This window comes from Eurosta solidaginis, chromosome 5 (genome assembly GCF_040869045.1).
Source record: "Eurosta solidaginis isolate ZX-2024a chromosome 5, ASM4086904v1, whole genome shotgun sequence".
NCBI lineage: Eukaryota > Metazoa > Arthropoda > Insecta > Diptera > Tephritidae > Eurosta > Eurosta solidaginis.
In genome coordinates, this window is record NC_090323.1 from 55778123 (window position 1) to 55850211 (window position 72089).

Sequence of the window (72089 nt, forward strand, 5' to 3'; positions counted from 1 at the left end):
TTTGGTAATGAATTATCGCGCTTTTTCGATTTTTCGAAATTTCGATATCGTAAAAGTGGGCGTGGTTATAGTCCGATATCCTCAATTTTAAATAGAGATCTGAGATGAGTGCCCAGGAACCTACATACCAAATTTCATCAATATACCTCAAAATTTACTCAAGTTATCGTGTTAACGGACAGACGGACGGACGGACATGGATGAGACAAATTTTTTTTTCGATACTGTTGAGTTTGATATATGGAAGTATATATCTATCTCGATTCCTTTATACCTGTACAACCAACCGTTATCCAATCAAAGTTAATATACTCTGTGTGCAAAGCACACTGAGTATAATAAAAAACAAATAAGGACGGTTAAGTTCGGGTGTAACCGAACATTACATACTCAGTTGAGAGCTATGGTGACAACATAAGGGAAAATAACCATGTAGGAAAATGAACCGAGGGTAACCCTGGAATGTGTTTGTATGACATGTGTATCAAATGAAAGGTATTAAAGAGAATTTTATGAGGGAGTGGGCCATAGCTCTATAGGTGGACGCCATTTAGGGATATCGCCAAAAAGGTGCATCAGGGTTGACTCTAGAATTTGTTTGTACGGTATGGGTATCAAATGAAAGGGGTTAATGAACATTTTAAAAGGGAGTGATCCTTAGTTCCATAGGTGGACGCCTTTTCGAGACATCGCCATAAAGGTGGACCAGGGGTGACCCTAGAATTCGTGTGTACAATATGGGTATCAAATGAAAGGAGTTAAGGAGTATTTCAAAAGAGTGTTGGGTTTAGTTTTATAGGTGGACACATTTTCGAGCTATCGCCATAAAGGTGGACCAGGGGTGACTCTAGAATGCGTTTGTACGATATGGGTATCAAATTAAAGGTACTAATGAGGTTTTTAAAAGGGAGTGGTGGTAGTTGTATAGGGTCGCCTTTTCGAGATATCGCCATAAAGGTGGACCAGGGGTGACTCTAGAATGCGTTTGTACAATATGGGTATCAAACGATAGGTGTTAATGAGTATTTTAAAAGGGCGTGGGGCATAGTTCTACAGGTGGACACCTTTTCGAGATATCGCCATAAAGGTGGACCAGGGGTGACTCTAGAATGTGTTTGTACGATATGGGTATCAAATTTAAGGTGTTAATGAGGGTTTTAAAAGGGAGTGGTGGTAGTTGCATAGGTTCGCCTTTTCGAGATATCGCCATAAAGGTGGACCAGGGGTGACTCTATAATGCGTTTGTACAATATGGGTATCAAACGAAAGGTGTTAATGAGTATTTTAAAAGGGCGTGGGGTATAGTTCTACAGGTGGGCTCCTTTTCGAGATATCGCCATAAAGGTGGACCAGAGGTGACTCTAGAATGTGTTTGTACGATATGGGTATCAAATTAAAGGTACTAATGAGGTTTTTAAAAGGGAGTGGTGGTAGTTGTATAGGGTCGCCTTTTCGAGATATCGCCATAAAGGTGGACCAGGGGTGACTCTATAATGCGTTTGTACAATATGGGTATCAAACGAAAGGTGTTAATGAGTATTTCAAAAGGGCGTGGGGCTTAGTTCTAGAGATGGACGCCTTTTCGAGATATCGCCATAAAGGTGGACCAGGGGTGACTCTAGAATGTGTTTGTACGATATGGGTATCAAACGAAAGGTGTTAATGAGTATTTTAAAAGGGAGTGGGCCTTAGTTCTATAGGTGGTCGCCTTTTGGAGATATCGCCATGAAGGTGGACCAGGGGTGACTCTAGAATGTGTTTGTATGATATGGGTATCAAATTAAAGGTATTAATGAGTATTTTAAAAGGGAGTGGTGGTAGTTGTATATGTGAAGGCGTTTTCCAGATATCGACCAAAATGTGGACCAGGGTGACCTAGAACATCATCTGTTGGATGCCGCTAATTTATTTATATATAATACCACTAACAGTATTCCTGCCAAGATTTCAAGGGTTTTATTTCGTCCTGCGGAACTTTTTCATTTCATTCTACTTAATATGTAGGTGTCACACCCATTATACAAAGTTTTTATATAAAGTTATATTTTGCGTCAATAAACCAATCCAAATACCATGTTTCATCCCTTTCTTCGTATTTGGTATAGAATTGTGGAATTTTTCGTTTTTCTTAATTTTCGATATCGAAAAAGTGGGCTTGGTCATGGTCGGATTTCGGCCATTTTTTATATCAACACAAAGTGAGTTCAGATAAGTACGTGAACTGAGTTTAATAAAGATATGTCGATTTTTGCTCAAGTTATCGTGTTAACGACCGAGCGGAAGGACAGACGGTCGACTATGTATAAAAACTGGGCGTGGCTTTAACCGATTTCGCCCTTTTTCACAGAAATAAGTTATAGTCCTAGATTCTAAGCCTCTACCAAATTTCACAAGGATTGGTAAATTTTTGTTCGACTTATGGCATTAAAAGTATCCTAGACAAATTAAATGAAAAAGGGCGGATCCACGCCCATTTTGAAATTTTCTTTTACTTTTGCATTTTGTTGCACCATATCATTACTGGAGTTGAATGTTGACATAATTTACTTATCTACTGTAAAGGTATTAAATTTTTTGTTAAAATTTGACTTTAAAAATTTTTTTTAAAAGTGGGCGTGGTCGTTCTCCGATTTTGCTAATTTTTATTAAGCATACATACAGTAATATGAGTAACGTTCCAGCCAAATGTCATCATGATATCTTTAACGACTGCCAAATTACAGCTTGCAAAATTTAAAATTACCTTATTTTAAAAGTGGGCGGTGCCACGCCCGTTGTCCAAAATTTTATAAATTTTCTATTCCGCGTCATACGTTCAACTCAGCTACAAAGTTGCATCGCTTTATCCGTCTTTGGTAATGAATTATCGCACTTTTTCTGCTTTTCGAAATTTTCGATATCGAAAAAGTGGGCGTGGTTATAGTCCGATATTTTTCATTTTAAATACATACCAAATTTCATCAAGGTACCTCAAAATTTACTCAAGTTATCGTGTTAACGGACAGACGGACGGACGGACATTGCTCAATCAAATTTTTTTTCGATCCTGATGGTTTTGATATATGGAAGTCTATATCTATCTCGATTCCTTTATACTTGTACAACCAACCGTTATCTAATCAAAGTTAATATACTCTGTGAGCTCTGCTTAACTGAGTAAAAAAAGAACATTTTGGAAATCTTCCACTACTCCAAATGATAGCAAAATTGCTTAAAAAATTACTTAAACGTCTTAAAGGTTTTCTTACATTTCTCATTCTTATTTTTGTCCTACGTCCAGTAGCTCCAACTTGCAAAAATGGCAAACTTGTATGTTCCATTTTTTTTCCTTTCTTATCTTCTTCCCATAACGTCTATTTACTTGTCCATCTCAATCCATTCCACTTAAACTCCACTCCCACTCCCATTCCTACTCTCACTCCCATGATCAGTACGCGTTGTCATTTCTTCGCATATGCCATTATCCCACCATTTCAGAGGTGATTAAAAAAAGTGGCTTACATGGGTTTTAACATATGTGTTTTCCAAAACCCTACAGAGGCTTAAAATAGCCAGATATGACGTGAAGCTACTTTGAAAATTCGTTTGTTCGTTGGTGAGCTTTGATGCCTATAAAACATACACATAACCCCACATTCGTTCTCATTTACAAAGCTTAGAACTCCCGGGAACGCCTTTTACTTCTGCGTTCTCAATCGCCTGTCAGAGCTGTTATACGTGACTGTAAATAATTCATACAATAGTTTTTAGTACTAACAATAGCTAATCAGGTGCTCTCCAATATCGTGTGCTCCAGAAAGGTTGCATTTGTGACATGAAATATTGAATATCTTCAAGTCCCAGAATTTCAATATTAGCACCAGTACCTACTTAGATAAGAACATGAGAGCTAATCTGGGTATATCGCTTACAACCACATTAGATATGATTGCTGAAGGTTTGTTTTGTTATTTGGATCGCAAGCACTACTTATTTATTTAATTGGCACTTAACCCTTTAAACGGTTATGGCCGTCCAACAAGGTACGCCAGTCACTCCGCTGACTGGCGCCAATTGGTCACACCAAGGGAATTTAAGTCGTTTTCCACCTGGGCCTTGTAGCGGAGTGGGGGCTATGTTGACGTCTGCATAAACCTCGTACAACCCATCATTCAATCTTATTTGGAATACGACATAGCCTATGCGTAGAGTCCCATAAATCTTTCGAAGAACTTTTCTTTCGCACACTTCCAGAGCCGCTTCATCTAATGTTGTCATGGTCCATGCTTCAGCACTATATAGCAGGACGGGTACAATAAGTGACTGGTAAAGCATTAATTCATTTTGCCGAGAGCGGACTTTACTATTCAATTGCCATCCTAGTCTAAAGTAGCATATGTATATTGGCAAGATTGACTCTTCGGTGGATTTTAGAGCTGATGTTATTGTTTGTCTTAATGCTGGTTCCAAAATAAACTAACTTTTTTACTACTGCGGGATTATGGCTGCCAACAGCAGCGTGGTTGTTAAGGCGCAAATGCGCCGACCCTTTGCTGATGACAGCAGGTATATGGTTTGTCCCTATTCTCCATAAAACCCAAGGTCTACTACACACTCTAGAGCTCTGCCGCCGCTTCCACATATTACTAAAATAAATAATGCCTCCTACGAATTGGTTGAATTGGACCTACTTATTTTATGCCGGCAGGTGAATTTTCGCTGAGACGCTTTTCAAGAAAGAAACACACTCAGAGTGCTTACCAAACCACTGCGTAGGAGCGATACTTTTCCAAAGTATTTTTTGCTTTTTCCGGTAATTGAACTTAGGATCTTCGTTGTGGCCGGCGTGTATTCTACTATCACACCACAGAGAGTTAATTAAAAATTATCACACCTACCAAACTTTTGTTAGTTTTCACGTACACAGAATATGCAAGAATGGTCATATTTTCCCTGTAGGGAAGATCTCTCGTTCTGAATAACTAGGCTCCTCGTGCATTCAAAAGAGGTGTCAATTTCCAGCTTTGGTTCATTGCAAAAATATGGGTAAGTGTTGGTGGTAAAGTACTCAGCAAGCCAACAATACAAGTGTATTTATATTCCTTAAACAATGTGTCGGAAAATTGTTTAGTTTAATGCTGCTCTTCCAGTCTTGCTGATGGCGATGGGATGAAGTTCGATTCCCAGATAAGCAAATGACTACGTCTTATTTTAAACCTGAACCTCATTATCATTCATTTGTCGCATAACCGCCTAAGCGAGTTTGGTTGCAAGGGGCACCAAAAGAGGTTAAGTTTTACCTCACCTGCGTCTCTTAACTCGGTGGGGGTTCCCCCTGCCTATGCTTCCAAATGGCGGTGCCGATTGAAATACTTTATTTGCATAAACTGACTTAGACAGCGAAACCTCATAGCTCATAGCTATACTTCATTCATACCCGCCGTCGGATACACAGGTACGGCTTTAAATGTTTTGGAGAACTTTTCTCCAAAATACTCCAAGAGCCATTTTATATTCTCTCAACACCGTCAACGATCCCGAACCATACATCAGGACATGTATGATGAGCGATTTATGCAGCGTGAATTCTAAGCTGACACTATCTTCGGTGTTAATGCTGGTCCGCAGAAAGACGAATTCCATCACAGTCTATGTCTACATAAATTAATTTGGTGTCAAGTTTATAAACCAGAAATTCCATCGTTTCGAATCGATTTTCTTACAGGGTATGTTCAACTAGCTTCCCACTGTTCTTGGTCCCTTATAGCATGCGGCTAATGCTGTGAGCTTTTTCAACTAGCTGTCAGCCGCATGCTTATTAAATGTTGACACTTGTCTTTTGTAAGGCAACAAAATAGTAGGTATGAAATTCCACTTCCGGTTCTCTACTTCAATCCTTAAGTTAAGCAATATACATACATACGTACATCCGTTTTGTTCATTTGTGTGTAAAATATTAAAAATCAATTAAAATGGCGTCAATTCCAACACAACGACACCCACGACGGACCAACATTAATGACAATACGATCAGTAAATGCAATTGCAGCAACAAAATCACAAAAATAACAAAAATTGAGAAAATACAAATCAAAAACAACAAAAAATAAGAATACAATGGGTCCGTTGATGGCAATGGAAGTTGTTGTTGACCAACAATCACTGACTGGAATGGAATGATGTAGCTCTCATAATTGTCAACGAAATCGGCATATTCGAATACCATGTGCACATATGTATATGTATGTGTATATGCTCATTGTTAACATCCATGCAGTTAAGTGTCCTTAGACCGATGTCAGAGAGGATTTTAAGGCCAAATTCACATAGAGCACCTGCCGCGTTTCTTTGCTTTTAAAGTTTGTAGCAATATATAGGCGTGGCCGTACATTGAACTCTATGTAAATCCGAATTAAGTTCGCTTTAAGATATATCTTAAACATCACAGCAATATTTATAGAAATAAAAGCTTAAAATTCAATTATAATAAAACACGAACAACCTTAAACTTGTGTACACTTTGAAATTTGGCGGACTTCTTATGCCGGATTTTAATAGAACGCTTTGCCGCGTTGCTTTGCTTTGTTACTTTGACAGCGTCATAAGTTAACAACATCAACTTTGCAAGTATATCCGGCATAACGCCAGAGCAAAATGCTTTGTTACAGCTCGATTTTTCAGCCCAATTTCATACTCCAGGCGAAGTTGACCCCAGTTTAACCCTACCACTTTGGCCGCATAAACTAAGATGTGTGACAAGGAGTTTAAACTTACACTGAAAGACCTGGTCTAAGAGATTTGACTTTGCCATTTTAGCGCATCATATGTTTCAATATATCTTAAAACTTCGTTTTGTCTTACGTTCCACACCCTTCTGTAACGAGCACCTATATAACTTTTTGTTGAACTAATCTGTGAAAATGAAGCACCGATCAAAACATTCTATTTTAATATGACCTTGCTTCTCTTATTCGACTTTGACAGACAAATGCGCCAATTGTTAACAATATTTCAACTATTCTCTTCTCTTAATGCTCCGTTATCCAACCTACATCATATATTGAACTCATCTATCAAACAGTTCTGTCCAAAACCGGTATCAATTGACATCCACATTAGCTTTGGTGCACGTTGTTGTTAGGTTAAAGTACGGCAAAGCTTTTAGTATCTGACATCGCCCTTACGTAGTACATACCGATGTAACCAAATACTTGCGTGATACGCACTTCCTATGAAGAATATGTAAATATACTATGGAACTATACAAAATAAAACGTTTAAACTGAAATGAAATATTTTTTAACCCAATAAATAAAATAATTGTTGTTGGATTTTTTTAAATAAGAAAACATTTGCAATGTGAAAAGGGACATGTAAACATCCAATATTCAAAATATCATTGAAAGAGATGTTGCAACGTGCCAAAAAGATGGTTTTTAAAGCGGATTAGATGTTTGACACAGCAGTCCGAAAGCGTACTCATGAGTTAGGGCTTGGCAACTCTTGCAATGGATTTAAATACGTGGCTATGCCTTGTTGAAACTCACCCAAACTGAGCTCGACTTCGAATAAACAATTTCGTTGATGAGTTGGCAAACTCGATGCATTAACGGCAAACGTCCAGATTCACTTTTGAGAAGCTTAATGGTTTGCATTTAAATGATGAAGAAGGAAAGGTATGAAGGCGAGCGCATTTTGCAATTCTCTAAGATCAGGTGCAAGTCCTACCTACGATAATAAAATGGCAAATTTGCTACTTACTATTTCTAAAAAGAGACAACCTTATGTTCATGATGGGAATTTTTACAGTGAAATGGCGTTATTATCATCACATGCTAATGAATAAGTCCTCATAAGAACACCATCTGCAGGAAGAAGCGGTTGTGCACTTTCTGTGTTGGTGTCCTGCGATCGTGAGATTAAGACTCCGGCTGCTCGGAACGGCAAAGCAATGAAAACTCAAAGCAGCAAATAAGCTGGGTCTTACAAGGTTTTTTATTGCCTGGCGAACAAGTTATTTTATAAATTAACTTAGTCGTCATACTTTGTTTGGACTTTCCAATTTTCTTCGTCACACAAATTGTTGCACCACTACTCAATATTTATAAGATTTTATGGATCAGCTCTTTGGAAGTGGTTTGGAAAATACCCCTATTGTATTTCTGCCATAAAAAGATTTTTGTTGAAAATCCATCTACCTTACAGCTCCATTCGTAATCCACATAAAACATGTCACACCAATTCGTAAGGAAAATTTAAAATGAGCACAAATCGGAAGAGCAGTTCGGCTCAAAATCTTCTCGGAGGTGCAAGTATATTTTGTATTAAGTGCGCGTTAGGGAAGATATCTAATCTATCAATATTTTATAGACAAAACTTCACCCTAAAGCTTTCCTCAAATCTGCAAGGCATCACATGATCTAAGTGGCATCACATGAGAATGTCTTATCCACAAGCCCATAAAAAGTGTTTATTATACAAATGATAAAAACTTGTTTACTGGGTTAAATGAAAATATTTATTAAGCTTTCCACATATGAGTGCTTGTTTGAAAAACAAAAGGAAATAAATATTTTTCCACATATGTATGCATATGTAAATGACAGCTATCACTTCATAAGTTCGCCTTCTCAAATTGTATATGCCTCTCTCTCCCAACGCCTTCAACTCTTTCTCCCATCTTATTCGCAATGAAATGTAAATTTAATACTTACAACGCTAAAGCTGCGTCAGCTGTGATAATGGTTAATTAAAATGTTGTGCATGCATAGTGGGCGTGTCAATGCGACACGTATGCGAGTGAGTGAGTACGGAGGGAAAGGGCAATATTTCAAGCTCACATCCAGCTAAAATTGTGAACAAATATGAAAGTGTGGATGTTAACAAACGCTTTAGCAGAGGTGTGAAAGTACTTGTAGGAGCTAAGGATTTAAAGAACCGAAGAACCGGACTATAATTATATAGTTACGGATTATAATCCACAAAGAAACGAAGGAATCAAATATCAGTTACAAACAAGTAAGGAAGGCTAAGTTCGGGTGTAACCGAACATTACATACTCAGCTGAGAGCTTTGGAGACAAAATAAGGGAAAATCACCATTTAGCAAAATTAACCTAGGGTAACGCTGGAATGTGTTTGTATGACATGGGTATTAAATGGAAGGTATTAAAGAGTATTTTGAAAGGGAGTGGGCCATAGTTCTATAGGTGGACGCCATTTCAGGATATCGCCATAAAGGTGACCCAGGGGTGACTCTAGAATGTGTTTGTACGATACGGGCATCTAATTAAAGGTATTAATGAAGGTTTTAAAAGGGAGTGGCCTTAGTTGTATATGTGAAGGCGTTTACGAGATATCGACCAAAATGTGGACCAGGGTGACCCAGAACATCAACTTTCGGGTACCGCTAATTTATTTATATATGTAATACCACGAACAGTATTCCTGCCAAGATTCCAAGGGCGTTTGATTTCGCCCTGCAGAACTTTTTCATTTTCTTCCACTTAATATGGTAGGTGCCACACTCATTTTACAAAGTTTTTTCTACAGTTGTATTTTGCGTCAATAAACCAATCCAATTACCATGTTTCATCTCTTTTTTCATATTTGGTATAGAATTATGGCATTTTGTTTAATTTTTCGTAATTTTCGATATCGAAAAAGTGGGCGTGGTCATAGTCGGATTACGGCCATTTTTCATACCAAGATAAAGTGAGTTCAGATAAGTACGTGAACTAAGTTCAGTAGAGATATATCGATTTTTGCTAAAGTTATCATGTTAACGGCCGAGCGGAAGGGCAGACGGTCGACTGTGTATAAAAACTGGGCATGGCTTCAACCGATTTCGCCCATTTTCACAGAAAACAGTTAACGTCATAAAATCTATGCCCCTACCAAATTTCACAAGCATTGGTAAATTTTTGTTCGATTTATGGCATTAAAAGTTTTCTATACGAATTAAATGAAAAAGGGCGGAGCCACGCCCATTTAGAAATTTTCTTTTATTTTTGTATTTTGTTGTACCATATCATTACTGGAGTAGAATGTTGACATAATTTACTTGTATACTGTAAAGATATTAAATTTTTTGTTAAAATTTGACTTTTAAAAAAATTTTTTTTAAAAGTGGGCGTGTTCGTAATCCGATTTTGCTAATTTTTACTTAGCACACATATAGTAATAGGAGCAACGTTCCTGCCAAATTTCATCATGATATCTTCAACGACTGCCAAATTACAGCTTGCAAAACTTGGAAATTACCTTCTTTTAAAAGTGGGTGGTGCCACGCCCATTGTCCAAAATTTTAAAAATTTTCTATTCTACGTCACAAGGTCATTCCACGTACCAAGTTTCATCGCTTTAGCCGTCTTAGATAATGAATTATCGCACTTTTTCGGTTTTTCGAAATTTTCGATATCGAAAAAGTGGGCGTGGTTATGGTCCGATTTCGTTCATTTTAAATAGCGATCTGAGATGAGTGCCCAGGAACCTACATATCAAATTTTATCAAGATACCTCAAAATTTACTCAATTTATCGTGTTTACGGACGGACGGATGGACGGACGGACGGACGGACATGGCTAAATTTCTTTTTTCGCCCAGACCATTTTGATATATAGAAATCTATATCTATCTCGATAGTTTGTGCCGTTACGGATTACCGTTATGCGAACAAAGTTAATATACTCTGTGAGCTCTGCTCAGCTGAGTATAAATATATGGAAAGTAGACTTAAGGTCGTTAAACTCACTTCGAAAAGACCCGAAAATAGTGCAGCGGGACGTAAACAATGGGTTCATAGGGACTCGTTTTCTCAAAACCCAAGAAAATAGTAAGGTAACTCCATTTCAAAGGACGCGATACGTATTTCACGCCCTTTAAGATTAATAGCAGAACGCAAAAGACCATACGATAATTTAACAAAGAGTGAGGTCAGATGGATATCTTCGGTCAATGAAACGATGGCCAAGAAGATCTTCTGAGAATTCACTCAATTAAATTTATCGCACATTCAGTCTCATAGCCTTTAGGTAGGTAGGAAAATATAATGGCAGATCGCCTAAGCAGCTTCTATGAAGGCGTTTTGATGCTATGAAACTCGTCTAAGCCTACTGAATATTAGATCGGATATATGTCATAACAAGGACCCAGTATGTGGAGCCTTGTTCCGCGGCCACATTCCTGCGCCTACCTACTTAGTGGAGGCACTCGATATCAGAATAGCACATAGTCATCGTACGCCACAATCTTCATACCATTTTTCTTGAATTTTGCTAAGATACCATAAGTATGAGGTAATAAGCTGTAACAGCATGGAGCGCAATTCGCCCTATTTCTGCTCCCCCAAGCTCAGCTGATATCTCACGTTTGAGAATTGAGAAAAAGATCGATTTCCTTATTGGTTCCTTCACCCTTGCCCTGCCGTGAGCGGACTATATCGCGTCAGATTGTACGTTGATGAAGGCGCCTTCTTCGTCAGCAAACGCGACTAAATTAAATCGTTTATACAGCAGGGATTTCTCCACTTTTCGTTCCACCTTATGTCTTTGAATTTTCCCTCAAATTTGCATGTTATGCGGTAGAAAGGGGAACTCATTAAGAAGTTTTCTTATGCGTATACCCATTATTCTCTCGAGTGTATTTAAGACGATGGGAATATTGGCCTGAAATCCTCCTGCCCGCATTTGGTATGAAAACTACTATTCTCTTCCTTCATATGGTTGTGACGTATACACGCATTAAAAATTTCGTCTAGTTTTTTAACCAAAGATTGTGGGTCTTCTGTAACATAAGAAGGATAATATCACCTATCCCCGTTAATTTTTACAGCAAGAAGCTAATTTTATTAATATTTTTTAAATTAATACGCCAGCTGCTTCCCGATATACTCTTCCTGCAACATATAAAGATGCCCAGTGTTTCTGCACATGAGAAGGCATGTTACATCAGTGATCTTAAGAATGGTTTTATTTGAATCATTCATTGAACGGATCTTGTCGAACCTTACTAAGTCCTTCGCGTCCTCAATCGACTCACACTATTCTTGCCAGGATATTTTCTTCGCAATGCATACAGCACTTTTATATTTTCTCTGAGAAGCCATATGTTCCTGCAAGTCTCCCTTACGGTGACATAAGTTATAAACATTCCTGAAATTTGACCTTGTGTGGATAAGGTTTTAAGGCCACCACGGAATATAGGGCAGGCAACTTTGTACGTTACTGAAATTTTGTCTGCAGAGGCCTAACGCGGTCGCCCAGATTATCTGTTGATTGAATGAGAGTCGTACATCTTAAGAGTTTATCAATAACAATCCTGTCGAATGGACTCCTAGATGATGTTTTGGTTGTTGTTATTGTAGAGATAAGGATATTCTCAAGGCCTGGGGAGTGTTATCGATGTTGATGGTCCTTTGCCAGATGCAGATCCGGTACGTTCCGGTAAAACGCACCATTAGGGCAATAGCCCGACCATATCGGGACGATTTGGTATGACCACATGAAACCTTCTAGGCCATACCGCCCTCCCACCCCCCAGGATCCATACGGAACTTGGGGTCGCCAGAGCCTCGGCGGTTAAGGGTAGGTGAGGTTGGCCATTGGGTTGTAGAAGCTATATATTGCCCTGGCAACCCCTTGAAAGGGTTGCGCTACACAACCCCTTTGAATCAATTTGGTATCTTAGTAGCCTTTTACGACAGACATACCTGCCGCGGTTATTTTCTAAGCCCCCTAAGGTGTTTTGGTATCTCTATGTGGTGGGTTTACCTCCTTGCATAGGGTGTAGGATACCACAGAAAATTTTGTGATTATCGCACTTCGTTAAGACGTGGCAGCAACGACGGATTACGGGTATGCTAAACTTCTGGTTTTTTATATAAAAACAAATCCTGCAAATACCTAGGTCGGGTTGCAAGTGCATTCGATAGAACCGATTCGTTAGATATTTGGTAGAACGGCATATCTCCAGTACTTAGTACAATATGTATGACTGTGTATGTATTTGAATGTGCCGGGCTGTGATGAGTTATGTGGGAAAGCCCAATCAATGCTGGCCGCGCTAACTGTCTGCCTTCCGGTTTGGCTATCGGCTGACAGCAGCTGCTGTCGTTGCATAAAATATTTTTTTGTTTTTCCATTCACATTATGGGATGTGTTGCTGCAAATAGTAAAAAAAAGCAAGAAGATATTTGTGAAAATATAATAAAAAAAAATTTGTATAATTTATGGATTGATGCGCACTTGCGACGCAGCGGAAAATTCTATTAATTATACATTTACCGATTTTAAAATTTCAGCGTGCGGTGTATTGGGGTTGTGGTCAATATTGGTTTTGCGAATATCGATGTGAATTTGATGAGATTTTTTAAAATTAATATAGTTAATCCCTCCGGTGTATGATTTATTGGTTTATGATTGCCTTAATTTTTTTAGGCCGATCTGGATGATGAGTGCATACAGTTTTTTGAACATAGATGGGTACAATATCCAAGCGTAGTTTTTGTTGACTTCCGCTTGCTTGTGAAAGGGAATCGTCACTTTGACAAAATGTTTAGAATAAATTCCCAATGTATTTAGTGTATGTGTTAAGTAAGGTTGAACTTGACAGTCCATGAGAACCTCACATTGACTGAATGAGTCCGTGTTGAGTTTCTTTTACGACCAAACTAAAAACCTTATCAAAAAACCGGACCTATGTTGTAAAAAAAGTCTGTCCTATTGGCAACTACTAGAAGCTTTCTAGGACTTAGGCCACTTGCTGCTTCTAGATCTGACATCTGCATAACTTTTAATAGCTGGAGTCTTAGCCTGGGAATATTCGAAACTTTACAGCTCCGCGCTTGGAACCATGCGTTTCCCGCTTGTTCGATCATGTGCAGCTCTCGCCTTCTCTTAACCCCGCCCTATCTAATTGGGACGTCCACGGAGCAAGCTTGAAGGAATGCGCGCTTTTAATCTAGTGCATTCGTGTTTTCATTGCCATCTATTCCCATATGCTCTGGAGCCCAATATAGATGTATGTTTTTCCCAGTCCCGATTCTTTCTAGGGAGATTATTGCTATGCGAGATTATTGCCTTAATTTCTGTTTGGCTGTCAATATAAAAGTAAACACGGTTTTAGCTATTCTCTTCCAGTGTTTCTACTCTTTTGGTTCCGGTTGGAAATCACTAGAGTGATCTGACAGCTTTTATGATATGTTTATTTCCAGATCAGCACAGTATACCGCATACCCTACTAATTCCACTACTTTGGAACCATCTGTGTACACATGTATCACCCCGTCCACAATTTCAGTACCCTTGCGCCAACCATCCACCTCTATTGTGCTTTAAGGGCCCCCTCGAATCGCAGATAAGGAATCAGGTAGTCTGTTCGTCCTTCAATTGATTACGCTATAACACTATGGCCGTATGGTCGGCGCTCAAGTTGTCTGGAAGCACTGATCCTTGTTGCAGTTATTGACGCTATGTTATTTGCCACCGGGTCTACAGGTGGAATGTGCATAGCGTATGTGTATATAGTGTGAACTGATTAGCACGGCAGGGTATATACCACCTGGGCTCTGCGACTTAAACTTAGAGAAAGTCTTCACTGCACATTCGTTCTTGGTATAAGGCAACAGACCTAGCACTACCTGCTTCGTCGTCGGAGTGTAGGTAATGTCCGCCGGCCTTTAGGCATAATTTCCTGATAAAACATGTACACCGATTAGCTCCTCAATAGACTTGTTATTCCTACATGACCATTCTGTGTTCACCTTTTTAATAAAGCTTGGAGCTATTTGACCCCTTGCAAGAACTTTTTTTATCTGAGACTCCAAGCAATATGACGGTCCCTAAACATGTAATTATCTCGAAGCTTTCTATACTGTTAGTTGAACCTCATCGAATCAGTCGATATCGAGTTGGAAATATATTGTCGTATTACTCATTCTTTATACAAATTTTAGCCAATTGAGGTATTCTAAATAGTTTGGTAAAAAAAGTGGTATATATAATTTGCATGCCACACTTACATACAATTTATTTACAAGTTATAATTTTCACAATCACATCAAAATCACAGTAATATTCCATACACGTAGTGGGCATTTACTATTTGTTACATAGTTAACATGCCTTCAATCCATCGCCCACGCATGCCGCATATGCCATTAGATGTGGTATAGTGTTTTGTTCATATACACCCGTAAAGAGGTGAGCCCATGGTCCCGAGGCAAATACGGCCACATCTTCGCCGCTATGCGTTGCACTCTCTAGTGGCACTGTGGCGGGATAAGTATCATACAAAGCATGTACACTTTCTGTATCATGACGCTTATGTTTCTTGATATTGTAGTAGTGTTCGAAACCGGGACCATTTGCGTAACTCAAAGCCAGATAGGGTTGGCCATCGGTAGCCATAGCTGGTGCAACGTCGAAAATGTTGGTGCCACGGTCCTATAAAATGAGTATAAGAAAGGGGAGATTTTAAGTACAATCGAGCTGTTTTGAAAGATGTCTGTTATGTAGTAGTGAGAGCTGCTTTATGTTAAAAACTTATTTTTTAACGTTTCATCAGGACTTCGTAATATTAAGTACAAACTCTTGCATTACCTCTTGTGTCCGTTTTGTACATTATTGTCCCATTCCTAATATTTAAGACAGAGCTTATTCTAAGTTGTCTAACTTTTTTTTTCCTAAGCCGGAACTTGGAATGTGGGCAATATGTGTATACCATGTGTACGGAAGTTTCCATCTCCGCTCACCATTCCTGTACCTGCGCTGTTGCCACTTGGGAGAGAATTTTATCATCGATCACTCTGAGCCACAAAAATTTCGTCTGTTTGTATGTAAATAATGGCAGGGCAACTTCTTCCATGCGGGCGGTGCAAAGTCATCGATGAATTTATATATACGCGCAACGATAAAACAGCGAGGACTTCGTAAGCATATGCACTTCCGGTTCTTTTATATGAAAACTAAATGGCAACTCTAACATGTGACTCGTATAGAAAATATAGTGGGAGACCTGTGATGGGGTGAAAGAACTCGTGTTTTGACAATACTTCAGTGTGAGTGATTTTTATGGGTCATATATTGGGGGAAATCAGCCATTCGCATGTAGACTTTGTACATGGATAATTTCAAGACTGTTTCGGGATCATTTGGAAACAATATGTGGATTTTCCTGAAACTATTTGGGTTCTATTTTCAAGATCATTTAACACATTAAAGAACTATACCGGTGTAATCTCCGTTTTGTTGCAGAATCTTATCGGGATCATATCGAAATTATTTTCGGATTGTAACAGGAGAAAATCCAGACATTCGAATGTGAGATAATTTCAATTGGTGCAGGACTATTTCGGAATAGTTTCCACATTGTTTCAAAATCCTGTTGGGATAATTTCAAGAATTTGTTGGGATCGATCCGGGACAAAACCGTCATTATTTTAAAAAAATATTCGGAGAAATGCAGATATTCGCATGAGAGTTTTTCATGGATAACCTCAAGGCTGTTTCCGCCTCATTTTAAAATCAAATTTGAATTTTCTATGATCTATTTCGGGACTACTTTCGAGAAATTGCAATCGTTGCAGGACTATAACAGAATAGTTTCCGGATTGTTTCGGAATCTTACTGGGAGTATTTAAAAACTGTTTTTGCAATCATTTCGGCACATACCCGTAACTATAGCGAAATTGTGTTCGAGATTGTCTAAGATCTTTTAAAAATCTAACTGGATTTTATCAGATCTTTTCTGTATTGTTCTATTACGGGAATACATTCGAGATTATTTTAGTCATTTCAGGACCTTTTAGGAATAAATACCATGTTGTTTTGTAACATTATTGGGATCATTTCTGGACTATTTCGAAATCAATTCACGACTGTTCTAGGATCATTTCGGAATTATTTCTAGGTTAAGAAACAAACGTAACGCGCGTTAGCTTCCAAAGAGAATTTAGACCGAGCTTATCTTCCAATTTATGTCGTGCTCCTTTTAAAGTTTTCATATAAATTGGAGGGACTGGACCTACACGTTTTATGCCGACTCTGAACGGAATCTGCAAGGCAGATGAGTTTTCACTGAGAAGCTTTCCATGAAAGAAATATACCCGAAGATTTTGTCGGCCATTCCCCTTGCCTACCCCGTTGTGTTAGTATCTCTTTAAACTTCAAACATAAATATTAAGTGCTCTTTCGTATCAAAATGCATATCCCTTGTAAAACTTATCAAACTGATGCATAAATATTGCTCAAAGCTACCACTTTATTACTCACCTGATATCCCGCGATGGTGAATGTGTGCGAATGATCTGCTGTCACAACAATTAATGTATCCTCATCAGAAGTCAGATTTCGCGCTGCTTCCACAGCTTTATGAAACTCTACAGTCTCATCCAAAGCGTGCTCAGCCATATTTTGATGATGTGCTGTATCAATACGGCCGCCCTCCACAAAAAGGAAAAATCCCTTATTGTTATGTTTTTGCAACATTTCAATAGCGCGCACAGTCATTTCCTTCAATGTTGGTTGGGACTCTGAAGCCAGCATATTGTACTCCAAATGTGACTTATGAAATAGGCCTAATAAGCGTTCATATGCGTTCAAATTCAAATTCATGAGTTGTTCACGGGTTTCTACATATGTATTTAACATCGACTGCTGCAGAAATTCCTGAATCAAATCGCGCCTATCCTCGCGTCTACCTTTTTTATAGAACCTCCAGTCTACAAATTCACGTTTGCCTCCACCAAGTATCACCTTTAATTGCTTACCAACGTTGCCGCGTATCAGCTGTAAAGCAATATCCGGCAACTGTGAGTCCACACCACAGTCGGCAGCTAACATAACATCATTCTCCCAGTGACGTTCAGCGACATGCGCATATACGCCTGCAGGTGATGCGTGCGTCACGCGTGTGGTTGTGACGAGACCAGCTGACTTGCCAGCATTCAAAGCCCATTTCGCTATCGAATGTACATGATTGCTCGTATTACGCATGTCTTCACAATTGAAACGATCCACTTGCCCATTTACGCCAATAGTGCCACGATTACCTTTCACACCACACAAGTAAGCGGTTGATGTGCAAGCGGAATCGGGAACCATGGCATCGACAGAGTATGTTTTGGAGAATCCTGTGTAGGGAAATTTCTCAAATGAAAGCTGACTTTCCTCACCACCTAGCAGATTGCGCGCTGCCGTAAAAGTTGTTAAGCCCATGCCATCGCCAAGAAAGAGTATGATATTCTTTGCTATGCGTTTATTAAAACTACCGTTAGCTTGTTTACGTATAAACTCTTTTCCCTTTTGTAGCCAGTATTTGTTTGCAGACTCCGCATTGATCTGTCGACTGGTGTACTCATTGCTCGCCCTCTCCATGCCGGTTACATCTGAATGCATAATTGCATCCATACAATCTTCGGCGCTAGTCGTAAGATCATCGCAAATATGAGCGGGCACTGCTGCTGTACCATATAATGTGAGCAATGTCAATAGCAGCGCGGATTCGAGTTTCTGGTTATGCATTTTGTGAGTACTTGTGTGTGAGAATTGAAATTTGTATTAAGACTGCTGCAGAGAACCCGTGTACAGGCTTTTATAGCTAACGTAACATTTGTCTCGTCGATTGTCCAAGTAGGTAGCTTCAGAGTCGCTCTTTTTACTGTTTATGGCAGTTGCAATTCGGGCGCACATTTAGACTTGATTAGATTACTAATATATGAAAAACCGGCATGACTTACACGTGATTAACATAGCTGTGAGTTTTTGTTTTCAGAGCGTTGCACTCTACAAGCGGTTACATGGCACTGTTGAAAAGTTACTTGATCATGGAACAAAGCGGTGATTCGTGTGTTTAGTGGAACTTGCGGTGGACGAAATATTATTATTACTATTCCTTTACTCAGTCTATGATAGCAAGGTCTTACAGACTACATAAGTACATATATACATAGCATATTACTATAGAAAAATTTAATAACTAAATTTATATGACTTTCCAAATAAAACGGCATTGCGGCATTGCAGTCAAGATAAAGGTTTTTGTAGATATTGTGACGAATATTAGTGACACTAAGTGATACCCACATCACTAATCTGAAACTAAGTAAATAAAGCCACAACAACAATAAAGCAAGCTGCCACACTTGTATGTACGTAAACAAATTAATCATTATGTCTACACATATGTCTATACAAGCAGCGGGGAGAAACAATACAATACATACACATGCATATATCTGAGATACTCCCAAAAGTAGGCAATTATCGTGGAAGTATCACTCACATATACGCGCGCATATGAAAAGCTATAACGTGCATCTATAGTTATAGCTGGTGAGTTTGTAGCTGGTAAACAAATAGTAAATTCTAGAAACGCCTAGAAATATGCAAAGGAGGAAACTGAGGAATATAAAAGCAGCGCCAGTTGAGGCATGGCAATCAGTTTGATTTCAGCACGCTATCTGTAGAGAAGTAGAAGTGTTATTGTAGTCTAATAAAGACCATTTTGCATTATTGAATATTGGAGTTATTTATTCAACAATTTAGCGATACGAACGTTAGTAGAAGGTGTGAAATAAGCGGAGTTTCACTAAATTCGTTACAATATTATTTAGTGGTCGCCGTGTCGTGTTGGTAGCGTACCACACCGAAGATCGTGGGAAGTTTATTAAATTAGAAGAAAGTTTTTCTAAACGGAGTCGCCCTCGGCAGTGATTTGGCAAGCACTCAGAGTGTATTTCTACCATGAAAACCTTCAAAGTGTAAGCTCATCTGCATTGGAACCTCCGTTTGGAGTCGACATAAAACATGTAGGTCCCGTCGCGCCAAATTGTAGGAAAAATTAAAAGGAGCAGCCCTGGTAATGGATAATGATAGCTAGATCGAAAAAGGAGCTGCGCGAAGTGGCTAAGAAAAACTGAGCAGCCAAGTAAACCATTGATAATTTCCTTGATGAACAGAAGGGAGTAAAATTGTTTTGAGCGCGCTGAAATCTTCCAAAATGATAAGTATAAAAAGGGTTCCAGATAATGGATGCGTATTCCACTTCCATTAAAAAAGGTGAAACCAGAGTCAGAGAGAGTCCTAGATCAGAAAATTTTAGGTAATTTTGCTAAACAATTTCAAGTTGTCAGCATAGAGCACAAATAGGGATTGTTCAAAACATCAGTTAATATCGGTGAGAAATAGAACAAACAAGAACCTTGAGGCACTCCTGAAGGGGCGATAAAGGAGCGAGATTTGGTACTTCCAATATCTATAGTCTGGCGACCACCGTGGTGCGATGGTAGCGTGCTCCGGCTACAACACCGAAGATCCTGGGTTCACGCCCCGGTCAAAGCAACATCAAAATTTAAGAAATAAAGTTTTTCAATTAGAAGAACATTTTTCTAAGGGGGGGTCGCCCAAGGCAGTGTTTGGCAAGCACTCCGAGTGTATTTCTGCCATGAAAAGCTCTCAGTGAAAACTCATCTGCAGATGCCGTACGGAGTCGGCATAAAACAATCGCGTCCCGCCAATTTGAAAGATAAATTAAAAAGGAGCACGAAGCAAATTGGAAGAGAAGCTCGGCCTAAAATCTCTTCGGAAGTTATCACGCCTCAAATTTATTTTTATTTTTAATACCCACAAACCGATATTTTATTAGTAAGGAAAACTGTATGGGATCGCAAATGTTCCATTTCGCAAAGTGGTATATGGTGTAAAATTGTATCGGAAGGTTTCGAGAAACCGGTGTAAGTTTTGTCCACCTAAACTTCACTCTTAAAAGGTGATGCATAGTATTCAGAGGATACTGCAAGGTTAGTAACTGTGGAGCAACCCTGCGAAAAACTATGTTGGCTGGGTCAATTACCTCTTTTGCTGAGAATAGTACCAGTGGCGCAGTGAGGTTCTCCTGCGCCCGGAGAAAAATAATTTTTTGGTAATTCTAACAGAGTTAAGGTTAAATTTCTTTCCTACTGCGAAGTAATATTAATCCAGAAATAAGTTATAATAAAAATACAAATTATCCATGAAGTTCTGCTTTGCGGAACAATTGCCCCCCCCCCCCCCCCCGCACTTCGCCAATGAATATTACTTTATCATTTACAATTTTCTTGAAACGTTTTGGTAAGGTCTGTATTAAGTTTAAAGATTGGCTGGTAACGCCTAACATCATGAGGCGAGGGAGAAGTTGATTTTATCTAATAAGGAAACTTTCTTAAGAAAAAAGAAGAAAGATCATCAAGTTAATTTTTAAGTGACACTTTCAAGGCAGAAATACCAATAAGGGTATCTGATTTTGTAACAGATAGGGCTCCAAATTTCAAAGAATGTGTGTTAAAATCATCGCCAAAGTTTGTATAGATATTCGCAAAGTTATTGGAGCAGACACTTTCGAGGGACACACAGTTTGGAAGATTACACAGCCTTTCCTGGATCGTATGTAGTCCCAAAAGCTTTAAGGGCTCCTCTTCTGCTCATCCTCGTAACGAGAAAACAAGTGGTTTTATCAAGAGTTGTATCGAGTTCAATTAATTTATTCAACCTATCTATCTTTCTAATCTTTTCCGAAAATACGAGTAGCTTCAATGTATTCCAACTATCTTAAACCCCCATCTCATTTCATGCACTTTCTTTCATTTTTTATTTCGTCCGATGTAGCTCATCTAACTTAACTTAAAAACCTCTAAATATTGTGGCTAATTAATTAGTAACGACGCTAATCGAGTCTTCTACTTTTGTTTTCGTTAGTGTTTTTGTTTAAAATTTTTAATTTGAATAAAGTCTGCGTCACTTTGCAAACAATTTGTTAGTCTTATTCGATAGCTAGTGACGTTTGCTAGTAAGCGTGTAAAATATCTTGTAAAAATACGTTATAGACATAAAAATGCTTAATCGTTGGCTTTTATTGTGTTTCTGTCTTTCCTGCACAGCGTTGACAATGGCAGATGAAGGTAAATTAAAAATAAATTGTTAAAACAATTAAGAAATTAAGTATCATCGTAAATTTTTTCAATGCCAGAGAGAGGCTTCACAAGAGTGCTCGATTATGAAAGTGAATGGTTAGCGAACTTTAATCTAATAGGCCTGATTACATTCACGACGACGGCTATGAAGCGACATCTGTCAAATTATTTTTACACATGTTCTTATGAGTGTCGTTATTTTCGGCGTGACAGACAATCAATCACGAAAGCCGTTGTAGCCAGATTAAACCTAATTCTATTTTTGGGAAGCGACAGTGATTGGCGTAATTTTTATGTTGTCAATAAAAACTAAAATAGAAGTAAACATCAGACTATAAAAGCTAAAATCATTCTTTTGGGCGTTTTTTTAAATATAATTAATGTAAAGTAATCAAGAAGCCAATGCTTGGCTACGGTTGTCGCCAAGCTCTTCTTTATTGTGTTTGTGGTCTGTAGATGCCGTCTTGAATGTAATCAGCCCTTACATCAGATTGCAAAGGAATTGGTCAACTGGGATGTATTCATGCATTCATATAGTTAGTGTTGTTCCGATGCGGGTAACCACACTTAATGCCTCGATACTTTGCTTATGAACCAAATAATTTTCTTACTCGTTGACATGGAGTACACTCTATGGGTATAGAGTAGTGGTGCACAACGCCGGTAGAGCTTCAAATACAACGCAACTTTTCTTGTAGGGGCATGTGTTCACATGGAGAATGTTTGAGCAGTACAAGCTAAAACTTACTGATTGCTTGCTTTATTGAATAGGACTGATTACATTGGATACTGCGGCTACAGGTTACAACCACAAAAAAGCAAAGTTTGATGATAACTACAGCCAAGCATGGGCTACTTTACCGATTTGAACGCGGCAGCCACAAATATAAATTATGGCAAACAGTAACAAAAAATTTAGAAAAAATATTGATTATGTTAAAAAAAATTTCAACGGTTCCTTTTAGTTTTTATTGACAAAAATGAATACTACACCACTCTTTGTCGCTTGAAAAATAGACGAGAGCGGAAGTCGTAATTGATTGCGGTGCTGCGCTGTCGCACCGAAATTAACGACACTTATATCTCTGTGGTTGGGCACACACGACATGTAGGTGAACGCCGATTAGTTTTCCGAAGCTCTCGAATGTACCGCTGGTATATAGTACGAAGACCAGATATTTTTGAGGTTCACGAATTTTTATCTCTGAGAATACTCTCTTTATTAAGGGTTATTGAGATATCCCAATCTTAAAACTTATAAAACTGCCAAAAAAGAAAAGCTTTACTTTGCGAAAGCCTGTGGCCATTTACATTAGATCTCTTCCCTCAAAATTTTGAAAATACGCTCCCTAGTTTTGATATTTACTTCGTGGCGATTTCAAATACAAAGTAAAATTTTTTGTTCTGATTTATTGTATATGTATTGCTCAGAATCTTACAGAACTAAGAGTTTAGTACAATCACTCTAATTCTAGAAAAAAACTTTCTCTACTAAGCTTAGCCAGATATCAAATCCGCTCCCACAAAACGAGAATAGGAATTCTGAAGTTTCTGAAGATACGTTGCAAAGACGTTTCCGTCAGTTGGGATATAGAAATTTTGTTTTATAAACAGTAAGTTCACCCAACTGCGAAAAAAAAGAAACTCTGATTTGCAGCTGTATGACAGTTGAATTTTTACTCAGAAGCTTTTCATAGCAGATATACATTCGGAGTATCTGCCAAATCACTGCCGAGGGGCGACACCGCTAAGACTACTTTTATCTACTTTTGACTGGAACCCGGAAGCTTCGCTTTTGTAGGCGGAGCACACTACCGTCTCACCACGGCGACTACTTGGGGAACGCTCAGTTTCCCCAGTATTTCCCGATTCCCTCTATATTCATTCCTCTTTTAATCGAAATCTAACTTCAGTGTTTGTTGGGTATCTAAGCAAAACCACAAAAGCTGTCTTGTCGACGAAGGTGAATAAATTAAAAAAAAAATAAAAATAAAAATAATAATTATTATGTAAACAACCTCTTGAGTTTTAAATAAATATTCTTTTTTTATTTGAGATGGGAGTCTTTTCAAACAATTAAAAAATTGGCCTTTTGAATAATTTTAAATTATTTATGTTATGGCTCTTACAGTATGATGAAAATAAGCAAAATGTGATATTTAAAACAATTTTTTTTTTTTGTTTGTTTTAGGGCGTGCTAATTTATACTTATTTTACAAGATATTTTGAGCTAAATACCGATTGTTCTACAACAACTTATTATTTTTTTGTTATTAAGGAAGACCTGTCATGAAAGACACATCGTCTGTTGCAATGATATATCTCTTAAGGTATGTATATTTTGCTATGCCTGTTATTAGCACACCGAGAAAAACCTGGTCACTAGTAAACTTAGAAGTCCTGAAGACACCACATCCCAGATCAAAACAGCGATCAACTCAAAATCTCCTAATGTTCAGGACAATCAAAAAACTAATTGACATCTCCATATGCTTTGGTTACTTTTTACCGAGCCCTCTCTGGATTAATAGTGTTACTAATATTTTATGGAGTATATAGCACGGTAGATATGGAATTGGGGAATTTTGTAGTATGCCTAAGTTCAAAATATCATATTTTTGACTTGGCTTCTTATTGACCTAGATGTGCGATATGACGGTATCAATTTGGTTCGTTTTATTTGATCCGTAGCCAGCCAAATAGATTGATGTACCTTTTTATGGTGGCACTACATATTTCGAGTCATGGCGAGGTTGTACAGCTGTTGGAGATTTTAAATTATGGTGGCAGAAATGAAATACAGTTTTTTTGTTTTACGGTCATGAACGGTAGTACATTAGTCTCTTTCTTACAACAAAACCAATATCATGGCTATATATTGCGCTTCCCAAATTCTGGCCACTGTGACAAATTTACTAAGGCCCTAATTTCTTCCGGTCCCAATTCATTGTTTTTTTTTGGTTACGGCCTTTTCCCCGAAATATTCATATGTCCAAAAGGAAATTTCCTAAATGGCCATTACCCCAAATTTTGAAACGTCACAAAGTCAGTTGGTCTCGTGGCCACTTTAAATGGCCAATTGGACTTATGACTTACGCCCTTAAGCTAAATTGGCCTTATGTCCGTTGATTTTATGTCACCCCACCATCAAATTTTTGCATTGGTCCTTGACGTTTTCAAAGTTCAATTGACCTTATGGCAATTTTAAGTGCTCAGAAGGCCAATTGACCTTATGTCCGTTGACTTTATGTGACTCCGGCATTAAATTATTGCATTGTCATTGGTCCTCTATACATGTGTTAAGTTTCGGCCGACTTTAATGCTATTAGAAGTGTTCATGAGGTCAAATGACCTTATGCCATCCAAATTTAAATCACTCTACCATCAAGTTATTTTATTGTAATCGGCTCTTGATACATCCGTAAAGTTGAAATTGATCTTATGGCCTTTTGAAGTGGTCATAAGGTCAATTGACCTTATGCTCGTTGTCATATTAGAACATTATAAAGCAAAGTAGTCTACATTGGCAGGGTTCCCTATAAGATATCTACCAATTAAAAATGTTGCACAGGCCCATCCAATCCGGCTCTTTTAAGAGCCGAGTGTCCGCACTTATCGGGGTTGGAAGAGCTCAGCTGGCTGTATCCCAAGGTAGTAAGACAGCCCAGCTTTGAAAATGCAAGAAGCGCTAACATTTTTATACCATAGAAAGTGCGGAAACCCCACGAGTAGCTTTCAGTATAATCTCTTCTTTGCATTCTGATATCTATTTTAAACAAAGCCCATCTGCAGCCGTACAATGCTTCATGATCAAGAACGAAAATGATATGTACCAAGTGTCTGAGACTGGGAGCCACCCTTAAAAGCCCCTGTAGGGTTATATTTATATTCAACTTTAAATGTACCCACTTTAAATAAATTGAATTTTTTTGTTCTTGTTAATTTTTATTTTTCAATTGTAAAATATTGTCTTTCAAAAATTTTCATTCGGTTGAAATATTTAAAAAAGTTTTGTAACATACTTTTAGGAGCGGTCAAATAAAAATATTTTATAAAAATAAATAGTGCTTATTATTAAATAGTGATTTATATATTAAATACCACATTGGCGATCTAGCTAGCCAAACATAAAAACCGTCCTTCAAAAACAACGAATCAAATTTTAATTCTTGCATGCTTTATATATTATGCGAGTGGAAACCATATTGACTTCCGAAAATGATACCATAGTTCTGTTTACTATATCCAACTTATTACGTTTTTATCAGCAAATTCTTAAACAAATTGTTAAAGGTGGTGCACTTGAACAAACTTTAATTGATTTACAAAGACCAGTGAAGAGATTTATTTAAATTCACTTTCAAATAAAGTGCGTAACATCTTGCAACGTCCAGCTCTAACTCGCTAAAAGTTTTGTAATTCGTACCTTTAAACTAGTGTGAAGTGTCCTCACTACTCGAAGAATTATCTGAAAAACGTAGACGTGGTGGTCCAAAAATAGATTCACTTCTATAAAGTTAGTTTATTTTCAACTGCACGACGTCGTCTTCGTCGTATTTTTGGATTGTCATTATTTCAGACGTTACCGCTGCATCATTAACATCAGCCTTTCAATTAAACATTGCAAGAGCAACAACAACAAAAGCTACAAATACAAAACAATTAAAGCCATTGCACAATACATTGTCTAATTTCATCAATCAATTTTAAAGCCATTGCACAATACATTGTCCAATTTCATCAATCAATTTTAAAGCCATTGCATAATACATTGTCTAAATTCATCAATCAATTTTAAAACCATTGCGACAAATATTTGGTGAGCTGTATCTAGTATTAATATTATTTATATGTATCTATATATATATCAAAATAGATTAATAATTTGGGTTTTGTAAACGCTCCTTTCCGGACATTTTTATTTCTTCCTAAAATATAATTTTTGTAGTTATTTCTATAAAAAATGTTTCATTCACCATCAAATAATATACGTACATCTACACAAAACGATTCACTTATTGATTTGGATAATGAAAATTATCAAAATGATTTACCAAATCCATATGTGAATCAAAATAATGAAATTTTTGCTACATCGGTAAAACTTCCCCAATTTTGGACTAATTGCCCTGAAGCATGGTTCATCCATGCTGAAATGCAATTTAGTCGAAAGAACATTACTCAGGAAGGGACAAAATATGAATATGTCATAACTGCACTTCCACAGGATGTAATTATGACAATTCTTGATTTTATTCAAAATCCTCCTGAAAATGACAAATTTTCTGCATTAAAGAAAATTTTAATTGAACGGCACTCATTAAGTGAGAATGCCAAATTAGATCGAGTGTTATCCGATTCAGAAATGGGAGATCGTAAACCTTCTGAGTTTTATCGGTCTCTAGTGCTACTCTCTGGAAACAATTTTAGCAAAGAAATTCTTAAAAAGCTTTGGATAAGGAAGTTGCCCAAAAATTTAAGTATTATTCTTACTAGTTCGAATTTGAATGAAATAAGTGAATTAGTTAAATTAGCCGATAATATTTGGGTATTTTATAATAAAAATGAAATAGCCTCAGTTAGTAATTTTCAAAATTCTAAAAGCGAAAAAGCAATTATTTCAAATTTGGTTCAAACAACTAACATGATGTGCAAAAATTTTGAAAAATTGTTATTGGAGATCAGTGAAATTAAAAATCAGATGAGTCAAAATTATTCAAGGTCCCGATCTTTTAGTAGGAATCGTTTTAGATGTCCTTCTAGATATCGATCAAAGTCTCGTGACAACCCAAATTGGCTCTGTAGGTATCAGTATAAGTTTGGTAATCAGGCTTTGAAGTGCGAACAACCATGCGCTTTTAAAAATAATAGTTCGTCAAACTAAAGTTATCCGTTATTACGGCGACAAACAACGGACATTTAGACACCTTTACACGTCGCTTATTTATTTTTGATAAAACAAACAAACTTAATTTTTTAATAGATAGTGGAGCAGAAATTTCAGTGCTTCCGGTTTCAAAATCTTCAAGTTCGAAAAAGTCATCAGATATTATTTTAACTGCAGCTCACGGTTCAACGATTTCGACATACGGTAAAAAACTTTTAAATATTAATTTGGGACTGCGTCGCGAATTTCCGTTCACGTTTTTAATAGCGGATATAGCTAAACCAATTATTGGTGCTGATTTTTTGTGTAAATATGGTCTCTTAGTTGATGTTAAACGCAAATGCTTAGTAGATCCGATAACAAGTCTTTCAGTTAACACAATTTCATGTGTTTGTAATGTTTCGCTACCAAAAGTTTTCGCTGTTGATAACAAATTTACAAAGTTACTAAAAGAATTTCCTTCTTTATTTTCTGAACCAGATTATTCACAACCAGTTAGACATACAACAGTTCACAGATTAGTCACTGAAGGAAATTTGCCATTTTCTAAACCAAGACGTTTAGACCCCATTAAATTCAAAGTAGCTAAAACTGAATTCGATTTTTTAGTAAAGACAGGGATATGTAGACCTTCTAATTCAGCAGTAGCATCTCCTTTACATCTTGTACCCAAGAAGGAGTTAAATGACTGGCGTCCTTGTGGAGATTTTAGAAGATTAAATGTCGTAACAGTTCCTGATCGTTATCCTTTGCCCCATGTGCATGACTTCAACATGAATCTAAGAAATAAGAAAATATTTTCAAAATTAGATTTGGTAAGAGCTTATCACCAAATTCCAATGGCAGAGGAGGATATCTATAAAACTGCAATCACTACGCCTTTTGGCATGTTTGAATTTGTACGAATGCCTTTCGGGCTTAGGAACTCCGCGCAAACTTTTCAACGATTTATTAATGAAGTAGTTAATGATTTAGACTTTGTTTTTACATATATTGATGATCTCTTAGTGGCAAGCGAAAATGAGGAACAACATTTCAAAGATCTTCGCGTACTATTTCAGCGTCTAACGGAGTACGGTTTAAATATAAAACCAAGTAAATGTACTTTTGGCGTAACAAATATTGACTTTTTAGGACATAATATTTCTGAAACGGGAATTAGACCCTCAGAAGAAAAAGTTTTAGCCATTCGAAATTTTGGTCGTCCAAAATCTATTAAGCAGGCACAAAAATTTAATGGTATGGTTAATTATTACCATCAATATATACCAAAATTAGCAGAGTTTACGACAGTTATCTATGATTTAATTAATAGAACAAATAAGAAGCGAGACAAGATTTTAATTTGGGACGATACATCTAATAAAGCTTTCGAATGCATTAAAGAAAAGTTTGCATCTGCGATATTGTTAAATCATTTTAACAAAGATGCAAAACTTTCTTTAAATGTAGATGCATCCAATACGGCAATAGGTGGTGTCATACATCAAACGTTTAATAATAAGTCAGAACCACTTGCATTCTTTTCAAAGAAATTGTCTCCATCCGAAATTAAATATAGTGCATTTGATAGGGAACTATTAGCTATTTATTTGAACATTAAACATTTTCGTTACCTTCTAGAAGGACGTAAATTTACAGTTTTCACAGATCACAAGCCTCTTGTATTTGCTTTAAATTCAAAAAAAGAACGCAGTCCAAGACAGACTAGACATATGGAATTCATTGCTCAGTTTACAAATGAATAAATAAATAAATGTAAGGCGCGATAACCTCCGAAGAGATATAAGGCCGAGCTTCTCTTCCAATTTGCGTCGTGCTCCTCTTCATTTTTCCCTACAAATTGGCCGGACGGGACCTACATATTTTATGCCGACTCCGAACGGCATCTGCAAGGCAGATGAGTTTTCACTGAGAGCTTTTCATGGCAGAAATACAATCGGAGCGTTTGCCAGACACTGCCGAGGGGCGACCCCGCTTAGAAAAATTTTCTTCTAATTGAAAAATCTTATTTCTAAAATTTTTGATGTTGCTTTGCCCGGGAGTTGAACCCAGGGCATACGGTGTGATAGGCGGAGCACGCTACCATCACACCACGGTGGCCGCCGGTATATTGACATTAGGTATATTAAAGGACAAGAAAATGTTGTAGCTGATACATTATCTCGTGTGTTTGAAGTAGAAGCGATTAATAATTCGGACATTAATTTAAAAATTTTACAAAGTGAACAACAACAAGACAGTGAATTAAGCAAACTTACCTCAGAGCAAACATTTTTAAATTTGAAACTAATAAAAATTCCTGTTCTTAACTTTAATATATGGTGCGAAGTGTCAGGAGAAAATCCTAGGCCTTTCATTCCAAACAATTTAAGAAAAATAATATTTGATATGTTACATGGGATTTCACATCCTGGTAGTAGAGCTACACATCGTTTGATAGTTAAGAAATATTTTTGGCCTAAAATGAATAAAGATATTAATACTTGGTCTAAAGAATGTATAAGTTGTCAAAAATCGAAAGTAAATCGTCATACAAAATCTCCTGTTATGAAAATTCCAATTCCAAAATCTATATTTGAACACATTCACTTAGATATTGTTGGACCCTTACCTGTTTCAAAAGGATATCGTTACATATTAACTATAATTCATAGATTTACACGTTGGCCAGAGGCATTTGCACTAAGAGATATTTCTGCAGTTACGGTTGTAAATAAATTTTTTAAAGAATATATTTCACGTTTTGGAGTTCCATTAGAAATAACAACAGATCAGGGATCTCAATTTACTTCAAACTTGTTTTCAGAATTAACGAAACTTCTTGGAAGTCATCAAATAACAACTTCTCCTTATCATCCCCAAGCTAATGGAATGATATAACGTTTTCATAGACAGCTTAAATCTTCAATAATGGCTAGGAATGGATCCAGAGATTGGTATGAAGAGTTACCAATAGTACTTATGGGTTTGCGATCGATTTTTAAAGAAGATATTTCAGCAACACCGGCTGAAATGGTTTATGGACAAAATTTAAGATTACCTGGTGAATTATTTGTTTCAACTACAGAGAATATAACTTCAACGGATGTTTTAAGTAGTTTGCGTGAACATTTTAAAAATTTTAAATCAAATTTGGAACATCATCAAAATTCTAGTGGTATTTTTGTTCCAAAAGATTTAAAAGATTGTCATTTTGTTTTTGTACGTGTAATAAACAAACATTCCTTGCAACATCCGTATGAAGGTCCTTATAGAGTTATTGAAAAAGATATTAAAAACTTTAAAATTGAAATAAACAATGAAATTAAATCTATTCCTATTGATCGTTTAAAACCAGCAATGATTGATAAAATACAGATAACTAACACAAAAACAAAAAAGAAAGTTACTTTTAATTTATTTAACATTAAATCTCCGGAAGGGGGAGTATTGTAGGGTTATATTTATATTCAACTTTAAACGTACCTACTTTAAATAAATTGAATTTTTTGTTCTTGTTAATTTTTATTTTTCAATTGTAAAATATTGTCTTTCAAAAATTTTCATTCGGTTGAAATATTTAAAAAAGTTTTGTAACATACTTTTAGGAGCGGTCAAAATATTTTATAAAAATAAATAGTGCTTATTATTAAATAGTGATTTATATATTAAATACCACAGCCCCTTCCAATGAATAAAACAATTAAGATTTCGTCAGGAACTCTTGTTTTTAATGGCGACTAAGGTAAACATTTCAGAACACGATGTAACATCTCCCAACGGGTTGAGGTTGATCGAGTTCCAAATATGATCCTTTGCCAAACCAGGTTCATGCATTAAAGGATACACTAATCGACTTTGCTGTCTTCTGATTAAACAAAATGAGAGCAAATTACGATGATGGTCGCTATCTTGTGAAAGCTAAGAAACGCACAGTCCTTCTGTGCCCAGAAAAAAGTACGCACAGCAACACAAAGAAAGCTTGCATTAGAGAAGCTGCTCACTAAACAAACAGCTGACTATTACTGCGTCCGGCACACTGAAAGCAGTCCTCAAAATGATGATGTAACTGAGCACTAGTAGCGCATTTTTCACTTACTACGTACCACGGCCAGAATATCTAGGGTTCAAAGAGCCTGAAAGAGCAACTGGTTCGATGCCCAATGGCACTGTACGGTTGATGCCTACAAAAATCCAATGGATGTCGGAACTGAGGAAAACTCTGGCAAGACTAATAACAGCGACCTGATCATACGAGCGGACCATTCAATGTATGAAAAGAATACTTAACTTAATTGTTAGATAGCGTGGGAGAAATGAAATGGAAAGGTGGTTGAACAGCTCAATGGTCTGTTTACAAAGGCAATTCACTTCTCTTAATTAAAAAACTCGACAACATATATCAGTAATCTTATATTATGGAAGTACAACTTGCACATCTGATTACTGAGACATTTTTTATAGCCTCTTAGATTTGGGGCGTAATTTTTTTTGGCACTTTTCTTGATTTATTTTCTAAATCTTAACTTTATTTTACAGATCATCGCAGAACATTTATCCCACGCTCTTATAAACAATCAAAAACCAATGAATTCGAAAAGACCACAGAGTATTGGCTGAATACTGCCCAAAATATATTAGCTGATAAATTACAGCAAACTTCGGAACTCAACACAAATCGTGCGAAAAACATTATACTCTTCCTCGGCGATGGCATGTCGATGCATACAATTACCGCTTCACGCGCCTTTCTCGGTGATAGTTCCGAAAAATTATCTTTCGAACAATTCCCTTACACTGGTCTCTCGAAAACGTATGCGGTCGATAAACGAGTGCCAGATTCCGCTTCAACAGCAACCGCTTATCTATGCGGCGTTAAAGCTAATTTCGGTACAATCGGTGTTAATGCCGAAGTCCCTAAATATGACTGCTACAAAGCTAATGATACGAGCACACATACAGAGAGTATAGCTAAATGGGCTCAAGATGCTGGAAAGTGGGCAGGCCTAGTGACTACGGCGCGTGTAACACATGCTTCACCAGCAGGCGTTTACGCGCACACTTCACAGCGGCATTGGGAGAATGATGCGGAAATTGTGGAGGATGGTTGCAGTACGGCAAACAATATGGACATTGCGCGACAACTCGTAGAATGGCCGGTTGGTAGCAGATTGCGTGTAATTATGGGCGGTGGACGACGTAATTTTATTGATGAGAATGAATACGATGAAGAATATAAAACAGGTAAACGTACGGATGGACGTAATTTAATCGAAGAATGGCTAGCGGATAAGTACGAGCAAGGTGTTCAAGCGTCATATGTTTGGAATAAAAGAGATTTGGAGCGTGTGAACTTAAGTGAAATGGAATATTTGCTTGGTTTGTTTAGTTCATCACATTGTCCTTATCATGGTGATTTGGAGCGGAATGATTTGGTGGAAATCGTGCCATCGTTAAGTGAAATGACAGAGTCAGCTATAAAGTTATTGAGTAATAATGAGAAGGGATATTTCTTATTTGTTGAGGGAGCCAAAATTGATATGGCTCATCACGATGCACGTGCACATCGCTCACTTGAAGATACTGCTGAATTTGCGCGTGCTGTTCAATTGGCGCGTAAGTTGACAAGCGAGGAAGATACATTGATTGTGGTGACCTCTGATCACGCACACACTATGACAATAGGCGGATATGCGGTAAGTGGATATAATTGCATTTTCAAATAGGGTATCAGAAAATATAATTAGTTTTTTGATTTGGTGATCTCTCCTGAAAAGGAACGACATTGCTCTCCGGAGAAATATATAAACCAATTGATTCAGAATATTCTAAATATTTAGCGCAAATCCTGGACGGCATAGCTTCATTGCTATAGTGGGCGAGTTTTTATGCTTTATATAGGCGTGTATGTATATTGCCTGAAAAAAGATCGTATTCTGTGCCAATATTGCGATTTGAGATCGAATCTAACGTCGATCTGCTCGACATTTTTTACTTTCTATGATAAGAAATCAGCCTTGTAGCTGAGTTAATACTCTAATGTAAGGGCCCAACGGGTAATGATTGGGTGCCGCAAAGCGTACCGATGCGGGTTAAGGGTCTTATAATATTTCCTCAATAAAGCAAGTCTCCCGTAAGAGGTACCTAATATCCGCAGACCGGAAGTTTGTATCACATTCATACCCGGCATAGGAGTGCTCACATTCGAAACGTTCCCATGAATCTTCGGGAATTGTTTTTGTGGCAATAACAACAACAACATGATAAATTCATCCTTTCGTTTCCTTCAATTAAAATTGCCCAAATAAACAAGGTGTGACGATCTAGAAGTTTTCACGAATTACAGACGGGCAAGTAGTTGCGGATCCATGCCCGTAAAAGGACAGATTGTTCTTTTAAGACAGCAGTGAAATCAATCATATCTTCAAAATACTTTCCCATTGGGAGATTCTAATTTTCGGGCTGTATGCCAAAAGACACCATCCAAATACGTTTTAAAAATTATAGCGGGGACTTGGTTTGTGTAAGGAGCCACTATTTGCATTGTTAGATATGTCAGATATGTATATTGAAACTTCCAGCGGGTAAAGGGACTTAAAATATTCTTGCGGTAGCTATGCCTGTCATAGAAGACGCCTAATTTAAACAGATCCTAAGATGTGAGGGATCAAAAATCGGCCCTTGGGCAGTCGGGCTAGTACCGGATACATATTCGGCAAAGAACTGGAAGCATACTCAACACTCTCCTTCTTTCATACAGTGTTTTCCGACTACAATAATGTATAAGAAGATGAAGACCGTTTGGGTTGTTGCGAGAGTTTACAGCCACTAACGATCCTATTTCAGGGCGAAGTCTATCTTCCACATCCAAGCCAATAAAACTACTGCGCTCTTTAAAAGTTTTGCATTGTCATCTTAGGAGCGAAATTATACTAAGCCTGAATATAACCAAAAACCTTAGAGGAGCGTCTTTGTCTCTACAAGAACAACAACTTTCAATGAAAACAGGTTAAAACGATTGCACTAGTGCCCATGTATTGGTCCACCGACGAGGCCATAGTAGGGCGACAAGTAATCCGAGGTCATCCGCAATGTCTCCTATGTAATGAGAAAGGTGACTCTAACAGGAGAATCCTATCCCGCCGGCTTACGAGGAGCTAGCGCTCGCTGTGCACCACTACCTCCAGGAATTGCACGCTATTTTTCAGGAGTCGACCTGGAGACGGCGTTGCGCTAGCTTAACTTTTAAGTCAGTCGTAGTGAGCGCGGACGGGTGTACAAAAAACACAACAAAGACATCGCCAACAGGAAACTCATTTCTTTTATAGGCCTTTTGGGGCGTTCAAGAAATGAAACGCAAACTTGGCACTGCAGTGAACTGCCATTTACTGGGTGGTCGTCATGTGACATTTTCCCTGTTGTTGCCGCCGCATGCTACCCAGTAACAGCTGCATACCTAATATTGGCTTTTTGTCAGAAAATATTTTAATTTTTCTCTAGAGGCTTGCTGGGGCCAACCTTGCCCTAAGCTACAGAACAATTTAGATAAAAAAACTTTTCCTGAATCCACCGAAACGAAAATCTGTAGCGGATGCATTTGAATTAAATAGCTAAATTGAAATTCCTATGGCCTTTGGTAAAAACTAAATACAGCTCGTTTTCGAGTTGAACATCATTAATTTCTTTGAAACATTAAGTCTTCCATTTTCTTTCCTTTTGCAGAGCCGTGGCTCAGATATCTTTGGTTTGGCACCAATTGATGCCAATGACGACTTACCTTATACCGTATTATCCTACGCTAATGGTCCTGGTTACTCAAAAACCTTTTCCCAAACAACTGGACGTCGTGATTTAAGTGATGCTAATTGGGATGATCCCAAATTTCGATTCATGGCAACAGTACCACTGGCATCCGGGACGCATGGTGGTGAAGACGTGGCAGTATTTGCTTCGGGTCCATACGAGCACTACTTCACTGGAAATTATGAGCAAACGAATATTCCCGCTTTAATGGCACATGCAGCAAATATTGGTCCATTCTCGGTGTCAGCTTTAACAGAGGACTAAGCTGAAAATGGGCGTTTAATAAAGCTGTGATTTGATATACGAAAAATTTGATGATTGAGTGTCTTTTAAATAAATTTACGATTGTTCAAGTGTGAAAATAATAATAATGATTGTAAATTGTACTCGAAATACTTTTACCAAAGAGCCAAATACCACAACTGATGAATGTGTTACTCAATGGTGCTACTGTTGTTATGTGGTAATCTTTATACCCAGTAGTGATAGGATGGTAGAGAATCTAGTAAGGAATTGTGATGTGCCGAGCCTTCGCCACTTTGAGTAAAATATCGACTGGTCATAAACTTCGTGAGATCATTAAGTATGATCTATGGCCGCAGTGCAAGAAAACTGTAACTTTTGTAGCTCGCCTTTTTACCTCAAGTTTTCGCGAAGAAACCGTTGTCGATATCGAAGCGTTTGTAGAAAGTCGGGTGGTTTTATGTGGTTATATCCCAGCGGGTTTTAACGATAGCTCCTCGGGCATGTATGAGATTTAGGTAGTTTTGTTGGAGTGGAAGAGTTCTTATTTCCTACGAACCATATAAATCTTTAAGACTTTGGTAAATATAGTTTTTTTATTGACCGCCGAGCTTCAGAACTGCAGTGTCGCAGTAGGAAGAGGTAATTGCAGTTATTAATATTTTAATCGAAAGTGGGCGGTGCTCCTTCTATCTCGTGGCAAAAGAAAAATACCCGTTTTACTTGGGCTTGCAAACAGTCCTCTTGATTTTAGTTAGCTGGCTACTACACTTACGTAGCATAGCGAAACATCACGCATGACAATGATTTTCGCGTCACTAAGCTGCTGTGTTCAGTGGCTTAAAACTTCATAACTAATTTCCGTGCAAAGTACCTCCCACATTCATAGCGCTCCCCATAACACTTAAGGAGAGGTTTTTCTGTTATTACAACAGCCGCAATAACTTGCATGCTCTTAAATTCAAATCCCTAGAGCAGGTAATGTACCTTCTCCAACACATGCGTCTGTAGTTCTGTCCCTCAGCACTGGGTAAATACATTCAGTCAGCACAATTCTGAGGTGCAGTGAAATAACTCCCAACAAAAAAAAAAAAAATGAAGTAGTTCCCAAATATTTTAGATTAGTTTAGATTAGATTAGATTTATTCATTTTCTTTCAAATCAAAATAATTTTTTACATGTTTACATATATAAAATTGCCACTTAAATTAATACATTGAAATTGAAAGAAAAGTAAGGCATTCTGTAAAGTTATCTAAAACTTTAGTTTTGAATGCCATCTCAAAAAAATTAATAAATATATACAAATGTGTGTGGGGTGAAAATAGTTAATAAGTTGAAGTTAAAGTTACAAAATGTAAAATAAAATGTATAACAATAGAAAATTGAAATTAAATTACTAAGTGGTAGAATTCAGCAAAGTTTTGATGTCGTCGTGTGACTGCTCTAATAAAAATGATTTGATATGTTTTAAAAATTCGCGCATATTTCTAATGACACGTATAGACGCAGGTAGCGTATTGAAAGCTTTACAAGATACGATAGTAAAAAAGTTATTATAATGGGTAGTACGAGATGTGGGAACAACAACAAGTCCGAGTGAGTTTTGCCTCAAATTATAATTATCCGTGACTAGGCTGTGTAAATACCCACAACGAATAAAGAATATTTTTAAAGTTTTGTAATAGTACATGTGTTTTACTGGAAGAATTTTCAGCTCTCTAAAAAACTCCATGCTGTGGTGGAAACGGTTCACATTACATATTTTCCTTATGACACATTTTTGAATAGTAAGAAGTTTCTGGATTTTACTGTAAGACGCACCACCCCAGCAGCATATGCCATATTGAAGCTTAGAGTGAACCAAAGCGTAATAAAGCGTCTTCAGCGTTGCGTTTGAACATATACTCCTTAGACTATAAAAATAGCGCACAGTAGATCGCATGTATGCCTTCAGGCGAGAAATATGTGTTGACCAACTTAAGGAATGGTCCACAGAAACACTCAGATATTGGTAGGTATCAACTCTTTCAATTGGGAAACACTTATCGCTACAATTTGTTTCATGATTAAACGATGTACCAGAGCACGACATATTGCTAAGGGAGAAACGTCTGCAGTCACTGGCGTGGAATATAATGACAATATCAGGTGAGGTTCTTGGATGTAAATTGAAATACGTCAGTTTAGTTTTATTGCTGAGGATCAGTTTATGTTTAGCAAACCACACTCTCGACAAATGAGCATCGAAGTTGACGCCTGCTACCAAATCCAGATAGTTCGATGAACTATAGGCTATAGCAAGGTCGTCTGCAAAAGCGGTAACCTTGCCATAGAACTGCAAAGAAAATAAAGAATTCGAATAAACAAGGAACAGTATTGGACCTAGAACAAACCCTTGGGGTACTCCTAAGGTAGTTGTCACAGAATTGCTTAAACAATTGCCAACCTTTACTTTCTGCACTCTTCCTGATAAATATGATTTGAGCCAATTGTACATAAAGCCACGAAAGCCTATGCAATGCAATTTATCTAACAGTATTTGGTGATCAACCATATCAAATGCTTTCGTGATATCAATAAACAGGCCAGCACAGTTCTGCTTTTTGTCTAACTCGCCATAAATAACGGAACAAAAGCTCAGCAGGGCATCTTCTGTTGCGAATCCAGATCTAAATCCGTATTGCATTGAGCTGAAAAAATGTTTGTATTTAAGAAAAGAAAGAATTCTACTTTTAACAAGCTTTTCAAAAGTTTTGGAAATAGAAGAAAGTAAAGAGATTGGTCGGTAATTGTTTATATCTTTTTTGTTCCCCTTTTTATATAAAGGAATGACAACTGCACATTTTAAATCAGTAGGAAAAGTTCCAGAGTACACGCTTTTGTTAAACAAATAAATTAAAATGTCAACCAAATTTAAAGCGACTATTTTCAAAACCTGATTTTAAACACCATCAGAGCCACAAGATCTGGAGTTGTCCAACGATTTTACTACCTTCAGTAATTCAGTGCCAGTAGAAGGTTCAAAGAAAAAGCTACTACCTAAATTTGAAATATCTGAGTTATTCATTGAAAGTTCGTATGTATAAGTAGTTGTATAAGTTTGCCCGATTGCTGAAAAGTGACTATTAAAAAGGTTTGCTACAGTTGTGGGATCAGAAATATTTAGGCCACTATTACATAAAACAATTGATGAGTCAATTGATTTAGGACTCCGATTTAAAAGGCTGTTTATAACATTCCATTCCTTTTTTGGGTTTCCAAACGACGACCTGAATTCATTTCGATAGAAACTGTCGCGTTCCAATCGTACTTCTTTTCTTAACCTTCTACAAAGATCTCTATGTCGACTACGAAGCCTTATATTCCAAGGATTTTTAATGATTTCTTCCAAGCTTGTTTTTAAGGCGAATCTTTTTCATCAACTGCTTACTTATCCAAGGCTTTAACCTTATATCAGATCTAGGTGAAGTGACGGAGAAGGCTGCAGCCTGAATGTGGCTTATAAAAGTATTTTAAAAAATTTGGTACGCATTGGATACGTCTTTCCCAGCTAAAACTTTGCCCCAGGACTCAAACCGTAAGCTTTGATTAAGCAAACCGAAATTAATCTTGGTTAATTTTGAACTCGTGTTACTTCTATTTATGCTTTTTTTCCATGCAATATTTATTACTATACCAGTCATAGTATGACCTGTAATTTTAAAATCAAGCTTTATGCCGGAAATATTTTTAAAAGTACTACAGCTGCTGCGATCAAAAACATGGTCGATGCAGCTTCCAGAAACACTACGAGTAGTTACATTTAAGAAAGATGTTAAACCATGATTAGCCATAAGCGTTAGGTAGTTATCAGTTGTATCACTCATTCTGAGGATATCCAAATTAAAGTCACCTAAAATAATGAAATTGCCTGAATTCTCGCTACAAAGAAGAGTTGAAAACTCTTCCAAAAATGTCTGTGCAGAAACCGAATATAATCTATAGACACACATGAAATTAAAAACTTTGTCAGATATGATTAAGGAGATCTTTAATATATCTGCGCTTGTAATGTTATACTCGACATATTCACACTCGTAAATATTTCGAACAAAAACTCCAACACCACCTGCAAAATATTGGTCATTAGTGTTAGCAAAAAAAGTATAGCCAGGTATCGTAAAGTTATTTCATAATTTTTGCTGGTAATTATTTCGTAATGAAATAGCTCCCAAATGAAATAATCCCCAATAAAATTTCTTTGGGAATTATTTCATAATTTTTTGAGATTGGGAGTTATTTCATTTTTATTGGGAGTTATTTCGTTTTCTTAAAAATACAATTTTATCAAACTTTGACGTTCTTCTAACAGGTTCTATAACTGGTGTAAAGAAATCTGTATCAAAACAATGAGTTATTTTTCAATTATCAATCTGTACGCCATCAGTTCTTGTTAAATCGGTGCTTAGTGAGAGTGCAAAAAAATGTCAAGTCTTGATTTTGAAGTAGTGAGTGGAAAAAGAAGAAATAGCAAATTATTGTACATAAAAAATGAAACACAATTCTATTTAAAAAAATCTGAAAGTAATGGTAAAATATTCTATACGTGTTACGAAACAAATTGTAAAGCGCGAGTATCTTTGGAAAACGGACAGTGTCGAACATCAACATGAGCTATATGAAGAACTCAAATCCCTTAATGAAATAAAGGATAGATGTTTACATTCCACAAGTACTTTTGGTGCATCCAGTACTGTCAGCGAAATCCGAGAGAATTTTCAAGAGATATACATGAGGTAAGTTAATAGTGTTACATACATGTGTAAACTCACATTGGGTGTTAAAAAATGTCTTTTGTTAATAAAACCAGCAGGAATCGACGAAAAATATTGATTTTAATAAAATCAAGCGTGGTCTCCAATATTTCACAGCCAAAGTGTTTGCAGCATCTCCGAAGACCCCTAACTGATGTTGTTAATATGTTTAATAAAGAAAATGTTTTCAATAATTTTGAACTTACTTTGCACTATGGCCAAGAGAAAACACCCTTTTATAAAGTCGTGTTACTTTTACTAGGTTTTTCCAGTATTTTTTATTTTGACAAATAAAAAGTCAACAAAATGCTATACACATTTATTCAACTACATAAATTCAAATCTTTTGAACTTAAATGGTGCGACCCTCATCGCCGATTATGAAGCGAACCAAAGGAAGGCTATTAAAGCCTCATTTTTAGATTCAAAATTGTACGGCTGTTGTTTCCATTTTTGCCACGCGGTACGACGCCAAAAAACTACACAGCATAAACAACTTGCTCAATTGACAAAACAGTAAGACGTCATTGGAATACCACAAGCTTTTGTCACTTCCTCTGTTGCCCGCCGAGCATATATGGCCACATTTCTAAAAATTAAGGACGATGTTGGAAACCTCGAGCGTCATTTCCACTTTGCAAGCTTTTTGGAATATTTCGAGAAACAATGGCTAAAGAAGGTAAGCTCTATTAAAAAAATCTCGGTAAAAGTCTAGTTGAGGCGTCCACTGCTAATACGCTACCAAAAATATCGGGAGAGGTGTCAAAAGACGCGCAATGACCTCGACAACAATAATCCGAAGGCGGAAAAGAAAAATTGTATACCGTTCAAAAGATATTAACGAAAAACCGAAAAATGACCCGCGGGTCCCTCCGAAACCGGGGATGGAATCCATAGTATTTTTTCGCAGAACACCTTGCGTTGGCGGCCTTCGGTCGCGCTTATAAAAAATTACCTGGGCTACGCCATGCCAAGTCCGGATGTGTGGTATAACCGTGGCTACCGCCACGTGCACAACAACATTACAACAACCACATGAAAATTGCCAACTTCAACTGCAAATATCTCCGGACACAGATACAATTTTTATTTTCCACCTTCGGATTATTTTTGTCGAGGACAATACGCATCTTTTAACACCCCTTTCGATATTTTTGGATACGTATTAGCAGTCGACCCCTCAACTAGACTTTTACCGAAATCTCATACAAGTCTTGCGTATAGTTCGTTGTTGGTTTTGTTTTTTGCTTTTTATTTATATCGAATAAAGATTGGACCAGATGGAATGTCAGTCTTTGCGACAACAACACGGACGACATCGGCCATCGAGGGATATAACGGAGCGCTGGCAAAAATGATACCAAAACAAGGAAACTTTTATAAATTTATCAAAGTTTTGCAAACAGAGGAGTTCAGTGTGTCCCGAAATGCTGGCTAATAGTAATGGAGCTTTGGGAAAAACTAAAAAAAGATGGAAATTTATTGAAAAAGCTGAACTGATTACGAAAGCCAACAAAAATCTACGTTCTGGAATCATAACAGCTACTGTGTTTCTTAAAATTGTCAGTAAAATGGAGCCACAAGAAAATTTGTTTGAAGATCAACCGTATCTTGAAGAAGAGGAGGAGGTAGAACAAGATTCCGCATTAAAGCCATCAGAAATACCGCGCTCTCAAATTTTATGCGTAATTTCTTTCGAGGTTGAGCCCATTGTACTATTGATGCCGTGCAAACATTTAAAAATATGCAACGCTTGTGTTCTAATGCTGCAAGCTAAGAATATTTTCGAAGGACTATAAAGCTTTAACTGTCCAATTTGCCGTGAAAAGTTGGAGGACACTATTCAGGTTTTCTTGTAATTGTAACTTTTACAGATGTACATAATAATTTGCTGTATTTTTCAAATCTCATTTTAACTGATTATATAGTATAGATACCATTTCAAATTTTGATTTGGGATTTATTTAATTTTTTTGGGACTTATTTCATATGGGAGTTATTTAATTTTCTTTTGGGACTTGTGGTTTCATTATGAAATAACTGGCAAGTATTGGGAGTTATTTCATTTCCTTCTTTGGGAGTTATTTCATTTTTATTGGGACTTATTTGATTGGGAGTTATTTTATGGGAGTTATTTCACTTGGGAGTTATTTGACTGCACCCAATTCTGATTCCAGGTTCTAGCCTTTCTGTTTCGTAACAAAACAGAACAGAAGTGAAAAGAAGACTCTACGAAGGTCTAAGAGAGTTATATACATTTCGGAAAATAGCCTCATTAAGACATTAGGTCAACCATCAATGTAACTATTGGGTATGATAACGTTGAACCTTCTTTGTCATCCAACATACTCTTTTGTGGGTAGTTTGGAGTCGCCAGAGCCTTGCTTGCTAAATAAACAGGATTTTCCACGAGTCGGTCAGGTTAACAATTGGAAGGAGATTGTTATTCTGGTGATTGCTATTAGAAAAGGCTGGTTGCCACTTTATAGGTGTGGTCCCCGCAAGGATCAGTGTTGGATAGAGCTGAGGGCTGTTCGGAGCCTCCGGTATTTCACTGCGTCCTTACATATCTCTGCAGTGTAAAAGAGCATAGAATCCGAGACTGATGTCGGGAGCTTCTTTGTACATGGCTTTGAACCGGCTGTGTTTGTCATAATAGACCCAGGTTCTCTTTATGCATGCGGCCACCTGCAAGCTCCTCGGATGTGCCCCGAAGAGGTGAGCTTACTGTCCAGCTTCAATGGCTGACATTCCGTTGAAGTATGCGAAACCACCTCATCGTAAAGATGACCATCTCCTTTTTGATGTTATCAGTTGTAGAACGTAATCAACTTTCCATGTATTTACACTGCGCATGACCTAGTTGAGCTTAAGCTGTGCCAGCTCGCAGCTGCCTCGTCGTCTGTGAAAGCAACGAAGAATGTACCCTTTGGCATGTCCAATCGAAGAGGACTGTCGTAAGTAAAGTTCCAGAAACCAATTGCTTGTACAAAAACCGTAGTACAAAAAACGTTTTCGCTTGTTATATTCACCTCTTTTTCACCGTGGGTTTTTCCGTAAGTTATGTACCGGTTTTTCAGGTAGTCCTTCAGAATTAATGGCACATATTAAGGCACCCTCAAAAAGCGTTCTGATGACGCGACCATGTCGTCCTACCTGGCTGAGTTAAAAGTTCTTGGCGTGTAGCGTGGCCAGCAAGAATTTTTCAGTAGGTTTGCTTGTTTGCGCTTATCACTTCTTCAAGGGCATCTAATGAAGAGTGACCTCTCCGGAAACCATGCTGTCGTTTAGACAGTTCTACCCCGTCCTCTACTGCATACGTAGTGGACGGAAAGACGTTGCAGAATTGGGGTTTCCATTGCCCTTCGGAATAAGAACTAGCCGTGCTGTCTTCGATCTGGTGGGGAAAATTCTTGCTTCGATGCATTTGTTGTAAATGTGCAACAAAAGTTCTGCGAAGATATTTGTGCTAACCGAATTTCTTCCGAAGACCCTGGACTTTTATAGATTTCATGCTGCACAGAGCTCCTTTGAGATCTTCCGTTGAAATTGTACCACACTCTGATCTTCTGGTTGCGTGGGAAAAGTGAACGTCCGCAATGTGTCTAATGTTGTCCCCGTCCGTCATCTGGTTCAGTGTACGAAATTTGTTCATTATTATTCCATATCCCTTCCCCAGGGATCTTGATCCACTATTTCCAGCACCTAAGCTTGCTTTGCTTGGTGGCAGCGCAGAGAGCTTCATTCGATCTTTCCGAGCTTTATGGAGCCCCTCGCCTGCCATGGGCGTGAGTTACTAGCCGCCACACCCTGCGGCATATTTTCTGCAGCTCCACAATGCAGAGGTTCTAAATTAGTCTTGCTTCTTTCCCCTCCCCGTTCCTCTCCGGAGCATAAAGATGTTGTAAGCATGAGGTAGACATCTCACTGTTTGTTCAACGTTCACATCCCCCACGTTGGGACTGCAGGCATCGGGTATGTTTGGGTTGTGCCTGTGTTGTGCTCGGTAAGGCCGAGCTTGGCTCGTGGAGCTTGAGTTAACGGTTCTTGTGTTAAAGTTTCCCACCACAATCAAGTTAGCAATTATCTCTCTCAGGTCTTCCTCAATAATTTCAAGCTAATCCTTAAACGTTTGAATGTGGTCATTAAAGCACAAGTAACAGCTGACTATTGTGGTTACATGGACATAGTCTTGTTCGGTAACATGGTTTACCACATTGGCGTTAGTATCCACCAGCCAAATCGCGGCGGTACCACTATTGTATATGCCCATCACTTCTGGCTCTATAAACTTCACTGATGATTATGCAGTTGGCTTTATGGTCAAGGATCAATATCTGAAATAGCTCATTAGCAAGTCTGTTATGATTAAGGTTGTATTGAAAAACACTCACCATTATTGCCAAGAAAATGTGGCCTTTGCAACAGTGAGCGCCGCTATGAAAATGCGGGCCAAGTTTCCCACTGGGTACATTCTCCTGAGTTGCACTCCAATATAGACTCTATTACTTATTTTGTGTATGATTATTTATCTGTGCCCTGCGCATGTGGCATGCAACTTGTGCTACTCGGTTATCGTACGATTTGATCCTAAGTAAATACTACATCGAATTTAATAAAGTTTGAAGTGTTTTTCTTTTCATTTCCTTCCATTGCTGGAAATTTTTTTCTATGCATGTTTACACAATATTGTCAAGGTGTTTGTGTGACCACCACAGGCAAGCAGAGGTGGGTTGTTGGTATAAACTTGAAAGGGCACTACAATAAACCACAACATCAATGGCAAGCCATTGAGGTGTCAAACTTGTATGAGCATTCTTCGGTGGCAAAAAGTAGTGCACTTGAAGGTAAAGTTAAAGTTGAAGTTTTGTACCAAATTCTGCTTTACAAAATATCTAACTATTGTTGTTGAATTATTTGCTGCATTACCTTCATCTCTGCACCAACACTAGCGTTTCTGTTATGCGGCTTTGGTATTTGTTGCAATGTCAATATTTGTATGAAAGTTGTATGATTGAATATTTTCGTATGAATGAGTGCGAATTTTAATGTTTATTTGTGTATATTTGTATGTATATGTGGTTGCTTATTTATTTTTGGTGCCATCAAAGTGCAAAGTAAATGAAATTGTAATCTTTGACTTGCAGCTAGAAGTGTCTGGCGAAGTCAAATTGCTTTACTAGGGGGCTTCAAGCCTTCCTACGGAAGTATGTGTGTATAACGAAATGTATTTCAAGAATGAGAAGACTCATCTATTGAATTCGTTAAGTATTACTTTTGTTTGCTCAATCAAGTTTGGCTTGTTGCGGTCCGTTTGTTGCAGATGATAGGTAAGTTGAATAAACAATGTGGTTAGTGTGTTGAGTTGATGAATTTCGAATATTCCAAATTTTTATTCAATATTGTAGATTAGTTGCAGAAATAAGAACGTAGTATGTATGCAAGTACATGAAAAAGTAATTAAGTGAAAATATTTACTTTCTGGAAAGAATAGTTAACACTTCGTACATCAATTGTGATAAGGAAGGGGTGTCAGTATTAGTGTCCAGGATCTGATTGAACTGCAGTCTTAATCTTAGTACCTGTACTATATAAGTCTCAATCCCAATATTAGAGGCAGCCCTGTTGGGCAATGTTATAAGAATTAAGGGTGCGCAAGTAAGAACCGCAGGGGAAACCACGTCATCGGACGTTATTTATTTTTTTGGGGAAATATTGCCCGCGGGCTTTATTTATTTTTCAAAAAAGATATAACGTCCATCAGAAAAAGCCAATAACGCCCGTGGCTGTTCTTTCTTTTTGGAAAAGGATATAAAGACCGCGGCCGTTATTTCATAAAAGTAGGCAACAATCTTTTCAATAGGGAAATAACATCCACGTACAAACGAAAATAATGCCCGCTGGCTTTACTATTATTTTTTTTCTAAATGGAGATCAAGCTCTTTTAAAAGAAATAACGCCTACTTCCTTATTATAATTTATAACTTACCAACAACATTCAAGCTCACATTGGTATAAAATGGAAAAAAAAAATTAAATTACAATAATACAAAATAAAAAATATTAAAATATAACAAAGGTAGAATAAAACCAACTACAATAATTAAAAAAAAATAAAAATAAATTTAATTAAATTAAATAAAACAATATCGAAAAAAAAAAATAATAATAAAGTAAATTGGAAGGGTTGGTTATACATTAAAGATATACGCCGGCGGCGTTCGGCGCGTTACTATATATTCTACTTTTTTAAGACTGCCTAGGCCATTTATTGTTCATTTCGAAAATTGGGTCCCATATGGTCGAAAGGTGTATCAAGGGATGCGCATCACTGCCATAATTGATAGCAACCGTAAGTCGCCTTTGTGCGTGACCAGCAAATAATTTAGGTATATCGTGCCGACGACGAGTATTACAGTTAGCCCAGTAAAGCTCTTTCGATGAAACTGCGCTACAAAAGTGTTACAATTTTAAGTATTTCTCCCTCCCTCCCCAAGGATCTACTCCTGACATTTTGTGAAAGATCCGCGAGAATTTGAGGCAAAAACCCCGGATCATTCCGAAATGGCGGAAAACGTCGATTTCCTTAAATACACATAAACAAAACCTTTAAAATTATTTTTTTTTTTAATTTTCGTTTTACAAGCCTCCCAGATACTCATCAGCAACGTTATGATATTGTTCCAGATCGTCAGACGTACGATTGATGTCAGCAGTATGTTTCCATATTCATTAGTTGTGGACAATGTGTTCCTCTGAAGTCCAGCCATTCAGTTCAGAGGCTTACGCCGATCACTTTGTCGGCGCGCCGGCCCACTATGGAAAATAAAGGCCTGTTTCTGATTAAAAATCAATAACTTTTTTATACTCAGTTGAGCATAGCTCACAGAGTATATTAACTTTGATTGGATAACGGTTGGTTGTACATGTATAAAGGAATCGAGATAGATATAGACTTCTATATATCAAAATCATCAGTATCGAAAAAAAATTTGATTGAGCCATGTCCGTCCCTCCGTCTGTCCGTCCATCCGTCCGTCCGTCCGTCCGTCTGTTCGTTAACGCGATAACTTGAGTAAATTTTGAGGTATCTTGATGAAATTTGGTACGTAGGTTCCTGGGCACTCATCTCAGATCGCTATTTAAAATGGACGATATCGGACTATTAACACGCCCACTTTTTCAATACCGAAAATTTGGAAAAACGGAAAAAGTGCGATAATGCATTACCAAAGACGGATAAAGCGATGAAACTTGGTAGGTGAGTTGAACTTATGACGCAGAATAGAAAATTAGTAAAATTTTGGACAATGGGCGTGGTACCGCCCACTTTTAAAAGAAGGTAATTTAAAACTTTTGCAAGCTGTAATTTGGCAGTCGTTGAAGATATCATGATGAAATTTGGCAGGTAACTCCTATTACTATTTGTATGCTTAATAAAAATTAGCAAAATCGGAGAACGACCACGCCCACTTTAAAATAAATTTTTTTTTAATGTCAAATTTTAACAAAAAATTTAATATCTTTACAGTATATAAGTAAATTATGTCAACACTCAACTCCAGTAATGACGTGGTGCAACAAAATACAAAAATAAAACAAAATTTCAAAATGGGCGTGGCTCCGCCCTTTTTCATTTAATTTCTCTAGAATACTTTTAATGCCACAATCGGTTGAAGCCACGCCCAGTTTTTATATAGTCGACCGTCTGTCCTTCCGCTCGGCCGTTAACGCGATAACTTGAGCAAAAATCGATATATCTTCACTAAACTCAGTTCACGCACTTATCTGAACCCACTGTGTATTGGTGTAAAAAATGGTCGACATCCGACTATGACCACGCCCACTTTTTCGATATCGAAAATTACGAAAAATGAAAAAAATTCCATAATTCTATACCAAAAACGAAAAAAGGGATAAAACAGGGTAAATTGGATTGGTTTGTTGACCTAAAATATAACTTTAGAAAAAAACTTTGTCAAATGGGTGTGACACCTACCATATTAAGTAGAAGAAAATGAAAAAGTTCTGCAGGGCGAAATCAAAAGCCTTTGGAATATTGGCAGGAATACTGTAAGTGGTATTACATATATAAATAAATTAGCGGTACCCGACAGATGATGTTCTGGGTCACCCTGGTCCACATTTTGGTCGATATCTCGAAAACGGCTTCACATATACAACTAGCGGCCACTCCCTTTTAAAACCCTCATTAATACCTTTAATTTGATATCCATATCATACATTCAAATTCTAGAGTAACCCCTGGTCCACCTTTATGTCGATTTCTCGAAAAAGCGTCCACCTATAGAACTAAGGCTCACGGCCTGTTAAAATACTCATTAACACCTTTCGTTTGATACCCTTATTGTACAAATGCATTCTAGAGTGAACCCTGGTTCACCTTTTTAACGATATCTCGAAAAGGCGTCCACCTATAGAACTAAGGCCCACTCCCTTGTAAAATACTTATTAACACCTTTCATTTGATACCCATATCGTACAAACAAATTCTAGAGTCAGCCCTGGTCAACCTTTATGGCGATATCCCTAAATGGTGTCCACCTATAGAACTAGGGCCCACTCCCTCTTAAAAAACTCTTTAATACCTTCCATTTGCTGCACATGTCATACTTAGTTTAATGTATAATGTAATTTAAATAATAAAAAAATTTAAGTTAAACGGTATTATTGAAAACAATACTTACATAAAGTAATAATAATACTAAAAGCTAGAAAATAATTAGGTGGGTCCTAGGTACTAGTCATCACTTTACTCATCAATTTAGGACGTTGCTCAGACAAATAAATAAAAGCGTTGGGAGCGTGAAATTTCCAAAACTGTGAGGCCTAGCATAACCTGATTAAGGTTCAGTTGGTCTTATATATGACTATCAATAGAAATATGACGCGTCCAACGCTTTTATTTAATTGTCTGATCGACGTCCTAAATTGATGAGTAAAGTGATGACTAGTACCTAGGACCTACCTAATTATTTTCTAGCTCTTCGTATTATTATTATTTATTTATTTATTTATTTATTATTTAAAGTCGACGACAAATTATGGTCGACTGCATAATATAAAAGATATATAAATATACAACTCAAAAGATAAAATTTAAGATATATCGAGCTTTCAAGAATGTTATATTACAAACAAAGAAAGATTAATGAACATTACTATTTAATTTCAGAATATAATAATAATAAGAAATATGAGCAGAAATAAGATCTTATGCCGAAATCTTATACTGGCGGAATGCATCAGATTCCGCTCAGCATGATTTCGGAATGCAGTGGATTCCAATCTTCCTGTTGGAATGCAACAAGATTCCAATCAGCATGTTATGGGAATACGGCAGTGCTAAGAGTAGTGTAATGAGGATATTCCATCACAAGGCATAAAAAAGTAACATGACCTGTGTTGTTGGAATGCACCGGATTCCAATCAGCTCGATGCCTGACCCATAAGATTATACTGCCGGAATGCATACGATTCCGGTCAGTGACTCATGAAAAAGCATGTTTTTTACGTTGTTGGAATGCACCAGATTCCAATCAACACAGTACTGTCTTGTTCCTTCTTAATGATACATGTTGATAAATGTTCCTCCATCCTTAAGCGAGATAGTTCCTGTTTTTTATCGAAGGAATAAAATGCCGGCAAATTAAATTAGCTTGCATCTCTTAAATTAGATAGGCAAGTATTGCATTACGTATAGTGGCAAAAGTACATTCAAGACTGATGCAGCTATACAAGTCATTGTAGTGCGCGCACCAGATAAGAAGAGGATTATTTTTAGCAAAGTTTCGTCGACAAAGGGGTAAATAGAAAGGAACGTAGTGTCTGGATACTCTAGGGGGAACCGCAAAAAACAAGCGGCTGAGGAGGTCCGCGGAATCAATTTCTCCAATAATGAGCTTATGGATGAACAATACCCCCAGTAATATTCTCCGATTTTCCAGAGTGGGTAAGTTAATAAGAAGAAGTCTACTTCTGTATGGAGGAAGGTGGAGACTTGAGTCCCAATTAGGGCCGCGCAATGCAAATATCAAAAATTGCTTTTGAACTGACTCAAGACGCTTTATATGCTTTTGAGAAACAGGGGACCAAACGCATGAGCAATACTCGAGTATTGGACGAACCAGCGATGTGTAAAGAACCTTAGTGAGGTACGGATCATCGAACTCTTTAGCCCATCTTTTGACAAATCCAAGTAAACCCAACGCTTTGTTGGCTATAGATGAAATATGCATGTTAAAATTCAATTTCGGATCAAAAAGGACACCTAGATCATTTGCAATAGATATACGCTCCAAAGGCGTACCATCTATTACATAAGATTTCAATGCTGGCTTCACTCGGTGAAATGTCATATGCTTACATTTAGAGCAATTTAAAGCTAATAAATTTGTTGTGCACCAACATTGGAACGAGTCCAAGTCGGCCTGAAGAAGATCCAAGGAACTCAAATCGGTAGGACAGTAAGTGTAGCAAAGTTTTACATCATCCGCATACATTATAGTATGGGAATATAATATTGTCTGTGGCAAGTCATTAATGAAAAGGGCAAAGAGCAAAGGGCCTAGATGACTTCCCTGGGGTACGCCGGAGGAAACTCCGAACGATTCCGTCAGATTGCACTTGAACAGGACTTTTTGGGTCCGGTTAGAAAGATAGCTTTTCAGCCACATTAATAGGTGAAACGGAAAGCCCAGTAAATCAAGCTTATGAATAAGCAACTCGTGGTTGACGGTATCAAATGCTTTGCTGAAGTCCGTGTAGATGACATCCGTTTGCTTACTTCATGTAAGTATTGTTTTCAATAAAACCGTTTAACTTAAACATTTTGTTTTAATTATTTTATTTTCAAGTTTTTAGTCTTTATTTAAATGCCTATTATTTCTCATTCTATTTATTTCATTTAGTGACTCATTATTACAAGGACTCTTTCCTGACAATTTGTTACAATCTAAGTCTTCAATACATAATCCTTCCAAAGACTTTACTCGACTCTGCGTCCGTCCTCCAACTCCAAAATACTTCGATGTCACTTCTAACGGACTGTTGCATTGTCATCGGGTTCTGAACTATATTCCAAGTTTCAAGCTTGTACTTATCGGGAAGTTACTTAAATTTCAATTACAAAATTCGTGCCAGCCAACCAACCAGCCTGTCAAGTCAAGCTAAATAAAACCATTTAAAAAATAGGAATAGTACTTAGTAATAATATATTTCGGCCCACTGAAATTCAAAAATTTAGGCAAAACTTCATTTAGTGCTTTTGTTATGATGTTTGAAAAGATAATGCTTTACTTTTTTTATTGTTTAAAACTGTATTCAACCCTCACGGTCACTCGAGAAAACTGGGATTTTTATTGTGAAGAAAGAAGAATCATTCAGCGTTGTTCTCTTGTGTGCAACTTGTTTATTAATATTTTCACACGCAACATGAGTGCAAAAAAGAAAAACGTCCTAATATCAATGAAAAATTACAAAACGTACGCAAACTATTATTGTAAATAGCAACATTTAGAACCTCAATAGAAAAAAGACCCATTTTTAATCAGCAGTTGTTCTACGATTTTGGATAGAGCGGCCCCGCCATCGCTGGTATATAATGGGCCCTATGCCGCCGCTGCCGATAAAGTAATCAGTGTAAACCTCTATTATACATTAAGGGTACATGTCATTGTATTCGGAAACTAAAGAGGTTTGATCTCTGATTTTTGGCAATTCACAAAAAAAAAGATTAAAATTTGGTATAAAAAATACCGCGGGCACCGTAAGAATTATCATTTGTCAACTTTTGATATCTACTATCAGTTGAAGCTGGTATAGAGATACAAAAAATATTTAAATCGTGCGTTCTCTGTAGCAAAAATATTAGACAGTTACTTCAAGCACCAGTTGCGCACTAAAGGTTTAATGATTAACTCCTAACAGGTGCTTATCGTATGCATATCGGGACAGTCACTTGTACACTTGTCCCAACAGCGCTTAAGTTTGAGCTATATGAATTTAAATTAACTTATGACTGAACCCGTTAAAAACGGGTCCATAAGGTTTGGAAAGGGTGACAACTGCCATTTTTAGGACATCACAATGTTTAAATTGCCAGATGAAAGCACTTCGAGGGCACAGAACAAGAATTAGTACCGTCTCTTAAGGAGATAGTTCAGCGCTAACTCGGAGTTAGTGCGATTATCTGCAGGGTGGAAACGTTTGAACAGTTATTATAACCACCGCTATAGGTAATTCGGTATCGAACAAGAAAGAGTATCAAGAGACCGTTTTCGCTTTCTATAAGACAAAATGTCGACGATATAAGACGAAATGGGTACGAAACCCAACGTTCGATAAAAAACTTTTCGGTACGTACTAAGCTATCGAATTTCATATTCCAACTTACGAGGTTTCGCTTTTTACATTATTTAAGAAATGTTATTTTTTTTTTATCAAATGTTAAAAAACAGACACTATTCACAAGAGAGAATATTTTGATAGCACCAAGACCAGTTCTGAACTTTTCCAAATATAAAAACCAAAGTTCACATTTCAATATACGGAGGTCAACACAGTCTCGTCCAGAGTTCGATATCGAATTGAAGTATCGAGCCGACGAGTGTGGCACACCGCATTACGAAAAGACACAACTGGTCTGCGATTTAAAATATTGGACCTTTATTATGACCAAAGTACAAAATGTGAACAAATTGTTTTTGCGACAGTGTTGATGTCTTGCACGGCGTAGATATGAGGTACTTGTAGTAAGTACAAAAGACTCAGAGCTAATCGGCAAAGTTCAAGGTAGAGTTTTCTTGCAATTAGGTGGCCGATCCATAAATGGAATAGGTTTAGGTAGGCCTCGAAGTTCACCAATTGCTACCAACATGTTTATTGGGTGCTCAGAATAACATAAAACTTATTATCTTATTCTCAGTCTCGATAAATGTACTAGTCTTGGGATAAGTTTGGATCACAGTACAATATCTGACCCAGTTTATATGAAAGCGACAGTAGCAGCCCTAGTCTTAGTATAAGTCTTGATCTCAGTCTCAATCATCGCATCGGTAGCAGTCTTAACAGTATCGAACTCAGTCTCAATATTAATTTCAGTATCAGAATCAGTATGAATCTCAGTGTCAATATCAGCCTAAGGGGTAGATTATGTACAGTGCAATGCGGCGCAACAAGTAATTTTTTTTAGTGTTGACCAATCTTCGTGTGATATAAGAGCATTGATGTGAGTGACACTAAACTTGAGTACCTTTGTGACATATTTTGTGTTATATAAACGTGATCATGCCGAAGGTGCCAGGCTCGAACCAAGAGGCAGAGCACAATAAATTGCCAAAATCTTCGAATCAATCTCAGAAAGAGAGCACATCAGAAACTCGGTCCAATAATCGCCGGAGTTATAAATAACTTTGTAATATTTGTTTAAACGGCAGTAAGAAAGGATCCGGTTATTTTGGACGAAAGGCAGATTTCTGCCTTCCATTTCATACAATTATCGAGCTTAGATAGTCGAAACCTAAAAATGTCATTACAAAGGTATTATGTAGAAAGATAAGGTATGGAGTGTCGAACGAATCGATATGGTATCGAAGAGGTATGCTCTAGACAAGGCGAATTTAGTACCAGGTGTTGTTGTCCCATCAGCGAATTGCTTCTTCTTGATACAACCATACAACGCCTTGGTGCAACAATAAGTCAGTTAATCAAAATCAATGAAAATTTTCTCGTGACTTGACATTGTTTTACACGGCGAATTGGTTTGAATTCGCTTCACCTTTGAAACACCTTCACCTATCGAACTAGATAGAAAGTTTAACCCAGCGCTTGCTCTGTTACAATGAACGTTATCTGAGTGCTACCTCCGGTATATTTATATAAGGAAGTGGTCTGAAGATTTTATCGCAACGGTGTACTTTAGAGCAGATGTAATTTGGAGTTCTGGACCTTTACTCACAAAATAGTGTAGAAGTAAGTCAAGGGGAAACATGGGTACACAAATAAGTTGAACTAAGTTAAAAACAAAACTGACACTTCATAAAACGGTTGTTCAAATTTAGTTGTAAAACGTTAATATACGTAATATGTAAACATTTTCACCAAAATAAGTTGCTTAAATAGGGTGGCCCTTCTTTTTAGGAGAAGAAAGCACATTCGCTTTTTGCATAGCTCTCCTTAAACTGTAGAGATTTTCATAGGCAACTGTAAATATTTAAAACGCCATAGAGCTATTATCTTTAAATGTATCAGTGCAATTCTCAATTTATGCATCTTTTCAATCCGCATTCCTTTTTTTAAATTGAGCATGACGACTTTTTAGGCAACAGAGAGACATCTTGAAACCGGTTATTCATATAGCCATGTAATCCGTTATTCGTATTTATTTCTAATGAAAGGAAAGCTTCTACTTTAGAAAAAATTTGCTTGATAACAATGCCCTTTCTTTCTACATTATTGCCCCACCGTAAACGCAATTTTCTATATTAAAATAAAACAAGTAAGGAAGGCTAAGTTCGGGTGTAACCGAACATTAAATACTCAGTTGAGAGCTATGGAGACAAAATAAGGAAAATCACCATGTAGGAAAATGAACCTAGGGTAACCCTGGAATGTGGTTGTATGACATGTGTATCAAATGGAAGGTATTAAAGAGTATTTTAAGAGAGAGTAGGCCATAGTTCTATGGATGGACGCCATTTAAGGATATCGCCATAAAGGTGGACCAGGGCTGACTCTAGAATTTGTTTGTACGATATGGGTATCAAATGAAAGGTGTTACTGAGCATTTTAAGAGGGAGTGGGCTTTAGTTCTATAGGTGAACGCCTTTTCGAGAAATCACCATAAAGGTGGACCAGGGGTGACTCTAGAATATGTTTGTACGATACGGGTATCAAATGAAAGCTGTTAATGAGTATTTTGAAAAGGAGTGATCCTTAGTTCCATAGGTGGACGCCGTTTCGAGATATCGCCATAAAGGTGGACCAGGGGTGTCTCTAGAATGTGTTTGTACGATATGGGTATCAAACGAAAAGTGTTTCTGAGCATTTTAAGAGGGAGTGGGCATTAGGTCTATAGGTGGACGCCTTTTCGAGATATCGCCATTAGGGTGGGCCAGGGGTGACTCTAGAATGTTTGTACGATATGGGTATCAAACGAAAAGTGCTACTGAGCATTTTAAGAGGGAGTGGGCATTAGATCTATAGGTGGACGCCTTTTCGAAATGTCGCCATTAAGGTGGACCAAGGGTGACTCTAGAATGTTTGTACGGTATGGGTATCAAACGAAAGGTGTTACTGAGCATTTTAAGAGGGAGTGGGCATGAGGTCTATATGTGGACGCCTTTTCGAGATATCGTCATTAGGGTGGGCCAGGGTGACTCTAGAATGTATTTGTACGATATGGGTATCAAACGAAAGGTGTTACTGAGCATTTTAAGAGGGAGTGGGCATTAGGTCTATAGGTGGACGCCTTTTCGAGATATCGCCATAAAGGTGGACCAAGGGTGACTCTAGAATGTTTGTACGATATGGGTATCAAACGAAAGGTGTTACTGAGCATTTTAAGAGGGAGTGGGCATGAGGTCTATAGGTGGACGCCTTTTCGAGATATCGTCATTAGGGTGGGCCAGGGGTGACTCTAGAATGTATTTGTACGATATGGATATCAAATTAAAGGTATTAATGACGGTTTTAAAAGCGAGTGGCCCTTAGATGTATATGTGAAGGCGTTCTCGCGAAATCGACCAAAATGTGGACCAGGTGATCCAGAAAATCATCTGTAGGGTACTGCTAATTTATTTATATATGCAATACCACTAACAGTATTCCTGCCAAGATTACAAGGGCTGTTGATTTCGCCTTGTAGAACTTTTTCATTTTCTTCTACTTAATATGGTAGGTGTCACACCCATTTTACAAATTTTTTTCCAAAGTTATATTTTGCGTCAATTAACCAATCCAGTTACCGTGTTTCATCCCTTTTTTCGTATTTGGTATAGAATTATGGCATTTTTTTCATTTTTCGTAATTTTCGATACCGATAAAGTGGGCGGGGTTATGGTCGGATTTCGGCCATTTTTTATACCAAGATAAAGTGAGTTCAGATAAGTACGTGGGCTAAGTTTAGTAACGATATATCGGTTTTTGCTCAAGTTATTGTGTTAACGGCCGAGCGGAAGGACAGACGGTGGACTGTGTATAAAAACTGGGCGTGGCTTCCACCGATTTCGCCCATTTTCACAAAGAACAGTTACCGTCATAGAATCTATGCCCCTACCAACTTTGAGAAGGATTGGTAAATTTTTGTTCGACTTATGGCATTAAAAGTATTCTAGACAAACTAAATGAAAATGGGCGGAGCCACACCCATTTTGAAATTTTCTTTTATTTTTGTATTTTGTTGCATCATATCATTACTGGAGTTGAATTTTGACTTAATTTACTTATATACAGTAAAGATATTAAATTTTTTGTTAAAATTTGAATTTTAAAAAATTTTGTTTAAAAAAGTGGGCGTGTTCTTCATCCAATTTTGCTAATTTTTATTTAGCACATATATAGTAATAGTAGTAACGTTCCTGCCAAATTTCATCATGATATCTTCAACGACTGCCAAATTACAGCTTGCAAAACTTTTAAATTACCTTCTTGTAAAAGTGGGCGGTGCTACGCCCATTGTCCAAAATCTTACTAATTTTCTATTCTGCGTCATGACGTCAACATATCTACCTAGTTTAATCGCTTTAACCGCCTTCGGCAATGAATTATCGCATTTTTTCGTTTTTTCGAAATTTTCGATATCGAAAAAGTGGGCGTGATTATAGTCCGATATCGTTCATTTTAAATAGCGATCTGAGATGAGTGCACATCTACACACCAAATTTCATCAAGATACCTCAAAATTTACTCAAGTTATCATGTTAACGGACAGACGGACGGACGGACAGACGGACGGACGGACGGACGGACGGACATGGCTCAATCAAATTTTTTTTCGATACTGATGATTTTGATATATGGAAGTCTATATTTATCTCGATTCCTTTATACATGTACAACCAACCGTTATCCAATCAAAGTTAATATACTCTGTGAGCTCTGCTCAACTGAGTATAATAAATGTACGTGGAATACATACTCCTATATATGAGGAAGTGGGCGTAGTTCGAAACCAATTTTCTGGAGCAGTTTTGCATAAATACTAGTTTGATAACTGCATTAAGTAATATTTGACTTCAATAGGCATATTTTTCTAAAGAAAGTGAGTGTGGTTAAATACCGATTTTTGACCGTTTAACCATTCGGCCGATATCGCTACCAAAATCAATAAAAAGTTGGTGGAGGCTACCGAACAAATCGAAAGCTTTGTAAAGATGGCATGACGAACTCTCTTTGTTGTGCGACTGTCAACAAAATATGGATAGTTAAGGGAAAATTAAGAAATTCATGTGGGCTAAGCAATATCACCAGCTTCAGAAAAAAGGACCACTCTAGTGCTAATAAGTATGCGCCCATACACATGCGGAGGTGTATGAACACATCCTTGTCATATTGGTAAACTGTGTTTTCGTGTTCTCACTAATACCTTAGCTAGTATTGTTGGCAGTTGTTGTTGAGGTTGCCGCAAATGTTGTGAGGTTATTATTGTTGTTGTTGTTGATATCAATGTCATATACAGATGTTATCAGCTCAAAAAGCAAAACACAACACAAGCTTATATGCTTATGATACAAATTCCTCGAGAGTGATAATAACAAAAGCAGCAACAACACAACATTACCAATAACAACAACAACTTGCACTCATACAATTTCAACGTAAGCTCTAGCGATAGACGCTATATAAAGTTTTATCAGCGCGACGTGCATAATTTTGACAAGGGTATTTGCGCATACACAAACTCACTCCTCAAATTTCGGTCACACCTCACACCTTGTATCCGCAACAAAATACCATTGTCACCTACGCCATTTTAGCTGCACTGCTATTACCATTAGCTTATCCGCCATCATATAGGACTCGCTCCACATGTGACACTTGTGCTTGTGGTGCTGGCTCTGGTTTACTGCTCTTGAATCGGGTCATATTAGAGTGTTTGTTGTTTGATATCCATTTCTTCTCATTCTGTGGGCTTACAGATGTGCTGTGTTGTGAATTGAAAACCCGCAGAATAGAAAGGACAGCAGCGAATGTTAGATAAATTAAATTTTGTGGTTGAATATGGGCAATCAATATTTATTTATGGATGGGTATGTGGAAAACGTGAGTGAAGCATTACTGAGGACAGTATTGTGTTCCAAAAATATATATTTTTTAAACAATAAAATCGTAAGTTTATGTTATTCCAAAAAATGTGAAGAAAAGCTTTAATAAACTGTGAATGAGTAGAAATTGCATTCGAGTGGTGGACAGATGGCTTGAGTCGTCTTGGATCGACTGAATTAATTTAGATTGTAGATCAGGCAAAAAACGTAAGTGAGAAAAGATTAAGCTGCTGGATAGCAGAAGTTAAAACCTTCCATCTGTAAGAACGAAAATGACGACCCGGTAACCTACGTCTAGAGTACTTAGATTGCGTGGAGAATACTTTAACCTGTTCTGTGATGACAACCACGGTAAAAGCATTACATGCGGAGGACTGTAACCGATAATTGCACATTTATGGGTATACAGAAGGTGTTCTTCATGCCATCGTGGTCCATACTGAAGGTCCTGTGTTGAAGACAAGGAAAAAGCAACATCGAAATCTCTAGAAAAATTTTAATTAGAAAAAAGCAAGGATGGGACTGTCTTCGGCAGCGCCTTCCATGAGTGGGAAAAATACTATATATTTAACTGATCGTGGCGACTTTTTTCAGACAACTATTTCTGCCTTATGACCTCAGCCCTAACGAAAACTTACACGTTTCACTTGTTCGCGTTGGAGACTAACACGTTTCAGCTCCTCGCGTGGAAGACTAACACGAATAACTGAAATGTGTTAGTCTTCCACGCGAACAACTGAAACGTGTTAGTTATTCACGCGAAAAACGAATCATCCTAGTCTTCTAGGGGAATTGAAACGTGTTAGTCTTGCATGTGACCGACGATATGTAAGCACCCTGTAAAATATCAAGCCTGTAACTGTTTAAATGAGGAACACATGACTGCGACCCTCTTACATAGGCATCCACAGAAATTTTAAAGCTTCTAGCTATTGAAATGGATAAGAAATTAAGAAAATCATCTTATACGAAAAATCGGTTGTATGGAAGATATATGCTAAGGTGATCTGATCCGATCGGTTCCGGCAAATTATTAATCGTAAGCCCAAATATACCCGCTCACCAAATTTCATCAAGGTTCTCAAAAATTAAAAGACTAGTTTGTGTTCAAACAGACAGGCAGACATTGCTAAATCAACTATCGGTATACTTATTGGTGGGTCTATCTCGTCTCCTTCAATGCCTTACAGTTTTGAAAGTTCTTTTTCTCTTTAATGAAAGGCATAAATATTCTATGCGAGGTAGCTCTTCGGGAAACACTCCGAGTATATTTCTGGAACAAGTAAAAGGGATTACACTTTACATACAGTATGGCCGCACATTCATCAACTTGACAAATGCAATGTGGGCTCGCCTGTAGCTTGCCTTTGTTCAACTTCAAAACTCCTGAAAATGGAAAATGGCGAGAGTGCTATCTTTACTAAAGCTTGGGAAACCAGATAATGAAGTGGATCCGATATCTCTCCTTTCGGAGGTAAATTTTTCAATTTAGGTAAATTTTTCATCCACCTGCCTACTCAAACTGAGTGGAGGTCTCCCCGTTCCTCTGCTTCCAAACTGCGGTGTCGATTGAAATACTTTCTTGGCCGGAGGGTCTTCGTCCATGTGCATAATATCGCCTTGCTACAAAGTGAACAACTATCTTCCTAAACTTTCGAGTTTGTTCGCCTCACGTAACTTAGCTTTTATAACCGATTCAGTCCTCAGCGGCCTTATTCACGAATTGCCTGATCTAAGTGTCGGCAATATTGGCCATTCACCCCGATAGCATTAAACTACACCTGCCCGATACACAGAACTACTGGAAGTTGCGTTCGATAATGACTTGAATTTCGACGAGCATGTAGCCGCAGTTGTACCTAAAGTTGAGGCTTTCGATGGCAGCACTTTGGACAAAGTGAAGGAAACGCTAAACAGATAGTTTCTGTTGAATACTCATAGCATCCCTACGTAGAACTGATTTATGAGACCCAGCATCCCAGGGCTATAAGGGATTATCTCCCCAAACACCATGAAGAAATTCAGCTCAAAATTATTTAGACTTTTGAGCCAAAAATGTATAAACGGACAATCAGCATCATCCACAAAGAAGCAACGAAGTTTTATGCCGATAAATACCCGGCAAACACCGTTATCAGTGCTCAATACCCGAAACTCGCAGTAGAGGCAAGCCGAATTCCCAGAAAAACGCAAGTCGATCTAGCACAACTTCGATCTGGATACTGCAATAGGTTACACTCATACCTATCCAAAATCAACCCGGTTAAACGTAATGTATGTCCTGCCTGTAATTTATTCCTACATGACATCAACCATATTTTCAATTAAAATGTTGCACCAACGTCTCTAACGCCCATGTCACTCCAACCCTATTGTAATTGCAAGTATCCTAGTACTTCCGTTAGAGGATATCGATGCCAATTGGTGAGTGAACGCCGCAGTTTGGATTGGGCAAAGCACTAATCCATAAAAGGCAAGTGTAATTCCGGCATGAAAAGCTTCCCAGCGAAAATTTATATGCCGTCCGTAGTCAACATAAAACATGTAGGTCCCCTTCCGTCAATCTGTAACAGAAATTGAAAAGTATCACGTCGCAAATTGGAGAAGAAGCGCGGCCTCAATCTTCTCGGAGCTATATTGCGCCTTTCATATTTTATTTTTGAAGGTTTTTTGTGGACTAAATCTACATTCGAGGATTTTTTCTAAACAAATTATGCCTTTTTGTCTTCATTCTTTGGCAACGCTGCCTACAATGCGAGTCATTGAGTTTTATATTGATTCGAAGCATATTTGTAGGCGCAATACCGTATATAGGGAGTTTGTGTGGATAATAACTGCCTTACAATTAATGACAAACTGCATTTGTTGCAAAATGCTAACGAATTCATTTTAACCTTTGATCATACAATTCGTACTACGCATTCATATTTTTTCTGCAACATTTTAAGCAAATTTAAAAGTAAAGAGTAAATAGAAAAAAGTATAATTCAAAATAAAAAGCGCGGCAAAAACCAAAGAGAAAGTTGAGTTCAACGCATTTTGAAGCGCCGCTCGCTGGCTCAGAAGGGCCTTAGAGAAAAAACTGCACGCACACAACCACAATACAACTGTTTATATAAATATGCATTTATGTTATACATATAGATACATACATGTATGTATGTATAAGCTATGAAGCGATTACCAAGAATGACTGCAAGGGAATGCACGCAACGCAACACGTAAACAAACAAAAATAAATATTTTGGATGAAGTCGGAGAAAAATTATACAAAAGCAAAGGTAAACTATATAAAAGAAAAGAAGTAAGAAAGCTTAACTTTAGCGGCAAAGTAACATTTAGAGCGAAAAGTGGAAGCAATGAATGAAATGATGATAGCATAAATATAGACATATCGTACGGTTTTATTGTAAACAGACGTAACTCAAAATTTAAATTTGTTTGGAAAGCGCAAATAACGTTTTAGTTTTTCATCAAGCTTCGTTACAAAATGAAATTTAAAGCCCACAAGCCCGGAGTATTCTATGCATGTGCATATAATCTCACGAAACGACTGGGGTATTATAAAATCTGAAAAATGTAAATTTTGATTTACATCTGTTTGCTATAAATCCTGCGATATATACGTGAGTATACAATAAAGTATACCTACATTCACATATTGTAGAATATCAAAGGGAAATGTAAACATTTGATAAAAAAAATTATTACGAAAGCGCAACTTATGAATGCACGAGGGGTGCCTAATATATGCGGTCCAAGGCACATCACAGCTTAACCAGGGCCGAAGAGAGGAAATCTGGAACCGGAGGGCAAATATATACGAGCACCTGTATGAAAGTCATTCTCTCGTAACAGCTAAAAGTATTCTGGTTAAGCACAATTTTCAAATACGTATATAGCCCCATTTGTATTGCATTCTTTGAAATATCTGTTAAAATGTTTGTATATATTTTTTTTCAATTTGAACAAAAGCAGATCTAAAAATATGCATCAACAGGCTTTTCACCTGATTCATAAGATAACTTCCAACCCGGTGGACTCACCCCTTTTCCGTGCTCGTCTCTTTTTCCTTTTCATGGAATTTCCCCTTGAAAATCTGTTCAACACTAAATTTACCAGTTCTGACGCCGCACCTACGAGATTGTTTCAATATGTCGACTTCGAACTTAAATATTTTACGAAATGCTGGGTAGGGCCTTATATTCGATGTCAAACAGCATGATTCCGCTTTTTTCTCAGACGAGGAAGCATCTAAAGCAGTATAAGACTTAAACCTCACTAAACTTTCCACTGTATTAATACCATTCTTCCCGGTGCTTCCATCAAGTATTCCGTAGAGTGGTGAGCTGAGGCTAAGCTCTGTTGAAGTCACGTTATTTCAAAGTCGCTCGTCATTCATGCGTGTATGCGAGTTTATTTCCGCCCACGCAAAGTGTGAATCGCTCTGTGCGTGTATTGCACGGCTCGGAGAGAACATGTCTCCAGATCGTGGTTTTGTTCTTGTTGATAACGCTTAAATAGTCAAATTACCTTCAAATGTTTTTGGGAAGTGTTACCGATATTGATGGTCCTTTGCCGGATACAGATCCGGTACGTTCCGGTAACAAAGCACCACAAAGGTACTAGTCAGACCACCTCGGGAAGGATTAATATGACCACATCAAACCTTCTAGGCCTAGTAGCTACTACTGCTACGAAAGTTTTCAGCTTTCCTAATCATCTCATTGTGGCTGCAATGATATTGGATGCTTCGTCGATTTTTTGATTCGTTGGAGAATATGACTCACGATTATTTCGGAAGTGCAATACTCTCCAAATATGCTACGCAATCTATATATTTATCTGTGGGACCTTGGGTTCCAAAGAAGACGGGGAATATGTCCCCTATTGTTTCGCCTCCGCGGAGGTTGCATATATTATTTTATCCATGTTTGAACAGGTATAGTTATTCCCTAAATTATCCGTATCCCGCTTAGAACTGAGCTAGGTAGATTGCGCTGCATTTGGAGTGGTTTGCAGAGTATCCTTGGTTTTCAAACTGTGGGCATGCGCTTGATACGTGCTTTTTATTCTCTTTGCGTTATTGCCTTTATCGCTATCAGCGCTACATCTCATACTACTCGTGCTCTCGCCTCACAGCTCCTTCATCTAACTAGGTGTATTTATTCCTTATTGCATCAATGTATGTGAGGTTAGTAAAAATGAACGTGTCCATAATGTTTCCAAATTTGCTTGACGACTAAGAGCAAAAACCAAAAAATATACCAACAATTATGTTAAAAAAGGACTCCATCCGTAGTCTGTTCGTCGCAGTTTAAGTTACACTATACTGCAAGGGTCACACGACCTGCACTGAAGCTGGCACGGCTATGAAGGCAACATCCCTTTTTCCAAGACGGCACTCGTAACAGGCTTTTTTGGTGATCGCTTAAATCTTTTTGTCCACGCGGATTTCAAATGAGAAGGGAAGATACCATCCACTTTTGTCTACATTGGGGCATAATTGATCCCTTCTGGTCCCTTTTGGGTACAGTTGGGATTAGGCAGGTTGAAATCTATGTAGACATAAAAAAGCGGCAACGAAGTGAGTTAAATAAAAAAGATTATAGGTGATCGATTCAAATTATTTAAGAAAAATGCGGAACCCTGTACCGAACCTAAATGGCTTGGATCATATGTTCCATTATTGTCGACCCATATCTCTTGGAATGAGTTGGCGACTTAATAATTTTTTTACACAGATATATCAAACAAATTGTTGCATGTTTTAATATTACGTTTAAAAACATATGTCACGTACATAACCTCGTTCCGGTTCGAGTATAAATGGGTACAATTAGTCGCTTCATAGGACATGCTCAAACAAAAGGTAACAGCTTAACACATACAAAGAGATCAAAACTGGCATTAATCGCATGCTCCTTTGCGACTCATCCTAGACTAATCGCATTTTTTGCAAGGTCATTACTGACACATACACACGCATATAACTAAAAGGCAAACGTGAATATCAGATACATAAAGGAGAAGAAGAAGAAAATGGCGAACGATGTAAACGAGAGGAAAAAGCAGCGCAATCTGAGGAATAATGAATAATGAATCAGTTTGATTTTAACATGGTTTATGTGAAGTATGCGAGTATTGTAATTGTGAAGTACTACTGCCACAATAGTGTTGTAAGTAAAGGACATTTTGATATACAATATCTAGGTTAATACAAGGTCGAGGGTGGCATCCGAATTTATACTTATTTTAATGTTCTTTCCCATCACAAAAGCAGCACCTTGGTTCCTAATATTTCTCCTTCTCATGGTTACTGTGTCAAAGGCTCTAATGCCAGCATTTGACTTTACGATGGCGCTAAATATGTAGACAACTGTAAATTTTTCTGCAAAACTCATATATTTAACTTAAATTCCATTAAATCAAAATACTTAAATCCTTTGCCAAGTTCGGCATCAGTAAAGAAGTGCTCTCATCTGCTGCTTGCTCATTATCATTTGTTTGCGCTTAACCGCCTATGAAATTTTGGCGGTTTCGTAACAAGTCACGCCAACTATCCCTGTTTCGCGATAATTGGCCCGGATTGGAAGCATCAATGGAGGTCAAGCCTTAACCCACCTGCCTTTCACAACTCAGTGAAGCACTCCCCTCTGCTTCCAAACTGCGGTATCGACTGAATACTTTCTTGGCCGGAGCGTTTTCGTGTATTCGCATAACATGATCTAGCCAGCGAAGCCTTTGGGGTTTTATTCGCTGCACTATCATCATAGCGCCGTTGGCATCACCGACAAGGCCATATCTTCTCTCAATACCGTCCATGATTCTGAGCCATGCATCACGATCATACCTCTCCTGTAGGGCATCATTTTTTTTAATCGAGACGGGACTATACTTTTCAATTGCCTTCTCAGTCTAAAGTAGCACTTTTTGGAAAGAGTTATTCTCGGTTTAGTTTCTAAGCTGACATTGTTTTTGCTGTTAATGTTTCCAAATGGACGAAGTTTTTGAGAGTCTCGAATTTATATCCGTCAAAAGTTCGTGACTGCCAAGGCGCGATGCGTAGATTCTTTGTTGGATGACAGCAAGTACTTCATCTTGTAATAATTTATCGCAAGAATCACTTGTTTGCTTCTTTATCTAATCCCGAGAAGACTTGTTACTCGAGACCCTGGCATATCAACGCTCAACCATAACCGCCAGAGTAAAAACATTTATAATTTCGCAGCTTCTGTAAAATAGTCTGTGCAGTTAACAGTCAAAATACATCTCCTTGCTTTGCTTGACTGCCCTCGTAGGTAGACACGAATACATACAAATATACACAAGAATAAAAACTGCATTACTTCGGTTGCAAGCGCATTTTGCATATTGCACGTCGAAAGAGTTTAGGAATCATGCTGCAGTGCTGCTGCTGTTTGTTTTATTTGTTGTTGTTAAGAAAAATGGTATTGTACAAAGCTCAAAATGAATGCAACTGCCACGAATCCTTATCCGTGCAAGATCTCGTTGCATCATTGCAAGCATGCCAAAGCGCGAGAAAATCCTTCTTTGATGTAAGCCGCTACATGCGCTTTGACAGGTCCCAAAGTGGATGTACACAAGTGCAGATGGAAGTGAGAGTTGCGGGAAGATTTTAACGTAATTTTTTGGAGGTTGGGTTACATTGAATAAAGCAGATAAACATATTCACGAGTGGTTATCATCTACATACATTATTTTTACACTGCAATTCGACTAAATATTAGTTGTTTATAACGGGAACATGTAGTTCAAGAAAAGTAAGAAGATCGCGAAGAATAGCTGTTAACTTGCTGATGTGATAGTTTTTTTTTACGCCTTAATTACTTACTCCCGTAATGCGTAAGCACAATTTTATCTACCTTTTTGTTGTTGTTGCTGTTGTTGTTTATCTACCTTATCGTCAGTACTATCAAAGAGGGATATGCATTTCTATAAAATGCGAGGACTTAGTCTTCTTATTTAAGGTACCACAAAACGAAATATAAAGTCCAAGAATTACATAAATTTGGAACCTGGTTTAAACATTACGCAGAGAAATCTATTTCTGAAAAAAAAAAAAAAAATAGTTCCATTATACATCACTCTAAATATTTCCTGGAACAACGTATCCAGTTGGCATAAATCTCCTCGCGTTCAAACTATCGTTGTAAATAAGTTTGTATGTACATACTTATATCAATATTTATGTCTCATGCCAGTATCTATCATCACTTACCATCTTTCTTAAATTTTAAATTTTTATTTTCCCGCTTGCTACAACAATACGACCGCTTTATATCGTTGCATAGCGCAACGTGGTGCTTGAATTTCATCTTTTGTTTACTTTATTGATTTGCTGTTTGCAAATTTGTGCTGTGTAAATCCATTTTTCTTTAGCTATGCAAACCCTTGCACTTTTCCCAGTAAATACCATAACGCCAACACATTTCACTCAAACTAGCAGTACTCTTTTAGATATATTTTTTGTTAATGAACTATCGAATATTCAACTCTACGAGCAGCTTTCAGTCCCAAAATTCTCCAATCATGACCTAATTTTTATATCATTTGACTTCGACCGCACATGTGAAGCAGTTGCCTATTCATACCCGGATTTCTTGCATATTAATCATGTGCAACTCGAAGAACCTGTTGATAGTATTCCTTGGGAAACTGTTTATATTTTAAATACTACCCACGAGCAGATCCGTTTTCTTCAAAATAATATCGCTTCACTTTTTGATCAACATGTGCCTATTGTAGTGAAACACTCAAAAAATCGTAAACGGCCTTGGTTCAACAACTACATAAAGAGGCTTATCCAAAAGCGCAACATAGCTTACCGGAAATGGAAACGATTTAAATGTACTGTAACATACAATGTTTTCAAGGGTCGCAGAAAAGAATTTACCAAGGCTATAAAGCTGCAAAAGCTGAAATACTATGAGTATCAGTTTAGTACAGCAATGGGGTCTAAGAAGACTTGGAAATACATTCGGGATATTGGCATCGGTAGCAAATGCAACGATATCTTTGAAAATGTAGACGTAAATAAATTAAATGAGCAATTTGTTCAATCATCTAGCAGTGACAGTAACTTATGCCATGAAAGGTATGGCGCTTATTTGTGTGGTGCGATACCCGAATTCTCTTTTTCGAACGTTGATGACTGTGCAGTCGTTGAGTCTATCCTTGGTGTAAAGTCCAATGCTACTGGTCTAGACGGAATTCATCCAAAATTATTTAAATGTCTACTCCCTAAAATTTTACCGTTTGTTACCTATGTTTTTAACACTATATTGACCACGTCCGTGTTCCCTGATTGTTGGAAAGTTGCGAAGATCATTCCGATGAAGAAACCCAACGGAGAGTACAGACCCATCGCTATATTGCCATTCCTGTCCAAAGTCCTTGAACGTATAATGCATAACCAGATAAACTCATTTCTGACCCGAAACTCACTTTTAAATCGTAACCAGTCTGGCTTTAGAAGCCGTAGAGGCTGTACCACTGCTTTAATTAAAGTCTCTGATGGCATCAGGCTAAACATTAACAACAACCTTGTTACTTATCTAACGCTCCTGGACCACTCCAAAGAATTCGACACTGTAAACCACAATCTTCTTACTCTAAAGTTAAAAAACTTGTTCAACTTTTCACCTCCTACTTTACATTTAATAAACTCCTACCTCAGTGAGCGATCGCAAGCTGTGTGCAATGGGAGCTACATATCAAATTATCTACCGCTCTCCAAGGGTGTTCCTCAAGGCTCGATTCTTGGCCCGTTATTGTTTGTGTTGTATGTTAATGACCTTCAAAGTGTGTTGAAGTATTGTGATTTTCATGTTTACGCAGACGATGTGTAATTATATGTCAGTTGTCCTATTTTATCTGTTAATAGTTGTATTAGTTATCTTAACACTGCCTTAGAACATGTAAACAAGTGGGCAAGTGATAATGGCCTACTTTTAAACCCAAATAAATCACAGTGCATAGTAATCTATAAGAAAATCATATCGCTTGATAGTTTCAATAAAGTAAAATTAAATAACTCGGTCGTAGGCTATGTAAACACCGCAAAAAATCTTGGAATGATTTTTAATAGGAATTTGACATGGAATAACCACATTTATAGAGCAATAGGCAAGGTTTATTGCATGCTTCGCTCACTTTGGACTACCCAACATTTTACCCCAGTGAAAATTCGACTGCTGTTAGCTAAAACATATCTGTTACCCACCTTATTGTATGGATGTGAACTTTATGCCAATTGCGATAGCTTGTGTCGTAGTAAACTAAATGTCCTCTATAATAATATAGCCAGATATGTGTATAGTGTTGGTCGTTACGAGCACATCTCCATTTTCGCCAAGCGGATTTTTTCTATTAAATTCGATAACCTGTTACAATTAAAGTGCCTAACACTGCTTCATAAGATCATCGCATCTCGAGAACCTGAATATCTCATGGACCGCCTTAAATTTAACAGATCACCTCGATCGTTCAACTTAACTACTATGAAGTACAACTGCCTAGTTACTGAACGTCAATTTTTTGTCTACGCTGTTCGCCTTTGGAACGCTCTGCCCCAAAAACTTAAAGCCATACAAAATGCGCTGCGCTTCAAGAATGAGCTCATAAACTATTTTCATCAATAAAAAGGCAATGTGCACTTTCTCTTACATTCTTCTTCTTTGCATTTTATTACATCCGCAGACTTGTTATTCTCTGTTAAACAAACCTGTTAAGCATCTTCACTTGTCAAGTTTATTTTTTAATGTTATTTTTAAGTTAGTTTTAAGCTCAAACACTGTAAATTAACCTAAGGTTGTGTGTTTGATTAATGATAAATAAATAAATAAATAAATAAATAAATAAATAACATAACTCAAACACTTGCCATATTTATGAGGAATTTCAACTGTATGTTTGTATGATAGCTACTTGATCTTTCCTTTAGGAATCCCACAAGTGCATCGTATCGTGCTCATAGCTCACAATATTAGTTTTTGCTACCGCCGTCGGTCATAAAATATCTAAAAAATTTCGTTACTGTCTCTTGCAATATAAAAATGTATCAATCATTTTATCATAGGTAGCTAGCTTTTTGGCTTTTTATTCTATTGTAGACTAAGTGCCTAGGCTTTGTTGCTTCGATTGCATTATTTCGAGTACCTTTCAGTAACAATTTTCCTTATGATGCCTCCTTAATGGAACACCGAACTGTTGAGGCAAGTTGAATAGGTTTAGGTAAATATGAACATGAGAGCGTTCTGAAAAAAGTAGCATTTGTTGACAAGAATGATTTCGAATCTTTCTCCGATGACAGAAAATACTTCGCCATGTCCCCGTTTACCCACTTTTTTGCCTTTTCATTTAGGCCTGAGAAGGCAGAGCCTTTATTAGCTTCAATTATATTGATATTGTCGGTGCACACCCACATTTGTGCGACCTAAATTGCGGTTTAAATCTGCTGCTGAAACTTGTCTGAAGCCCCGCTTGTTATCGAATGTATGTGAAAGGCTCTTCCAAATATTAACGTAACGGATGGGTTTGGTCAATGGTTTATGCCAAAGTCGTAAAATGTTTGTCTAACCGCTGTCAAGGACTGCCTTGAAGTCGATAAAGCATCTCTATTCGATTGTCTCATTCTGAGTTTTTTCCAGGACTTAGGTAGATTTAACAGGTGTGAATTCAAACTGAAAAGGTCCAGTCAGTCTTCCGCCTTGCATACTGCGCTAGAGAGGACCTAATGTGCAATATTAAGAAGGCTGATTCATCAGTACTAGAACGGACAGCAGAAAAGTAAATCATCCTCAGAGATGATGACGAGAACTATTGACTCCCTATCAGCGATAGCGAGTTTGAAATATAAAAACTTTATTTTACTTTTCTACAGGACATTCTAATACAATTACATATGCACTATCTGAAGTTCGTCTTCATTTCTTTAGCAAATATTATAGACGTTTTGGTTTCGTTGGAGGAAAGGTTGCATTTTGACAAATTACATGAAAAAAAAACTAATTTTAAAGTTTGCAAAATTAAAGAATTGTGGTAAATCTAGTTTTAAGTAAACTGATACAGTCCCGATATGCGTACGAAATAGTCTCAAAATGATCTATAAGTTGTCCCGAAATGATATCTAAAATAGTCCTGAAGTGATCCTGAAATTGTCCCAAATTGGTCGCGAAATATTCCCAAAATGACCCAGCCCATTCAAAGTTTGATAGAAGTTCGTCAATACATTATTCATGGACAAAAGTGACACTTAGTTGTTGCTATTAATATACATGCTCATCTCCGCTTTACTGAATAACAGGTATGTCTTCTTCTTCTGGAAAAAGCGATGTGTGTGTTAAGGTCCTTATGATTTAAAAAATCAAATTTTAACCGAAACTACTGAAAATTTAAGAAAAAAAACCTTCTACACTCTCTTATACCTACCTATCTCCTTCTTTTAAAGTGCAGATAACTAAGCAGATTACATTTATGATGCAAACGATGACGAACGGTAAGAACAATGAGCAAACCAAAGATGACTGACATTAGTACACCATTTTTTTGGTTTCAAATAAAAGGGAACTGAAAAGCCTGTGAGAATGAAAATTTTATTTCATTTCATTTATGCTCTTGTAAACCAAAAAGGACTAACAGAGGATGAAAAGCTGATTGCCATGAATATGTACTGTTAAAGTCGCCGACACCTTCGAGAATATAAACCATGAGTAAGCAAAGCAAAAGCGCGTATGGAAAAAAGATATCAAGGAATTGTGCATTAAGCCGAGGTTTTTGGAAAGAGCAAATTTGTGTAGTCATTTCAACAGAAGAGATTTTTTTGGTCTCAAGTTAACTATATTCTGTAAATGATAGAGATTCTCAATTAAATTAAGTAAATTTTTTGTTCACAAAATTAATATCGCTTGCCATTTCAACAGCGAAAAAATCATTTTTATGTAAATACATCAAACTATTTTATAGAGAAACTTACGCTCACGGCGTTCCCTACTTTGTTCTAATGACCACAATGCCACAGAAATCTTTGTGATATTAACAGCCAGTTATTCTTAGATTGGCGAAAATCTTTTGTTTTAACAGCTCTTATTGGTATTCTAAACTTGACAGTATTAATTATTGTATGCTAACAAAGCTACGGCTTACGT

At 37.4% G+C, this 72089-nt stretch overlaps 2 protein-coding genes across 2 annotated transcripts; one reads left to right on the plus strand and one right to left on the minus strand.

The window, feature by feature from the left end:
* Positions 1-14960: 14960 nt before the first annotated feature.
* On the minus strand, positions 14961-18554 carry LOC137253969 (membrane-bound alkaline phosphatase-like). Its single transcript, XM_067791580.1, has 2 exons — positions 17250-18554; positions 14961-15422 (listed from the first exon to the last, which is right to left on the minus strand). The coding sequence occupies exons 1-2, from the start codon at positions 18498-18500 to the stop codon at positions 15093-15095; spliced, it is 1581 nt and encodes a 526-aa protein (XP_067647681.1). The 5' UTR covers positions 18501-18554; the 3' UTR covers positions 14961-15092.
* A 3234-nt stretch (positions 18555-21788) lies between these two features.
* LOC137253970 (membrane-bound alkaline phosphatase-like) lies at positions 21789-35988 on the plus strand. The gene is made up of 3 exons (XM_067791581.1): positions 21789-21913; positions 32334-33490; positions 35517-35988. Exons 1-3 carry the CDS (start codon positions 21847-21849, stop codon positions 35859-35861), a joined length of 1569 nt encoding a protein of 522 aa, XP_067647682.1. The 5' UTR covers positions 21789-21846; the 3' UTR covers positions 35862-35988.
* Positions 35989-72089: the final 36101 nt, after the last annotated feature.

Bases quoted from the DNA above. Each gene is read 5' to 3' on its own strand.
- LOC137253970 (XM_067791581.1), top strand. From the start codon at position 21,847: ATGCTTAATCGTTGGCTTTTATTGTGTTTCTGTCTTTCCTGCACAGCG. The intron at 21,914-32,333 runs GTAAATTAAAAA...TTTATTTTACAG, and splicing joins GTTGACAATGGCAGATGAAG to ATCATCGCAGAACATTTATC. The intron at 33,491-35,516 runs GTAAGTGGATAT...TTCCTTTTGCAG, and splicing joins TGACAATAGGCGGATATGCG to AGCCGTGGCTCAGATATCTT.
- LOC137253969 (XM_067791580.1), bottom strand. From the start codon at position 18,500: ATGCATAACCAGAAACTCGAATCCGCGCTGCTATTGACATTGCTCACA. The intron at 15,423-17,249 runs GTGAGTAATAAA...CTCATTTTATAG, and splicing joins TCACCATCGCGGGATATCAG to GACCGTGGCACCAACATTTT.